This window comes from Stegodyphus dumicola, chromosome X2 (assembly GCF_044657685.1).
Source record: "Stegodyphus dumicola isolate Sdum_Otavi_A_Nest chromosome X2, ASM4465768v1".
In the NCBI taxonomy this organism is placed as follows: domain Eukaryota; kingdom Metazoa; phylum Arthropoda; class Arachnida; order Araneae; family Eresidae; genus Stegodyphus; species Stegodyphus dumicola.
The window spans coordinates 163,916,710-163,988,798 of NC_140781.1; positions in this window are offsets into that span (position 1 = coordinate 163,916,710).

The window sequence follows — 72,089 nt, forward strand, 5'->3', positions numbered from 1 at the left end:
TTTTGATTCAAGTGGCAGATATTCATGTTTCGAACTTTTTGCATAGATATACATAGCATCAGGACACCTATTTTCTAAGCAGATCACCCAGACTTTGAACTGAAAGCGAATTGGTCATCCGCGTATGAACAGCTTAGAAAAATTATGTCCACAATACGGAATCATGAATTCATCGATACCTAGATTTTCAAGGGAAAATCGAAATTGACAAAAATGTTTTCCAATCTCTTCATGAAAGGGAGGGATTTGAAGCATACGTGGTCATTTATAACAAAATAAAGCAGCTATCGGAGCTCAAAACAGGGATATACACAGCTGAAACCAATTACCATCCCCTTTGGAGAGAGAAGACATCCCTCCAGGCCTCTCCCCCTTCTTTCTTCAGAAATACACATTGCTAATGCCCCTCAAAAAGGGCATGTTTACGAGATATGAGAGCTGAATGATACGAAATTCTGTCTGATATATGCCAACTAATGAAGCAGGAAACGTTCTAAATGAATTGCTTTAAAAATTCATTTATCTTATCTTTTTGAAAATCTTCTATTTCTTTAAACTTATTAAAAAAAATTGAGAAATAAAGAAACTAGCTAGGTTGGCATACTCAATCGTTAAAAAACAGAGATTCCTCTGCGGTTCAAAATATGCCCGATGCAATCTAGTAAGCTGTAAAACATGGTAATATATTTCTCAAATATTACATCTCTCACTTCATATTAGGGAAAATAGAAAAATGTACTTCTTATGAGTTTATTTTATCCAACTCTGCAAGTTGCATGAAACGGGGAAAAAAGCAACCAAAAATTGTCAGATTTTTACAACTGAACTGTGAAATCAAGCATTCACATTTGAACTTCGATTACTTAATAATTGTCACCGAAGTCGCACAATTTAATCACCGAAGTCCTTAAATTGTCCTCGAACCATTTTCCCTTCTCATGAACGGCGTACAGCAAGAAGACGCTCTTCTTCGTTACTTATGTTAGATGTTGTGTCGAATTTTTCTGCTTCAAGTTTGTTATTGGTTATGATAGAAATGAGTTTACGAATGGTTACAAGACTTGACAAGTATCTTCGGGTGGCTTCATTCCTCTAGTAATAGAACCTTACCATGAGATGCATTATGTCAGAGACAACCTCCCTTGTCTTTTTTTTTTTTTTTTTTTTTTTTTTTTTTTTTTTTTGACGTCGCCTTACCTTATTTCTGACCAGTTCTGAAGATATAAAGAATTATCTTCCTGTGTGAGAAATAACCGATGTCCTTTAAGCAGAATGTTATTCTCTACTAATTTTTCCTAATTCAAATTTTTTAAATGCAGTTTTTAGGAGAATGAAGATAGATAATTACAAATTAATCCAGTCGCCCTTTCAAAGGGCGACTGGGGTTTCTAGGGGACCCAATCGGCAAATCCTGGGTGAGTAGAATCATCATCCAACACCCTTTTAGTTCGGGCGCCATTGTGGAGGCATTAGATATTTTGGAGACAGGCAAGATGAAAAATGAGCAATCGCCTTTGCTGGGAATCGAACCACGAACCTTTGGAATACCGGCCCAGCGTGCAGAACCACTACACCACGAAGGCACGCTAGGAAGGCGGGAGAAATACCTTATATATTTATAAGGGGCAATAAATATTTGCGTCGGCTGAGCATAAGAAGAATTACTAAACTAATTATTTGTGCAACTTGCGTAGTCGGATAATGTAACGTTTTTCATTTTTCTACTCTATGTTCTTGCATTTTACGTTAAAAATTAAGAAACAATATTTTATTCTACGAATACATTGATAGAAAAATTGCGTAGTGTAAAAAATTTATATTGATAATTTATACAGTAAAAGAGAAATTATTACCAAGTAATGCTAAATAATAATTAAGAAACTAATTGTTGAAGATATTTAAGCTCGTAACAAATATAAATTTAATGAAGTAAATTATAATATATTTTATTGAAAACTGCAGAATGCTAGTTTTGTTTTCCACTGAATAAGTTGCGGTAAAAATGGCCACACATCTTAATATGACTTAAAATAAAAATGCAGTAATTTTTATTAGCGTAAATATCGTGTTTACGCTTATTTGCTATTAAAACAAGTTCTTGAATTAATCGTCTTGCTTTTATAGTTTCTTCTTATTTAATACTGAATAACATTAGACATCAGTTCAAGGAAATCTTTTAAAGTAAATCTGTTTGCTTAAATAAGCATGTACTTTTTCTTTCGTAATTTGTAGAAAAGATTTAAAAAATGACTTAAAGGCTGGAAAACGATCAACTAAAACGAAAACAGTTTAATGTTATGTCATATTAAGCACTTTTTCATTTTTTATCTTGTTCTCCCTTCAAGTATGTTTATGCTTTCAGATTGTGCAGCATTACTTCATCGGTACCTATTTGCTATAAAAGTATTATAAAAATAAGACTATCATTATCGTTTTAATGACTTTAGAGAATACAAATCAAAAACGCTACATTGAAGTCAATAATAAGCCCCGTTATAATGTTTCGGAGTAAGACGCTCATACCACTTGCAAATATTGGGCATTTGACTTTCAATAAATATATGGTCATGAAATATCTCCGGCATTAAGAACGCAATATCGATATTACCTTTGGTATAAATTCAATTGTTCCTTCCTTCGATGACTTCATTGAAAATCTCCTCCATGTTACACTTTCAACGATAACAAAGGAGCTTATTAAAGATATTTTCTCCTCCAATAGAACTCAGTTTCTGTTTCAGACAAAAGCCGCGAAATGAGTTCAGGATGAATAGTGCATATTATTAGGGAATTTTCTTCTACTTAACAATGCTCGGTGTTATTAAATTCACATCAAGGTCGCAGGGGATTAATTCCTTATGTATTTGTATAATCAACACAATTTTTTGCTGCACTTAAATTATTTCACACAAGACGTGAATAAAATAAGTTACGTTTATTTAATCATGAGTTTATGTGGTTAAGGCAAATGAGCTTCGTTTGTAGTTTTGGTATCTGTGGTATCTTTTTCAAGGCGTTTGATTTGTATTTTATTCATCAAAATAATAGAGGAATTATGCATTCTTTCACGTAAGAATATGACGTAGGGAATGGAGAATTTATCAGCTTTTCAAATTCATTATTCCTATACGTATTTCTAATAGTTGCAGTTTAAAAGAGAGCATATCTTACAAAGAATGATATCCTTTCATTCGTGGAAAACATAAAAAATCAAATGTACTCTTGCCAGAAAGCGAAACATGGCTGTTACGATTGGTAGCCGGACCATTCAACAACTATATCACAAAGAAACGTACTGAGGTACGCCTAAATATCTTGTATGCTTTCTCCATAGAAGTTGACCTCACAGAGACAGGACGGAATTCAGTCGGCCAAAATCTACGTAATGGTGAATCATCTTACACAACATCTTAGTTCGGGCGCCATTGAAACATTATTAGCTCTCTCGGAAAAGGAAACTTTAGAGAATCAGCTTTTTACTCATTCAGAGATTCCAATACTGGATCTTCTTATTGCCGTTTGGAAATATAAGTCACTCCCTACGCACACACAGAGACACAATAAAAAATATTTCGTTTACGTACAACATTATTTAAAGTTAATTTGTTTTCACATAAAACATTAGAAAAAAATATATACAAAGCATTCCAGTACCAGTCTTTTCTTTCTGTATATTACTTCAGTCATACACGGAAGTATAGCATACCGAATACCAATGCACTGCAGCCTTTGCTAACCCTAGAGCAAAACATTTATTCAATATTTGTATCTTGTCAATAAATTAGAAAAGAGGTGCTGAAAGAAAATTTAACTTCTCTTGGGCTATTAATACTTTTAATGAACTGGATTTTAATACAATAATTTTACATCAGTATAAATTAATAATGTGTAAGTGTAATAATTTTACACTGGCAGAAATAATGTATGTTGTTAAGAAATTAAAATACTATTTTTTTAATTGGCCAAACTAACTTAATTAACTAAAAGTAAGCTTTTTGAATGCGGAAATCTTCAACGAAATTCAATTAACAATCTGAAGAAGCCTTACATATAATAGTCGAAGAACCAAATTAAAAAATATAGTTAAGTTTTTAACCGGGTTAACTATCGATCGTTTGCTTATTTCTCCTTTCTGAATGACAATTAGTGTTTCTTGACACGAAATTTGAATGCTCGTTTAGTTTAGCATTTTCTATAACCTTGTCAAACCATCCGTAAAGATGTTCTATAAATTTTTGAAAAATTAATAAAAGAGACGGGATCGTCAAGAATTGGAATATGAATTTTAATAATAGAAAAAATCATGAACGATTGAACTTTGGGAGGGTTTTGCAACTTATCGAAGGATGAAATAGTATGACGATAAGATTACTAGGGTTATTTTTAACAGCAATATATCTTTTTTTGGCAAGACGAAACTTGTTAAAGTCTTTGTCAATGACGGTGGAAAATATCCTCTGTCAGTGACAACCATTTTCAAATAACTGAGTTCCTGAGAATGAAAGAATCTGGAAAATACTTAAGAGAACGATATAACATAACAGTAAAAAGGAGCTATTATTTCCTAGCATGGTGACATGATTTAACATGAAGAGAGACAGAAAAAAAACAGAAAAAATATTAGAGTGAACAGAGGTATCGAAATCAAATTCATTTCTCATAACTGGAATACCGAGGAAAGGAAGAGAATTTTCAGAATTAGATTTAAAAGTGAACTGGATGGCTGGATCTGTCGAATCCATAACAGATAAAATATTGATTAAATCTTATTTATTGGCTTCAAAAGACCCAAATGCGTTATTCCCATAGAGAATAAAGAAACGAAAGGACATTTGTTTGGTTTGAAAAGGAGTTTGAGGTCAAATTTTTCAAACAAAATTGACATGAAACAAATGCTTATAAATGTCACCAAACCTCAACTGGTTGTTCTGAGGGGATTACCCAAAACTGGTATTTCATTTGAGCGATAGTATTTACTTTAAAACGAATTTAGTTTGACTGAATGAAACTTTATAGAGAGAAATTAAATCCTCAATCTCTTTACGTGCGAAACTGAATCGTCGAAGAAGGGTTTGAAGACATTTTAATTTCTTCTCAACCGGAAATACAGTAAACAATGACTTAATGTCAAAAGTAATCATACTGAGAGGAAGCAAAGGAATTTCCTTAAGTTTATCGATGCATTCAAAAGAATTTATTTTGTGTAAATATTATATAAAAGTGATGCAGAAAATTTTGAAATTAAATATGTGGCTAAAAGGGATGATGTTTGTCCTAACTTACAAGTTATAGGGCAAATAGGAATTCCAATTTGCTTCTATTTTAACTTTTCCATTGCTTTCGATATAAAATGGTTGTCATTACTTCCGTCTCAGTAATCTTTCTTTCTGTTGTAGAAGAGGGACTTAAGTCTAATCGCTCTCGAAATTGAAAGAATTATTTTTAAAATGTACCTCAAACTATGATTGATATTTTTCCTTAATTTTGTATGTTACATTGACATGTTTCCCCTTCGATTTGATATCATACTTCACGAGCTGGATATAAAAGTGTCACCAAACTATAGAGCTATTTATATACTTTAGTTTTTAAATGAATAAAGTTTTGATTTTTGATTGAACCGACAAAGTACATTTTCATTATATCATTCTGGGAAAAGCAAAAAAAAAAAAAAAAAAAAACAGAGAAGCTATCATTAACTTCTTACTCACCTTTCATGTAAATTAATTTTAAGCATTAAATCAGAGTAAAATTCGCATGATTGAATTTATTTAAAATAATGCTTAGGTTACCTTTTACTATTCAATCACTCCCTCTTTAATTAAACAACCTCAACATAATAAAATTAGTTTGAGCAGGGAAAAAGGCTTTATATTACGTGCATGTAAGTACTGGCTTATTTTTCTTTTACTTAATAATATCATAAATTACGTAAAACATTGAATTTTACGTAACAACAAATATAATTGCTTGAACAACAAATATAATTCTGCTGTATAATACCTTAGTTTTATTTTCCTGTATCTCTCCTGGTATTTATTATTATGTGCTGATGTCATGAAATATTAGACTGTTAAATTTTGTCTTATTTCTACGTATGCATTGCAAAGCTTGGAATTAAATATGAGATTTATTACTCTTTATTGCCTCAGAATGCTTTAACTGGAGCTATTCTAAAAATGAACGTGATATTTTGGAACGTAGCAATTAATCATCTCAAAATGAATACTGTCATAGCAAAGATACATTATCACCGCTTCTTCGTTATTATTCTACAGCGACTAGTAAGCAGAAAACTAGCCAGATATGCATGACTGGTAAAGCAAATCTGAGCTCACTAGTCAGACCTGCGTATTAATGCATTTCAATACACTAATAGTATTCTATCCAATTTACCAGATGGAATCTCACGTAATTACTAAAATTGTTACGCACATCCAACAGATTTTCCTCGGAAAAGTTTAAATAAATTTTATAATTTTTAATTTAACAAATAGCCAGAAATCATAGATACTTTTTTTGCAAATTAAAACCATACCCAAAAAGAAGTCATATATGAAACTGCCTGAAAGATTCTGAAAATTGGTAGTGTTATGAGCATTAATATCTGAAAAATATTTTCTAAGCACACAAAACATTTATTTATTTGATCTGAAATTTGTATTTCATTAAAGTTAAAGCAATTTCTGATATAGCAGAAAATCGGTAAGTTACGCAGTTTGAAACTGTCCTCAGTTATTGATGTGAGATTTTCTGGTATGTGATTTTGAATGATGCCGTACTATGAATTAATATTTGATTGAAAGCACTGACTATTATAAGAGTAAAACAGAGTAGTATATATTTTATAAAAGTAAAATGTAATTAATTACCTTTAGGAAATATCCATTTTTAAGCCAACAATAAAGTTTCGGAAATATTTTTTAAGAGCACGAAATTACACACACTTTTCTTTAAGTATATTAAAGATAGAGAAATGTATATTTGTTTTCAATGAATTACATTATATTTTATTTTAGATATAGTTTTTAAATGACTTGTTTCAATAGAATTAGAACTAATAGTAGTATGAAAAGGTTTATACTAAATTAGTAAAATTATATAATAATAATTTCTACGAAAGGTAAAATATTTTAGGAAATATTAAGTTTTCAGAGTCATTAGGTTTTTAGATTTTGGACAGTTGAAAACAATGCAGTGTCCTTGCCGGGATTCGAACTCGCAGCTCTCGAATGAGCGCCGGATGTGCTACCGTTATACCCCGTAGACATGCTGGAAGGAGTTAGAAAATACCTTATATACTCCCCCTTTAAAAAAAATGGGAATAAGGGGATCTAATTGCAAAATCCTGGTGGTGACGAATTATTGTTCACCACCTTTTGTTTCAGGGGTCTGTAGAGTCATTAGGTTTTTTTTATGCTCGAGATATGAACAATGTTCAGTGCTCTCGCCGGAATTCGAAATGTGGACCTCTGGAAAAGGCGTCGAATGTTCTTCCAGTTACAACACGAAGGCATTCAGAAAGGAAAGAGAAAATACCCTATAAGCTATTATATGCTTATCGGATATTTTACGCCAAAAAGCTTAGAAAGAAAGAAGAGACCTGTTCTAAATCAATATTGTATTTAGAAAGAAGATTTTTCACATCATAGCTAAATCGCAGCTAACAATAAAGGGGATTGGAAGGCTCTAAACTTTTGATTCTTTTAAAAGAACTCTTTTTTCTGGGTCAAATGTGTAAACGCATTGAGTTTATTCTTTTATTGTGCAGAATTCAATCCGAGGATTGCCGATTGAAACATCTTTAATGACAAACGTGTCGTAAAGAGCAGTTAGAGGTCAATATAAATGTCATTAAAGGTTTTTAAGGTTGGTTTCTGTTAAGAACAATTCCCATTTAACTTCTTCTCATACTTTATCTAAAGAGATTTGATCTTTATGCGGGTCGAAAATTTTAACACAATTTCCTTTATGGATTCCAAATATCAGGAATTTAGCCACATAAAATAAAAAATCAGGAATGTGACATTTTTGTTTCATTTCCCAAGCAAAGTATGTTTAAAATGACTGCAGAATAATATAGACAAATATAGTTATCTTTAAATTCATACATAGAGAATGATGATAAGTTGAAATATAAATAAAGAAAGTTACTCCATCAAATTGAAATTTTCTTGATTTATTAGAAAGAAAGATTATTTATAAATTACACTGAATAGACAGAGTAAGGTCGAGTAGCCTTTAAGTCAACATACTTGCCCTTATACTCATATTAAGATTTATATTTACTGATTTAGAATACTGTGGATCCTCATAAGTGTTTTTATATCTCCAAGGATGCATAATATTGACGAAAAATCAGACAACTTGTAAAGCAATATAACTATATTATAAAGAATTAAATATATAATTTTTTCTAGTTTATGTATAGTCTTTTAAACTCGATGTGTGATTTAAATTTTCGTTTGAGGTTTGTCTAAAATGTTTATGGCTATTGTGATTTAAATCATCAGCTACAGTACTGCCGATTCTTTAATTAAGTTCGGCAGTTAAACTGCCAAGAAAAAGACGCTCTTGTTAATTTGCTCGTATTTGCGCTACCACTTGCAATTCAGTAGTACGTAAGGAAAACAACAGAAATACCCATGCAGTAAGCCAATTTGTCAGGATTCAAACACTGTGTCGAAATGTTAGTGTTAACGATTTTAACTACTCAACCAGTAGTGGACATCCTATGTTTCAAATTTGTTAATTTGCCTAATACAGAGGGTACACAATGCGAAGTGTTCTAAAGCATTTTAAGAAGAAGGCCATTTTTATATAAATTAAATTTTATATGAAAATAAAGAGCATGGAGAAAAGAAGTCCGTTTAAAAACAGCTATTCTGGTTAGGAGAATATGTAGTTATTTACAAATTTCAAGAAATCGATTCAAGTTACATTTTAACAACAAATATAGCCGTTAAAATTATTTATTTTATATTAAAAGGTACAGAACAATGGTACCGAATTAATGTATTATTTTTGCATTATTGTGCAGAATGTTAGTGTTATAACGATTTTAACTACGTTGTACTAATAATGTTCATTATTAAAGTTTCAAAAGATGCTGCAAACTGGTAAATTAATATCGTTTGTAGCATACAATATCAATATTAAACGCCTGTGACTGCCACAGCATTCGCTGTCTTCTGTCCCAATCGCTAGCCATATGTCAAACTCTTTATTGTGTGCCCACCAAAGTGTATTTAGTCAATTCTGCACTTCAAAGTTCTCAAACTAGGCAGCATATCTTCGAAAGCTTTGCAGTAATAATCGACAGTTTTCATAAAGCACTCGCTTATTCATCTGAGAAACTGGTAGACATAATTTGTGAACTTACAACTTAGTTTTCTTTCATGTACCTAAATTATGGTCATCTAGTTTTAACATGAGAGAAATTATCACAATCTTTAAAGCAAATAACTGCTTTGTATATTATTGATTAACCGCTTAGCAGATAGAATAAAAATGCATCAAATGGGAAAATCCACTCGTAAGTCTAATCAGGGTCCTAACAGCTTGGGAGTAAGTATCTGTTTTGCATATTTTGCCTTGCATTTCAATCAGATTGAACTGAAGCTCGCTCTTCCAATACTCCACATAATATAGCCAACTTCTGCGTAAATGCAGAGTAAGTTTGTAAAAGGATTAGTGTATCGTGTCTCCATAAAGATGCTAAATATCTTACAGAAAATTCAATATGCAACATATACTCCTCTAGAAAACACGAGACATCTTCATTATTCGTAGCAAGAACGAAAATATATTAGTTAGTTTACATAATCTTGTAAAAAATATAATCACTTAGAAAAGATTTTACATAGCAGAAATGCTTGAAATAATCAAAAAAACATGAGTGTAATGTAAAAAGCATTTCCATAGCGGTCTGTTACCTTCCAAATAAACGCAGGAAAAACGAAAAAAAATCATATGACTAAAATTAGGTAAAGCAACAGCATTGTATTTGATGTAGATTTTAGTTAAGACACTATTTATTTCCCGGACAAACAAATACATATCCCTTCCTCAACCATAGGAGTACAGAAATATGCCAAGATCGAAAGAGTCTTGACTAAAATCTACGCAAGCGAATACTTGCTGTTTTGCTTAATTTTAAGTTTTACTTTGGCGTGCTTCTCTTCTATCTTGAATTCATACTACTTGTTTATCATCATTAGGAACAAAGCAGTTTTATCCATACAATTTACTTTAACGTTGAGTAAAATCAAATGTTGATTGCAAAACCTGTCTTTAGTCCTACTATTTTTTTAACTTACGATTAATGTTTTTCTTGAGTTTTGTTATGGTTTAATTTTATACAATTAAGAATATACATTGCTTTAATATTATTGATTTAACTGTGAGACTATACTAATTATTACAAATATTTAAAAACATGCAATGGTAAAAATTACACTATAAGAAGCAGGAATGCTTTTACTGCTTACGCTTAAAAATTGCAAAGTAGAGGAATCAGTACAATGCTCCTGTTGAGAAATTATTTTGGTGAACTAAATTTTTGTTCTGTTTCATCTCTAATAGAGTATGGAGTAGCAGTAAACTAAAAATTATCAGAGAATAGTTGATCAGAATTTTGATGTCCAGAAGAATATCTAAGCAGTAGTAGCCGTAGTTAGATATTCCTTTATCTTTTAGATATTTCGTTAGGGAATATATAAAACTTTATGCGAAACTATATCATAAACTATATGCTGACGACTCCAACAGAGTGTGCATAATTTCTGCAAATACAGTCATCTGTTTCGATATATTAAAGATATTTTAAAGATCTAGTTGTTTGTGGTTTTCTTGTTATCATCTTGAATCCTTCAAGCGTGATTGATCATTCATTGCATCTGTTATCCTTGAGGTGAAGGGTAGCTCATTAACCATTAAGAGAAAGAACATAATGACTATGAGAATATTGCCTTCTTGGAGATTTTCTAAGAAAAACTGACTCGGATATATGTATGATATATGGAAAAACTTGAATATTCCATGCAGCTGGACTTTCCTCCAGCAATTTGAATTGAAGAAACGACTGAAAGGTTTCAGACGCAGTTTTTTACTTAAAGCTGCTTCAAAAGAGATTTTTAATTATTGACATGTAGATTATTACATTATCAGTTCTTTTGTTTTTTCAGTTAGTTGAAAATCTAGGGAAGTACCAATTTCTTAAACTCTTGTTCACTTTTGAAGGAGGTTTAACACAGATCGGTTTAACATGGCAATATTTTGACGTAATTTATTTTATCTCAGATGCTATATGATTTACCAGAAGCATATATACAACCAAAGAGCTGTTAGATCTGAGATTCATTTTATACTAGCAAAGGTTTTATTAATAATACGAAATCATATAAATTTCCTTAAATTGCTATAAAAGGAAGACTCCTGCTTTCTGCAGTTAAGCTTTCCTCCCTCCAACATGCTTTCGTGGGGTAACGGTATCACACATCACGCGCAATCGAGAGGTCCAGGCTCGAGTTCCGGCGAGGACAATGCACATTTTTAACATATCCTGCTTCAAAAGAACATAATGGCTTTACAGTGGCAACCGAACTAAAACCTGTAGTGGACAATAATTCATCACCGCCAAGATTTGGCGATAATCACCAGTCACCCTTTAAAAAGAGAAGTATATAGGGCATTTTCTAACTCCTTCTAGCATGCGTAAGTGGTGTAACGGTAGCACACTCGGCGCATATTCAAGAGCTCCAAGTTCGAGTCTCGACGAAGCAAATGTAAATTTTTCACACACCCTTCTTCAAAAAACATATTGACTTTACAAAGCCAAGGAGTAATTTTCCAGCTTAGAAATGATATAGTTATGAATCATGTAGCATAGGAAAGCCAAAATAAACCCTGGGGAGCATACGTGAAGATTTTGATAACTAAACAAATCAGTTGGCATAAAGGTATTGTGTTTTGTAACATGGTTTTGGTGGCACTTAATATTTTTAATTCTAGGATGGAAGACTAAGCTTATATTTCATCATATTGACTAAGTTTCGGAAAAAACACTCCGAGCTAGTAAGTAAAAATTTCCTCTTGCTTGCGATTTCGCAGTAAAACTTGCACACTTTGAGCTAAAATTAATCTATTTCATTGACCTTTGAATTACATGAAAAGAAGTATACAAAACTGCGTCATTTTTTATATTTAATATCTAAGTCTGAAATAGTAGTGCGAAGAGAAATACCATTAATTCAAAACTCTGTATACCTAAACCGCTTACCATTACTCCCATAATGAACTCTTAAATTTTATCAAATGAAACTACTTTTAAACTGTAAGAGAGATTTTCACTATGCCACCAAGTAAAGAAACTAAACTTTCACAAAGCTAAATAATGTATGTTTCTTTACGATCCTCCTCAGGTGTCGCTAGGAAAGCACCCACTTTCATCGTCACAAGGGGCAGCGCAGACAAACTACCAATGCAGCTCACTAATTTAGAGTGCTTTCTTTACGATCTTTCCGAGGTGTCTTATCACATTTTTACCTAATTCACCAAGTGAAGTGATGGCTATCGATAAAGCCACCCATGCGTGTTTCATTGTTAAATAGGAACGTTGTATAAAAGATAAGCTACTAAAGCGGCATACTAAACTCAGATAGCAGTCTTACCTAACTAATTTGGTCACGGCACATTTTCTTCTCTCAGAAAACTAGTAGAATTTATATGTCCATTCCTCCTATGGGGAAAATATAATATATTGTTCAATTTTTTCCTACCTTAGAGTGAATAAAAATGTAGTTGGTTAGAATATTAATTTAGCTAAGTAGCAGCTGAACTTTCATGAATTAAAAATTTTTATACTTATGTCAAGAAATAATCTACATAAAGTTTATGTTTTAAATTTCGTGTTACTATGCTCCAATGTAAATATGCGTACGCTTTATTAATTCATATCTGAATTTTGTGATCGACAAAACAGAAGTGCAGTGCCTGACTTAAAACGCTTTTATTGCACTATAGAAAATCCATGTGCATAATAGTTCAGAAAGAAGACAGAAAATATACAGAAAGACAAACAATGAACAGAAATGCAGTACCTGACTTAAAAATTAAAACACTTTTATTGCACTTAGAAAATCCATAGACATAATAGGTTCCTTTTCCCCCCTCAATAATGACAGCTAAAATTTTATGCTTTGATTAAAAGTGAACCATATTCATCTTACTGTACCTGCGAAATTATTACTTTGTTTATTGATGTACAGAGCTATGTCCCTTTCTTCTTAAATTTTTATCTCGTTGCTTGGATACCGTACTATCTTATCATACGCCTGTTTAAATTAGATAAAAAAACTATGGTTCACTCACAACGTCCGCGAAACGCCAGCTAATTTCCAGGATTTTGTTTTGTGAAAAATATATGGCTTTGATGTCTGTACTTCTTCAATAATCTAATTTTGAATTTCTAATGAAAAGATGTATTTTTAAGCCTTTTTCTATCATTGCAGTACGTGCAAGAACCATTTTCATTTATGCCTGTTGTATAACATAATGTTTTTTTTTTTTTTTTTTTTTTTTTGAAGAAAACGAGACAGAAAAGAGATCAGTGATTAAAGGAAATCTAATTACTTTAATTAAAATGGTTTCTTAATGGTGTGAAAAATATTCATCTTCTTTTTCCCCTAGCTACAAGAACTAAATAATAGTTTGAATTTATTATTGTAGCAATTTCCAATAATCATTCTATATCTACTCGTGTTACAAATAATACTTATTCTTATTCCTACGCTAAATTATCGCGAATTGTGTCTCCAGATCTTCAGATGAAAATGATTGTCACCATATCATAATTTCTGGCCAATTTTATTTAGATTCACTGATTTGTAGTAAATTTCGATATGCGGAAATTTAGAAAGAACATCGGGTTTGTCTAAACGACAAGCAAAATTTGCAAGCAGAACACACATGTTTTATTACATTACGCATCTATTCGCATTAATGTATTTATTTACTTCAAAAGAACTGTAATAAATTGTATCTGTGGTACAGTCCTTTCAAAGATTTTGAAAGAGGCTTTCTCTCAAATATGCGGCTCTTCGTTTCTGCTGGTATCTGTTCATAGCATGCTCTTTCTTTTTAATGGGGCATATATTTGACATTTACTGCCTATTATTCCCAAGAAAAATCCGTGCATAACAGCACATTAATTATCCTTATTGTAAAGAAAAATGTATGCGATTTTTTACAGCTTCCGGGAAAGTTGTTACATGGCAGTTACTTGTCTGACATCAAATTTGATTCAAACTCGTGTGTATCTGACTGTTTCAGCACCTTATTTTTAAAACCATTATAATGTTACCTCTGAGACTAGTACCGTTTCCTCTGACGTAAAAATGTCTTCCTCTGTAATAGCACCCCAAGGAAATAAACTTGTGTAATTCGGAAAAGAGAACTAAGTACAAAATGTATTTAGCAAAATATCTCAACTATTTGAACCAAAACGTCAAACAATAAGATATGTTAATGATGATAATGTTATGACCGTTCGACTTGTAGTTGATGATAAGAATAATTTTAAGGCAATTACAGACTTGCAAAATTAAAAGGCAAAACTGAGCACTGAAAAAAAGATAAATAACTTTATAGTTGTTCTTTTTGATTAAATTTTATTCCGAAATCTCCATTCCGAAACGTTTCTAAAAATCTCCGTTGATGAATATAGAGCTTTTTACTTTTTACTATAATTTTTACTTTGTGATACATTTTGCTTAGGAAGTTTGGAAATTTATGTTTTCGATTTCCTTCCCACAAAGAATTATAATTGTCTGAAAATACTGTTCTCCAACGCATCTAAATTCTCTTGGAGGTTTTAGGGCTGAACTGAGCTTATGCAGCTTGCCATCTTACTTAAATGAACTGCTAAATATAGAATTATAGAAATCTTATTTCGGGCATTTCCTATTTGAAAGAACGTTTAGTTTCATAAGTTATACGTGGCTTATTGATGAATATTTTCACTTTAATGTTTTTCTAATGGACGATTTTTTAGTGACAAAATCATAACTCATACGATAACGTGAAGAAAAGTAGTCTGGCATAGGTAGATGTTTTTATACTATGAAATTTTATAGAACCGACAGTGACGTTATATAAAACCGATAGTTATCAAGACAAAATGTCCCCATGGAAGTTTTTATAACTGAGATGCAAACATTCCACTGGGAAATATTTCGCATTGGGACAAATGGAAGCTTGATTTTTCATTATCCATTTCATTCCTTATTGGCTAAGTCTTCCTTTTCAGTTCTATTCAGGGAACCAAAAGCAGATAGTAATTAGGATTAGTAAAATTTTGAAATGTGGAGCATATTATCTCAAATCTCTTAATAATGTTCCATATCCTTATTGAATAAATTATTATTGAAGTTTCCAAATATTTGCATTTAGGCGTTTATAATGTAATAAATTATAATGTAATACTATTGTTTTAAAAATAAGTGTGTAAAATAAATCATTCATTTTACACACTTACTTTTACTAATGAGGTTGAGATTACTAATTATCTAATTAGTAAAAATGAACCTGTGAAAGTAGTGATAAAATCATAACAGTGACGTTTAGTGTTTCAAAAACTTTAGACAAATTTTATTATGATATAGACAATTTATTATGTGTTACTACTTTTAAAACTCTCAGTATTCCTCTTATATTGTACATTCATGTTTACTCGCACTTCCCTTATGATTGAATAAATTTAAATTAACATCCCTATTTAAGAAATTCTGCAGCTTTATTCGAGGGCTAAAGTAGCGTCATCCTTTGATTTGCTAATACATAGCTACAGATGTCACCAATAGGAGAATATTTGCAAAAATGAACAATATTTCAATTCACAGTGATATGTGTAATAACAATTGACTTGAAGTTATGATACATTTTTCTTACCGGTTATGAATTTTAGACAAAATACAATAATTCTTCATAGAAGAATATTTAGAAATTTTAAAGTAATTTATTTTAAATTTGTTGCTGATGGAAATAATATCTCTGAACGTGGTTACCATTTACATGAATTAAAAATTCTACTCGGTGGACGATCATCGCATATATCATAAGAAATAGTGATCTTATATTGAATTAGATTTCCCCTTTAACGGTAAACATTGATTTGCAAATCTTCCCCACTAACAAATTATGCATGAAGTCATATTAGGAGATACAGAATGCACAGTTCGAACAACTTTTGTACAAAAAAGCTATTACTCTTACGGATCTTCTATTACCCCGTTGATTCAGCAATACAAAAAGCACTTCACAAAGGAAAGATTCATTACCCACTGTTTTCAACTTTCCTGTTTCTCTCTTTCTTAACTTCTTGTAATTTTTTTATATCGGATTACTTGAAAGACATCTACCTTAGCATTGTTCTACCACGACAGCCCTAATACATTATTTGGCTTATCGCACTCGTCTGATCTAATCAGGACAAGTCCACGAATTTCAACGTGGCAAAGAGAGCAAGACTGCGTCTGTCATTGACAAGAGCTTTGGGAACCGATACGGATGGCGATAAGACTTTGCCCTGTTCCGCTCCAATTTAATAAAAAGCACGCTGGAGAAGGAATCCGAGGGTTTCTCTTCAAACCATTGGAGAGGACTTTTCCGTTTGCCTTGTATTTTGAGTGCTCTCACGCCGCGCAGACACTATACATTTGTAAACAACCATGCTTTCTCCAACCCGAATCTAACGAACGATAGAGCAACCAGGAGAACCAACTTTTATACAGATTCCGATGGCAGTCTTAACATGTTCTTCAAGACATGTTACGTTTTTCGTTGAATGTATGCCCACGGAATGAAATTCCGATACATATAAATCGTCATAAACCGAAAATTTTTCATTTAATCATATAACTAATTAGATATTTCTAGTTAGGGAAACGTTTTATTATATAACAACTAAAAATTTTCCTGTTGGATTGTACAATAAATATAATTTACCCTTAATTCACACCACAATGAATAAATAAAGAAAGGAATAGCAATTCCTTTCTTTAGAAAGATTCCTTCTTTCCTTTCTTTCTATAGAAAAGAATTTATTCTTTTTTATTTTTATTTACATATTTATTTACTTAGTTATTTTTTGAGAAATGTTTTTTGCACAAACTCATATATTCCTTTACTTGTAACTTTAAAACTTCATTTTCAGCATGGCGAAAGATAATTTCGTTACAGTCCTTTAAGAATAGAATAGAATGAAATGATCTAAAAATATGAGCTTCTTTTATGCCCAGTCTATATTAATAATAATATTATAATATGAGCTTATTTTATGACCAGTCTTAATAAAATAAATAAATAAATAAATGTTTACTTTAATCTGCGCATGAAAATGTAACAGCTTTTAAATTGCTAATGCTTAATTGTTAACCATACTAAACAATCGGAATTCACTCATTAATTTTTTATTTAATTTAATTTATGATTTTGAAACTGACATGCTTCGCGTGCTTTCAGAAATCAGACGTTACACTTCGGTTAATTTTTTCTTCTGTATTTCCCGAAAGCTGAGCATTTTCAGCATCTTTTACACAAATCTTTTTCACTGAAAAAATGTAGAAAAAATGCATGACGGATCTTAAGAATATATTTTTTGAGGACAAAAATAATTACTAATTATACGAATATTCGCAATTACAAGAAGTTTTAGGATTAAGCATGAACTTAAAAATTGTAATCGTAAATTAAACAGCGTCATTGAAACACACAATTATTCACTATTTTTTGTTAATATAATTCCGTTTAACGTAAAAGACTCAAAAAAACACGCAAGATTACAATTAATCATTTCTCTGAAAAAAAAAAACTTAATTATATTCCTAGGCTTATAAATCCTTTCAGATACAAGAATGCTTTTAAATGATAGCACAAGAGGACATCAATCATTGTATATATTTCACTTTCATATGAATATGATGGTAGAAAAGTTAAAAATTGAAAGTAAAGATGCAGATGTTTTTCAAGAAGTTACTTCCCAGGTTAATTGATTTAGGAAGTACAATAGTTTATTTAAGGATAATTAATTTTTATGAAATAAATGAATTGATCGATTTGGTCCAGTTTTGTTGAAATTTATAGAATATTAAGAAAAATTCAGACTTAAGTCGACAAGTAATTTAACTTGATTTTGAGTTGACGAATGAAGATGTTTATAATATATGCTGTACTTTAAATTACTAACTTAATTTAAGAATTGGAATTCTTAGTTTCTGAAAAACATTCCCATTATCTAGCTTTAATTTGTTATTTTTAGTAAGAAAGTATTATAAAGATTTCTAAACAATTTATTGAATTTGCATTTCTATAAATTTCTTGAATTATACTCCATTATCATTTACCAGAAAATGAAAGCTGAATTTAAAATTATTTAGAGACTAAATTTGTACACTTATATAAATTCGTATTTCTCATATAAGTTTTTGTTTATTATACAGTGAAATGTTTTCTAATCTTAAAAGTATTAAAAGGACAAATTCTGCTAAAAATAGATGTCGTAATCAGTAATAATATGCAAGTACATCCAACTCTAAAGCTGATATTTTTTTAATCAATGTAAACTTTCTTGCAAAAAAATTAACCATGACAAGCACTATGCTTTGGTCAAATGGCGCAATGTATTTTCAAGCAGCAGCTTTTAAAATATCAAATAAAAAAAGCTAGGGGGGGAATGTCATAAATTTTGAATTATAATTTCAAACCAATTCGGTAACATATTTGGCCGTAATGTGATAGTCTGTTTCTGCCTTTCGTTACTTTGAACTCTTTGATAAACTTAGATTTCATTACATTTGTCATATCTATCCTGAAAAGCCTAAAGAAAATGGGAAAGGCGTTTATGGGCATGAAAAAGATAAGATATTATAGTTCGCTTTTACACTGCCATTTTATAAGTTAGGCCTTTTTAAATAAAAATATAATGTATGATAAAAACTCCCAAGTTTTAGTCTTTAAATAAAATTTTTATATATTAAATTAAATCACACTGGAAAATTACTACATTTTTACCTACTTTATGAATTTAAACTTTAAAGCATCTCCTAAAACGGAATGTATTTTAAAATTATTCTGATAATATTTAGCTTGGTACAATGTAATGCAAAAAATTGTACCGTAATTTGTTCATAAATCCACGTAAATTTTTTGTAATCTATTTAATAATATTTTAATTATTCTTATTCATCTGCATTTAAATTTATTTCAAATCGTCATGCATTAAAAAATCTTCTTTTTCTATTTTAAAAGTTCTGTCAAATATTAAAATGCACATAAACTTTAAGTAGTGAAACGACTGTCTCTGACGTTTATCGCATTCAGTTTTATACTGTTAGCAGAACTTTAGAAATGAAAGATGTTAAATTTCCTAATTTATTTTACTTGTCGTAATATTATATGATTTAACAACAGTTTCTATATGTAAACCTGTTAAAAAGCGTTGTATGTACAGTCTCAGAGTAATTTTTACTTGTAAGCAAAATTTCTTTTATTACCTCATTTGCCAAGTTCTGAATTCTGGTCGAAAAGCATGGTCTAAGAGTTTCATTATAACATAGGCAGAAAGGGTAGGTTTCTCATTTTGTATACTAAGACACTAACCCATAACACAAACAGTTTTACTTGTAAAGAATAAGACATAATACAGTTGATTATGAATTAACATCAAATTTGTATAAAATATTTAAAAACTATAAAAATCATTTAAAATGTTTTATATGTAATATGGTTTTATATTTCCCATGCGAAGTTATGAACTTGCATAAAAGTTTCCATTTGTCTTACATTGCCGGTTATTTTTTAGTTACGTTATAATGTTACACTCAATTCAATTTAAAATTAAACACTAGTATCTCCTTCTAGAGTGACAGACAAATTCTCTCCCCTATTGTCAATACCATAATAGTAGATAAATATAAATCAAAAAAATAGTTACAGTAAATAACAACAGCAATAGTGTAATACAACTAAGGATTTATTTTTAACTTTAAATTGAACAACTTAGACAATTTAACAAAATGTACTCCCATTACTTACTTCCTGAGAGGAAAACTAAATTTAAGAATTGACAAGTATTATCGTTGAGTAGAAAAAGCAACAGAATTACGAGACAGATCTTAATATAAGAAATAATGTATTATCAAAAATGTACCTTCTAATTAAAATGTACTCACATCTGTTGACTCGAATTCTTAAATGTTAACATATTAAATTATTAATAATATATACTGAAAATTAAAACCTCTTCCCCTACAGAACAAATCTAACCCACACAAAAAAAAAAAAAAAAAAAAAAAAAAAAAAAAAAAAAAAACATATTACTAATATAATTTATATATCTGAAAATAAGTGAAAATTTTAAAATAAAGATTAAATAATATTAAAAAATAAGAAAACTCCTAAGAGGTTTTTAGTCTATACTTTGATCATAAATTTAAAAAAAATTAAATAGCTATTATATATAAAGGAAAAAAAAATAATTAAACAATGAACGCAGAGCTAAAATATAATCTCTCGCTTCTCGCTAATCCTCATGGTAAAACAAAAGCCTATTAGAATCTGTAATATTTGAAAGGGGTCCAGTCAGGATCGGACATAAGGAATGTCCAGTCAGGATTGCTTTTCGCGAGTTTTTATCATCGCCATGTAGTATTGGTAAAAAACGGATTTGAAAACTTATTTGGTGATGTAATGAAAAATTAAAACTAAATAGCAAATGTTATAATGGAGGAAAACATTTCACGCTAATAAATTCTTATTTAAAAAATAATACATGATTTCAAGTGTTCAAAAATGGCTAATATGAATAAAAGCAACGCATATTTACGAAGCACCATGACCAATGTTTCATTATGGAAAGCAATAGCGAATTAGATTTGAATGGAAATTGATGAATAAATTATCAAAATACCCATACTACTTAAAATGTAGCTTCTTGAAGATAACTTCATATTTAGCTGAAACATAAATTATTTGCTGTCTGCTGAAATTGCATTTCAGTGCCTGGTAAGATATTGGCAAACAAATGCAGTAGAAGAAACTGAGAAGACTCGACAGTTAAAATGATTTCTTGAAGAAAAGTATACCAAATAGTAGTTTTGAAAACGCAGAGCTTTTAAATATGCATGTATTTACAAAACCTGATGGCTCCTACTTGTTTTCGAAATTTTGTCTTTGTGTTTGTAATATTTTATTTAGTTTCACGTAATAAGTATAAAATATAACCCTTTTTAATCTAACAGAATTTAGCTGTGAAAATGTTCGAAAGTATCATATGAAAACGATTTCATGTTTTTACGCGCTTTTTCTTAATTTCTGTATTTCTGTATTCTGTTTCTTAATTTCTGTACTTTTTCTCTTGTTTTTCAACAGTTTGATGCTTTGGCTCCTTTCTTGCTGCAATTTTAACGTCTAAAATATTAGATTTAGTAATTAAAGCCTCTTTAAAATAAACTTAATTTTTTTTTAAATTTTAACACTTTTAAATTTGTCAGTTTGCCACCAGACTATTTAAAAGATTTTAACCGCCTTAATTTTAAATTATATTCCTCGTTTTGATCACAAATAAAAAAAATCGTAAAAATTCCTCATGTCTACAGAAGCAATTTTGGCAAATCATCTGCAATTTGAATAAAATTTGTTAAATGTTGTATCGCACCATAACTTGTATTTTTACAGAAATAAATTGCTTCATTGAACTAATTTTAGTTTCTGGTCTCTTTGGTTGATAAACTTCACGCCTTGATATTTAAGCATTTGAAACTGTAAAGCACTTTTTTTTTTTTTTTTTTTTTTTTTTTACATTTTGGAACTTATTTGTCAATTTCCGCTCGATTTTGTTTAGCAACTTAGGGCTTAAGAAGAATTTACTGGCTTTCCTAAAATCCTAAATTAAGCTTGAATTAAAAAAAAAAAAAATTCTATTTAAAATATTTTTGTTTGAAAAGTGGTTTTATCTAACCTTTTGATTTGTATCTCAGGTTTTATTATTTTGTTATTTCTAAACTTTCTGTTAAGCTAAGGTTTCTCACATCTTACACTGCAAAGAAAGAAACTAAATTATTTGACTTAGGAGTTCTTCCCTAGCATGCAGCACATACCTGGGAAATTCAGCCCTCTAACTTACTTTTAGACATACTTCCATACTAATAGACAATTCATAACACAATATATAATCCTTTGTATTTTTACACTGTATTAAAAAATCGTTTCTTGTTAGAGTCGGATGTATGTACAATCACATAATAAAAAATCCTTCGTGCCATGGCACTGTGATTAGAAAATGTTTCTTCTTGACGTAGAACAAATCCCACCCGCATTATAAAGAAACCTTTTTACACTCTTAGCACACACAAAAACAATACGAAAATTGGGCAGTTCTTATATCTCCCGTTCTACTAAGCCGTTTCATGAAATTTAATTTACATTTTTCATGTTTCGTAAGTACGACTTAGGATATATATTAGGTTTAATAATAGTAAAAAATTATTCTAACATAGCTGTGTTTTGAGACAAATCTAACTTTTTCTCAAGCGATATATTTTTTTTTTCATATTTCGATTCTACGACTCAAATCATGCTCAAATATTAAATTTTGTAAATTTTTGGGAGAAACTTACCGAGCAATTTATAAATTTATCTCGGTGCACTTTTTTCAGTTTGCACCAAGAATAATTCACTTGGCGAAATAGTAACCTATTTTCCTTTTCTTTTTTTCATTTGGCATTAGCAGAAAAAAAGGAGCATCATTCATTCTTTCCAATAATTTTAACAAAGTGCGTAGTGTGCATTTAGCGTTATTATCGCTTATAACAAATATGTCGAATTTCAAATTGTGTCAGTATATAAATTCAGGTATATCTTAGATAATGTTCAACAAAGAAACTTTAAATGTTCTGCAGGAATGCTTAGAAATATGTCTACTTTAATGTGATGGCAAAAATTTTATAGTTTATGATTCAAAAATGTTTTCGAAGAATTTATAAAAATTACTAAAAGATTCGAATTTCAAAAACAAACCAGAAAATAGCTGCGAATTTTATTTGAATTGAACCCAAATGTGGAATTGTGAAAGAAGGAATCAAGGAATTTCAATAAAAAATGATGTATTACTAAATATACATCAAATTCAATTAACATTGATAAGCTAACATTTTGAGAGCTAATTCTTCGAAAACTACTCTTGCGATGTTTACAAAACGGGGCGCTTTGGGTCATAGCATCAAAATATGGAAAAAATGGCTCATATCATTTTAAAAAAGTTCGATTTTGTGGCAGGAAGCGTGTGATAAAACAATGCTATATATAAATCTAATATATATCCTTTGTCCTGCTTCCGATACATAAAAAACGTAATCTGTCAAAATCGTAAAAAACAACCTTATATTTAGCGTAGGTATAATGAAACACTCAATCGATTTCGAGGGCAGCTAAAGGTCCCTCCTCATCAGGAGAAAGAAATACATAGAAAGAAGAAAATAGGAATCACAGAAACACGTGGTGCTTATCAGCACTGCACGTGGTTATAACTAGATTTTTAATCAGAGTTGCACTTGGCCGCCTACTTTTACTGAGCCAGGCTGTCTGATCAAGCATAAAGAAATATTAGCGAAGTTTAGCGCTAACATAAAGAAATATTAGCGAAGTTTAGCGCTAATATTTCTTTATGCTTGATCAGACAGCCTGGCTCAGTAAAAGTAGGCGGCCAAGTGCAACTCTGATTAAAAATCTAGTTATAACCACGTGCAGTGCTGATAAGCACCACGTGTTTCTGTGATTCCTATTTTCTTCTTTCTATGTATTTCTTTCTCCTGATGAGGAGGGACCTTTAGCTGCCCTCGAAATCGATTGTTTCATTATACCTACGCTAAATATAAGGTTGTTTTTTACGATTTTGATTGTCCCATTAGCGTGTTTCTCTTCTAGTCTAACGTAATCTGTATTTCGTCAATAGAACCAGTCGAACGGAAGATGTGGATCTCTCCTATTTTTCCTGCAAGGTGCACATGTACCTGTGTTTTATGTTAATTGAAACGTGCTGGTTAATATATTGGTAAGACCATGAAGCATATCTTTTTAACTCTTCTTGTACTTTTTTCTCCTGCTACATGTAAGCAGCACAGTATCTAATTTTGAATTGTTATAGAGCGACTGCATAATCGCAGTATAGAGATAATATAGTGTATAGGAATATAATAATATAACAAAGTCACGCTTTCGAGACATGAAAAACGTAAGTTAAACTTCTTTAACGGGCTCCATAGAGAGGGAGATATAGAATTGTCTCCTATTTTTTAAAGTTGTACTAGGTGTTGTACTAGTATCTTCGTGCAATGTGTTTAGAAGAAATCTCTTGGCGTCCGACGTGCGCACAATCACCTAATAAATAATTATTTGTGCACTGCGCATAATCACCTAATAAAGAATCCTTAAATAAGAAATCCTTAAATAAGAAATCCTTAAATAAGAAATAAGAACCCTTAAAATAAGAAAAAAAGAAATGGGAAAGCTCTTTATCTCCCGTTCTACTGGGCTGATTGACGAAATTCAGCTTGCATTTTTCATCTCTCGAAAGCGCGACTTAGGATATGTATTAGGTTTACATATATCATTGTCCTAATATAGGTATTTTGGAGCAAAATCGGAATTTTTCTGAAATAACATACCGATGTTTTTTCCATATTTCTATTTGATGACTCAAATGACGCCAAACTTCCAAGTTTTGTAAAAATCGCACGAGTAGTTCTTAAAACATTATCTTTCAAAAATTGTAGCTCATCAATGATAATTGTGTTTGGTATATATTTATTAATCTCTCTTTTTCAGTTAACAATCGCGATTAATGATCTGGTTAACAATCACGTAGAGATGAATATCAAGATGGTCTAATAACGATGTTTGGACCAGAAGAGGAGTCGGACGCACAGGAGCATTATGCTTTTGACCATTCCAAATTAAATATTATTAAATAGTAAAACTTCATGACAATAATATTAGCTCCACTTCAAGAACGAATTTCAAATTTTCATGAATAATCTTTTTGAAAAAAAAATTACTTCGGTTTTGCATAATTTAATTTTTTATTTTACAAATTATATCACAGAAGTAAATTTTATATAAATTTGGATGAATAATTTTAAGCAAAAAGATGTTTGCAGGTTTTCTTCTAGTTATTCTCTTTCTTCTAATCACTTAAATGACTAAAAGTATTAAATTATTTAAGATATTATTTATTAATTATAATCTGTACATAAAAAATTCCTGGGCTTAAGTTTTTAAAATATTTTTCTAGGATGAAGTACCATGAAAGAAGGGATCAAGTTCCTTTTGATATTTGAATATACAATCCAATTTTTTTAAAAAGTGAGACTTGCACTTCGTTGCAGCGTTATTTATTTACACTCATGTCCATAAATCAAGGATAATTCGGAGTCACGCGGAAATCGAACTCTAAAATAAATATATCACCTGTAAAATCACTACACACATCTTCAAGAATCATATGCAAATTTCAGGAAGTAACCAGATAACATCGATGGTACGTCACAATGACCAGAGTGTAAGAGAGTGATATATAAGGAATACAGGCAAAGAAGTAAAATTGTTCGCAGGCGCTTTATAAGCGTTTCAGTGCAATAACCGAATAGTTTTCACACAAAGGACGCATTTGGATGATTTTTTACGTGGTAGAATTATCGGCCGTCTGGAATGTGGGCGTACCTAACTGGAAGTATCAGACGAATTTGGAATTACCCAGAGTGTCACCTCCAGGCTTTGGAAACGATTCCAAGATGATGGTAATGTGAGTAGACGTTACAGCACAGGTCGCCCCAGAGTTAAAACGCCGAATGAGGACCAGTATTTGGCAGTTACTGGCAAAAGAAACAGGCGGAGCACAGCCTCAGACCTGTCTCGTCAGCTCTCTTCAGTCACTGGTACGACAACTTCAAGGCAGACCGTGTACAGACGCTTAGGGCAGATTGGTCTATATGCTCGTAGACCTGTCAGATGCGTTCCACTTACTACAACTCACTGTCGCCCGCGGTTAGCCTGGAGTAGAAAGCATGCATTGTGGACACCGCAACAGTGGAGTTGTGTGATGTTTTCCGACGAGTCCAGGTTTAGCTTGCAGTCTGATTCTCGCCGGACTTTCATATGGAGAGCTCCAGGTACCCGTTCCTACCAAGAAAACATCATTGAACGACACCGTTCCCGTGGTGCAGAAGTGCTCGTTTGGTGTGGAATGATTCTGGGTTCCAGAACTGACCTGCATGTTCAAATTGGAACCATGACAAGCCAAATCTATCGGGACGTCATTCTGGAACAACATGTACGTTTGCTTCGGGGCGCCATGGGCGCACAATTTGTGTTTATGGATAACAACGCCCGTCCTTACCGTGCAAACATCGTAAGCGAATGCCGTCAATCGGAGGATATCACCCGTATGGACTGGCCAGCATTCTCACCGGACTTGAATCCAGTAGAGCACGTGTGGGACATGCTTGGCCGACGAGTTGCAGCCCGTCAACCTCCTCCTACATGTCTACCGGAACTTCGGAGGGCATTGCCTTTTGAGTGGTGTAATATCCCCTAAGATCAGATCGATAATTTGATACTCAGCATGCCTAGGCGTTGTACGGACTGTATTGCATCGTCTGGGAGACATACAATGTATTAACAATCACACCAACCATGTAATATTGGTTTTTTGTAAATAGGTTTTTTTTTGTAATTTGCTCCAGGGAGAAAAAATCGCTATTTGTTTTAATAATATCAAACATATAGCATCTTTTTTTGCTCTTTACCTTTTGTTTAATAAATAAGCTTTACAAATAAGTCAAATTTGTTTTGCTTCTAACTCTTCCTTTGCCTGATTTTGCATTATCCTTAATTTATGGACATGAGCGTATTACAGATAACATGATTAGCCAGAAAGTGATTCGCGAATATTTCTGTTACAAATTCCTTTAAAATATCTGTTTGCAGCAGAGTAAAGAATTAAAAGCTGTAAAAAAAAGAGAAAATGGTCTCTCTAGTTTGTACTACAATAAATTGTTGGCAATGTAAATAAAATTATAATGCCATGTGCCTACAAGAAGTCTACGGGTAATGAACTGAATAATTCATTATTATATTAAAGACTATACCGATAATTATTATATTTATTACAAATTACTTTTATTAATTTTTGCTGCTGGCTTTGTTAGAAAATCAAAGCTAATAAATGTTGATCAAATGGGCTTTTTAACGTTAGTAACATTATAATCCTGCAACATATAATTTTCACTGTTGCATGACTTAAATATTCCATTAACTATATCATCTTATATATTATGATTGAAGATCTGAATAAGCAAAAAAAAATAATAAGATAAGACAAACCGTTTTTCAAAATATACGTTCTGAAATGTACGTAATTTGTATGTCAGTGGAGACATGGTATTTAAATTGGCATAATCATCTGCAACGAAAAGAAATCATATTTATTCTTAAGAAATGTTATTATTTTAATAGATGAACAGGTTTTGTAATAACTTGTAAATTTAATTTATATCCAAAGCATTTTAAGAAACAAAATATTTCAAATTTGAAACTTTAATATAGCTTAGAAGCTACTTAATTAAAGGACATCCTTATCTCTCTCGAGATTAAAGAACATCTTAATTGGCATTTGAGCTTTAGTCATTCCAAGAGATTTTTAATTAATTAATCATGAAAGGATTTTAAATTAAAGCAGCAGAGGCGCAAATGCGTAACAATTCATGTTATCAGTCTTAATCTTTATTTTAATAACAAACAGTGTGCGCATTACTAGCAAATTAGTAATTGTTTTTATTTTTGATATCTAAGTTTTCATGTCTGAGAGAAAGATACACTCAATAAAATGTCTGCCAAATCGCTGAGAAAGGGGGAAATTAAATGTTAAACATATATTGACAAAGTAAAAGCATTCAGAAAAGTTAACGCGGAAGCAGTTGGGAAGAATTTAGTTACAGTTTTCCTTCGGGCGTATATTAAATTATAAAAATAAGCGATAAAAATCGAAATGCATATCTGATTAGTTTTGACATTAAATCTAGAATTTCAGCCTCTTGGCAATGCGTGTTCTAGAAAATTCATAAAATGATATAAAGTCCTTTATTTTAAATTTACTTTAAAAACTGGAAGAAGATAAAATGAACTCTAAGCATTTGAGACTGGTAGAGTTCAGAAATATTAATGAAATTTAATAAGAACATATGGAAGCGAGCAGATGTTCATCTGTTAAAATGCCTTTGGACTTTTTTTTTCTGATGCAGTAGGCAAATATATAGAACAATTAAAAATTTCAAAATGACAATATTTGTGCTAAAATTGACATTTTGCATCAGACAGATTAATGAAAGTTAAGATATACATATAGAAGGAACTGTTTCACAGTTTAGTAACATAATGCAATTTCTTGTTAATTGAATTCCTACTTTAAAGTATGTATTATCTAATTTTGATCTTTCTCATACTCAAAGGAAACCAGTTTTCAAACAGAAAGGGGTATAACGTACAGCAAAATATGCACATACAGATTTTATTCCAAAATAACTTTTCCTAATACTAAGCGTATTTGACGTAACACTTAAATGGTTACAATAGGCCCTAACAGAAAATTAGGCAAGTTATCTAACCTAACTCTGGAGTAGACAGAGGCAGATGAACATAGTCATTTACAAAGTTATGAGGATCATAAATTTGTTGCGATCACTCGACATCGAAGAATGAATCAATAAGCATTAGTTACACATCAGAGAATATAAATCTGTTTCAATAAGTATTGTTTCGATGACTGCATTTTTAGAGATTAATTTATATCATATTCAATACTATTTTATTATATGTGATGATTATCATGCTTTCTTAAATTTCTCGCATGTTATTTTGGTATTAACCCAGGAGCCTATCTCATTACCCTTTTGCTCATACAACCAGTACTAGAGAAAAAAGCTTGTTCTTGACTTTTTAAACATATACAAATCGGCAACCACATGCACAGTATAAGAAAATTTGCCTCAGCCTATGAAACTTCGCTTTTAGTAGCTTTGTGTTAGGATACATTTTGGTGCATACCCCCCGACCAACATTTAGGTGTTGGTGGATGGTATTGGTTTCAATAATTTACAATGACATTTTCTTCGAAAGAGAAGACAATGGACACCATGCACTATTAAGAATACCAGACCTTACTTCTAGAAAGAATTCATCACATTACATAAAAAACGCTTGTCCAGGTAAAAGACACTAAAGCAATTACCATTAAAATATTTTAAAGATTAGATTGTATTCTAAACATTTTGTTGTATCATTAAATGTGGTCTTCTTTCAAATCTTCAACCATGATTTAATTTAAGGTCCAAATATCGGAAAACCAATAACATTCTGCCTTATTTTGGATGACGTTATAAAATCATTCAAGCATATTTATAGGAGATACATGTACATGCATCTCCCAGTTCACAGATTAGGCTTACTTCCAGGGAAGTTTCAGACTTCATTTGAGCTAGAGAAACTTTATTGGAGAGTAGAAGAGCGCCTTAATCATGTTTGACAAAAGCATCGTTATTTAAGTATTTTGTTGTTCGATTGCACATTTAAAATGGTCCTTTCTAAGATATATTCCAAAATAAGCGTTACATTTGGAAATAGTATAGCAACGAATTACATGCACACATTTGTCTCGATATATATTTCCGCAGACGGTATGGCATGGTTAGAAAATTTCTTTTCATTAGTGACGCTAATCTGACATTATCAAAAAAAAAATCTCATTCTTATAAATCTGAAGTTTTCCCGAAGATTCATCGTAACTGTTGAAGAGACCTGTTTGCATTTGTACCACATGAAGAAAGGGGCGAAGTTAAAAAAAGAGATTTTTCACACTCATGGAGAGAAAATAAATTCAGTAGAGTCTCGCAAACTCGACTCCCGATATCTCGACATTCCGTATAACTCAACAACTTTTTAAGAACTTGTTTGAGTTTAGACCAAACAGAGCAAATATTACATACAATGCATATAACTATCATTTATGCGTATGTCTTTCCTGGTCTCTTGAAAGATTTGAGTGTCGTTTTTTGTAATTTTAGCCGTTTTCGCACTGTGTCATTAATTCTTGGAACTGCCAAATAAATTTCAAGATATGTTGTAACACTTGACAACGCTATTTGCTTCTTTAGAGCAGGGTTTCTTAAACTTTCTTCAATCGCGACCCCTTTATATCACTGAGATTTTGTCGCGACCCCCGGACCCCATTTACAAACATTTTGTGGGACACCATAAGTATTGCTCAGACCCAACATACGCGTAACTGAAACTGTCAATTTTTTCACTTATACTGTGATATGCTGTTGCAGTTTTAGGTCATTAACTTTAATTTCTAATTTTAAGACATAGGACAATGTGAAAAATTTAAATAAGTAACAAAAGAAATGACAGCGTCACGTGCAAAGCAAGGAAAATGAACGTTTATATTGTAGAAAGAATGCGTCGAAACATTTTCGTTTTTTGCTCTATCTGTATTGTATTATCTTTATCTATTTTCAGATACACTGTGTGAAAATATTTCGTAATTGTAAAATAATTATAATAAGTTAAAGAAATAACAAAACTGCTAACATTTTTGGCGACCACCTGCTACAGGTCCCGCGACACTCTTGGGGGTCGCGACCCGCACTTTAAGAAACCCTGCTTTAGAGGATACGAAGAAAGTTAGGTAGCGGTTGGTCGCTTGCTCACATTCCTTTCTATTGTTACGAAACATTAGGAGACTTTTCTAATAAGATCTTTCTCTCCTATTCCACATAAACTAATCTAGATCCTACAAATGAACCTCGCGAATTCTCGCACAGACGTGAAGTAATGCCAGCACAGAAGAAGGGTGAAAATAACACTTTATTATTGACAACTATGAACAGAAAACGTACGTACTTCATGCTTTACAATAACACCGACAACGGTGGAACATAAATGTTATTATTTAAATCTATTCAATTCTAAATATAATAGTGCTGTATTAGCACGTTAAGTTACAGCTAGCTTAGGTTGACTCAACAAACCTAACAGGCGTGACAATTATTCGAAAATGGCCAAGGGGCGTATTAGCTTAACAGCAAGATCAGAAACGAAAATTGCGCTGGCTAGCGAAAACACGCTCTGAATAAACTCCAATATTCATCCATTTAAATAGTCACTTCACTTAACTTTAAATTTACATACTGGCGAAGAAATCCGAGAGGAACTTGAGGAGTTCAGAAACAATAGCAAAAATGTCAATAATAGGTTAAATAACTAAGGAAAACCCTACATTTTTCCTCGACCGAATTTAACTATCGCATAACAAGGCTTTGAAAGCCTGGATAAGATATTTAAATTTTAAATCTAAATGTGAGTTAACCTTTACAGTCTGCATCTTGAATAACGTTAAATTTTAGAGACGATAAAAGGGACACAACTATACAATTCTTCTTTAAATTTTCTCGTCTTGTCTCCTTCCAGGCATCTAGAAGGAAAATTGTTTGAAACTTGTTTCACATAATTTACACTTCCACCACTTTTAACATTTTAACCCGTTCAAACTCTTTTTCATGGGGTTACATTTACTCATTTTATTCTTTCTACCCCATTAAGACTCGCCCATTGCTCTCCAGCATGGTGAACTGCATGTGCGAGCGTGCTTTATGTTGAATGCATACTATACTACCAACAACCCAAATCTACTTATTAGAACTAGACCACCTAGACCTGAGGGAAAAACCCTATAATCAATTCTCAGCATGAGGTACTAACGCTAGTGAAAATTAACTTAGTGTTGGCTAAAGAGCCTAACATTTAGTTTATGTTCATTATAAATTAATTACACTTTATATTAGTGCAATTCACAACTAACTTAGGCTACTGTTTCATTCAAAGAACAATTTTCATGCATGCAAAATACTTTAAGTATTTAAGAATTCAAACATTTTTTACATAAATAATTTCTTATTTTACTTAGCTGAAAACAAACTCAATTTAATTATATGCAACAATTTTCTAAGTTTTGTCAGTATCCAAGTTGTTTCTTGAAACCATACAGACATTTCCTAAAACATTCTCTAACTAACTTTAACATTTAGTTCTAAATCAGCCAAAATTATTTGCTAAAGGTTCTTACTTCATACAACATTTAAAGCTACTTAGTTAATACAAAAGAATGGTAGAGCTTCTCGCTTAATTAAATAAACATTGTCCTCTACCAAGGCAAAACTGAAATAAATAGTTTCAACCAACTTCGTACTAGCTTTAAAATAAACGTAAATAGAATAATTTTGACTTAACTTTAAGCGAATTCCGACATCTTTTCTTTAGAAATTCTTCCCAAGACGAGAATTAGCTCATTTGTTGGACTCTGATTTTCTGGCGTGACCGGATGCTTACGTTTCACACTTGTTCTCCTTTCTCAAGCCACCTTCGTTTGTCGCTGAACTACATCTGGAGGTGCTGGACGCTTGCGAGCTGTGGCCGAAGATATTCCTGCGTCTAGTCGGAGAACTCTTGGCTGGTCAGTCGTCGGAGCTCCTTGCTTTCGCAGTTTCTTACCCCTCCAAATGTCCTTCTTTTGCTCGGTGTTTCCGTTGTGGAACTCGCGTTGGTAGCTTGTCCATGCCCTCCATTCTTAGTGATTATATTCGAGACTTCTGATATCTTTATTGCCTTTTTCTCCTCGTTCGCCGGTTGGTAGATCTTGTACAGGGTCTTGTTCGCCTTCCTTTCTCAGTGACTTGTTCCTTTCTTGGGCTGGTTCCAGCTTTCATTTGTTAATATGTCTTGGGTCATCATGTCGACGTTTCTTTCCTTTTGGCTCCACTCTGTATACTTTCCTTTTTGTTCTTGACAAAACCTTTTTCGAAGTTGAGGGCCCTTCACCTATTATTACGATCATAGTATTTCTTGACTTGCTTCATATTGGCAGTGATAGTACCTGCTCTATCTCCTTTTAAGCATTAAACCGAACCACAAATACGCTGAATTACATAGGAGCCTTTAAATCTGGGGTAAAATTTGGACACTTTTTCTAGCGGAGCGCAAGACAACGAATGATTCATTTTAAGGACTTTATATCCTGGTTTGAACTTAAAGTTTCTTCTTTTTTGTGGCTTTTTATTAACAGAAGTAGGGTAACTGTTAATTTTGTGTTCAAATAAAAGGGCTATTTACAACCTTCTTCTGACTCCGTTTGTCTGCACTCTTGTCCAGTTTAAGACGAGAATTATTCCTCTGCAATCTTTCTAGATTTCACCATTTTATACTACTAAAGAAGGAGAGACTCCACAAGTTTATCATATTTGAATAAATCCTCAGACATACAATAGAGTGGGGAGAAAAGTACTTGTTTTTAAATTCATATTGCCTTAGTCATGATATGGTTCCAAATGGTCTAGAACAATGATTCTCAACCTTTTGGCTAACGCGCATCATCTAAACAAATATTGCAAACCTTTAGTACCACCACTAGAAAGTACTACTACCATCACCACTCTTGAACAAAGCTCAGATCGCATAAAGTTACGAACGTTAGAGAAACATCTCAATCAGGATGTTGGGGTGTTTATTTTTGAATGTATTAGTTAAAAATACTTTGCTTCTTTGCGTATCACCTATTTTTCTCTTGCGTACCACCGGTGGTACGCGTACCAGCGGTTGAGAACCTCTGGTCTAGAACAAATTGTGCTCAAATTTCAGCCCAAAATATTGACGCCTTGAGGTTCCACACCTCAAGTGAACATCTGTACTGACGTTTTTAACGATTTTATACTTTTTTCATGAATTGCTCTGTCAAAACCGCCATTATTAACTCGATAAATTGCTTTCCACACCAAAATATAAAATTTAATGCCAAAATATGCTACTAGATGCAGAAAGGGTTCTAATCTGACTATTGGTTCAAGTTTGAGGTAAGCAGTAATGTGGCTTCCATCAGCTTTTTATTGTTAATTAGTTGGTTGTTTGGTGTGTTTTGTTAGTCCTGTTTTATCAGTCATTGTTTATGTTGGACTAAGAAGGCACCACCTTCTTTATGAGATCCTTGTTGGTCATAAACTGCATTGTTTTGTAAGCTTGCTGCGTACCAGTGAATTGCCTCTCCTTCACATTTTTCAGAAAATTGATGGAAATACATCTGGATCATAGCAGCTCTCTAGAACAATAGGAAAATCTGTGAAAACATGTGAAACACTTTCCGTGACAGGTTGTGTACCTATTCCAGTCGATCTATTCGAAATTGACAAAAAAGACCTCCGTACGGACCAAATGTACCTCCTTGATATTTATAAGGCAAAATCCTCGGGTTAGTGCTCTACAAACCTAACAAACAGGAGTCCTGGGATGATGGTCCACTGAAAATGTCTCACTACAGGCAACAGAATTCTTTACCTTTATGTATTAGCCGCCGAATCAGCAGACGACTTGAAGCTCCTAGCTGAATATGTTATAAATGTTTACGTGTCACCCTGGTTTGAAATAAGGGAAGTCCCAATAGCAACGCATATTACGACATATTTACGGAATGAGCAAGAAAAGTTCAGTCCTTCCCAGAAAATTTTAAGGCAGTCGTTCACAAAGTTATTCACACTAACTCTTATTTCGCTCGCTTTAAAAACCTCCTGTTAGAGATACTAGAAGATGAACTAGCACATACACGTGAGCGTGACCTGAGTAAGATACTTAAAGCACGAAAACGTGACTGGAAGGGGAAAATACGAGGCAGAGAGCCAGGGATCATACGCAATTGAATCAAGTACGGAAACGAATTTACTAAGTTCGACACCAAGATGAATACCTTAGTTCTGTGTGGGAACCTGAATATGACATGTGATTAAGCTGAAACCTTTTTACTGCTAATCTTTTTTACCAATTACAATCATAATTTGGGCCAGGAAACAAAACTGTTGTAAAAATCATTGAAAAGTATTGTTAAAAATAGTTTGAAGTTTTCATTAACTGATGGTTTTTAACTGAACAATGACTTTTTATTTACCTCATGTGGAACCTGAAGATGGCGAGCAATTGAGCTAGAATCTTTTCACTGTGTTGTTTTCATAAAACGGTACCAGGTTTCGGTCAGGAAATAATAATAATTCGAAAAACAATTTTGTTTCTGTTTTTATCATTCCCGTTTGCCTGAAGGAAACCATTCTAAGTTTTAAGTTTTCTCTCCATTGGTAAAAGACAATCGCTCCACAGCGAAAAGCAGTCTGATTGTCTTAAACCTTTTCCCGTAGGACTAGTGCTCTTTTTTCCACAGTGGATTTAATTCATATAAGCGAAAGTAAATGCATGAAAAATGTAAAGAAGAGTAAGGCTCTTGGAATTCCTCTGATTTCTCCACATTAAGCAAATGATGGTTAAGTGATAAGCACAACAGAAGAAAATGCAGTAATTTTGATAGTTTCGCAACCGTATCCGGTGAAACACAGGTATGCATTTTCATTTCTTTCTCAAGCTATGCTCTGAGAAAATTCAATTTGAGTTCATATCTCTTAACTCGAATACTTATAACCGCGATGTTCCCATTCTTGTGCTAAAAAGAGCTTTGTTCGGATAAAATTCTTTAAAATATGATAAGCAAAATTTTCTGCAAATATTTGAATGTCCTAAGTGTGAAATGAGAAAATATTTTCAGCGGGTGGAAGAAAGCTTGCACTATTCCAGTTAAATGTTAGTTCAAAAAAAGGACACTAGGACTAGGACATAACCGGCCGATAGCAATTTCTGGTTACATTTGTAAAAGGTTGGAAAAAGAGAAAACAATTACCTCGTCTTATATATAGAAGAAACAATATTATCTCAGCTTATAAAAGAGGTTTTCGAAAAGATAGACCAACGATAACGCGAAGTGTTCGTTTCCCAAGAGGGCTTGATAAACTGACTGATTTCAGTAAACCATTTCATTTCAGTATTTTTATATGAGAAGATATGACAGAGCCTGGAATTGCGGAATTTCAGGAGATCTTTATAATAGTGGATTTCGCGGTAATATGGCGATAACCATGCAGAAAGTTTTTAAAGCAAGGATTTTCCCAGTGAGGATTCATTTCTCATTCACACATTATTTTATCAAAATACACAGCCTCAAGGATTCTTGATTGGAATCCTTGAGATTGGAACCCTCTTGATTGGAAATCATATGCTGCTTCCTAAATAGCATATCGGAATCAATTGATTTAAAACTAACCCTTTCATACATTTGTTCGTTATGCCGGAATGTTTTTTTTTATTTATCATGACTAGTTTAGTACACTAAAATCTATAGATATCTTTTCCGAAAAGCAGAATCCAATAGTTTTAAAGTTCTAAAGCTAAACGAAAAACGAAAACCTAAGCTCTCGTGGGTATCAGATATTTTACTGTTGTAATCTCGAGAATGCATAAACGGCAATGAATTGGCAGACATCATAGAAAAATCTGCTTTTGAACTCCCCAATAGACGCGTTTCGCTTAATGAGATCAACAAGGTCATCAATCAAAAATCTTTTACAAATGGTATTTACTTTGAGACGTTCATCTTCATATCACGTTGACGACACGTATAGTAGAGTGTTTTGAGGTAATGAGCCCCGCAACATGCAGTCACAATGTTTAACCTGTTTAATCTCTTTTAAACTCCTTAAATCTTAGAAACGGTCATTCTTGAGTTAGGGATAACTTTCGTTCAAAGAGTGAGAGGGAAAATTTTTGCTTATGTTTTAATAAACAAACTGTTATATCTGTGCCTTATATTTTAGACAGCAGCTCACATTTTGACAAATTTCGTCTGAAGAGGTTTGGTAATTGTCACTTGAAGCTTAACTATCTAATTGAAAAAAAGACCAGTTTTAATGTATTGTAATTTTAAAAAAAATCTACTCTATCATCAGATTTGATTTACTTTCAATGCAGTTTATCAGGTATCAGGTATTGCGGTTTATCAATGTATTTTATTTTAGTTCATGCTTGAGGCTTTCCCTGATTTTATTCTTGCATTCATCTTATATGCTTCATTCATTTATCACAGCATTACAAAGTTTCATCAAAATATTTCTGAAACTGATTGATTGCAATTAATATGTTTATTCAAAATGTAATGTATTTTTAATATATGTAATGAATTCATTATATGGTTGGAGCATCATAAATTTCAGGTTATGCTCCACAAATTTCAACAAATCAATCAATTAAAATTTGGGACTATTGGGTTGTACAAATAAGTTATATCATCACGTTTTAAAAATACGTACAGTTCTTTACTAAACGCAAATATCTGGGAAAGGTATATTTAGTGGCAGGTTTTGAGAATGACAGAAATGAGTTCAAGTCATGAAAGACTAGATTTGGAACTAGGTACTGGACGTTTGAGATTTAGAAGGGTAAAGGCAAATGAATATAATACCAGCCAAGGTTAAATTCGCATGCCTAAGAATATTTAGGGTTTTGAATGGCAGCTTTAGAGAATGTTTTTTATAGTAAAAAATGATGCCTTCACAGATTTGTGTTTAAATCTTTTAAGCAGTTAGCATAAGACTCCCAGTAAATGTTAATACAGATGGTAGACAACAAAATAACCACTAGAAAATATTTTGTTGTCTACAATTAGATGGCATTTCAGTTCACATCGGTAAAATATCGAGTTATCGCGATTTTTGCTGTTAAATGTCTAAATAAATATGACTCGTTGCCGTATCACTTTACACCTGTTCCTTGTTCTCCCTTCGTACTGTGATGCAAAGAATACAAGGATGGTGCAGATGTGCAGTACTTTGAAATGCTGATTACTGATAAAAGAAATTCAGTTTCCGTACTAATTTTGCCTATTAGCTAATATGGGGAGCTATTGGTATGCTTTATCACTTCGCAGACATTAATAAAGTCGTTGTGTATAACAAACAAGATGTTCCTCTCAGGGAAAATATAACGCGGAGAGATGTAAAAAATTCCTTACACTATACGACATTGTAACTGGTGAATCCTAATGTACTGAGAAATTCATGTGCTTTTGCTCGAAGCATCAATTGCCCTGACGAAGGTATGGACGATAAAGTGAACTATCATCTCACTGCGACTGTAGCTATAATGTTGGAAATTAAGCACATTAGTTGAACGAATTGATTTGCGCTTTCCCCTGCTTTGAATCCAATCAAAAATTTTTGAAGCCCTGAGCATTAGCTCTGCGATATATTCACAACCACAGGCAACATTTAAATAGCTTAAAATAGCAATAGCAGAGAAGTGAGTGACGCTATCTCATAAATAACCTCATTCAAAATCGAGATATGCAGTGTGAATTACCCACTATCTTTCATTAACCGCATGAAGAGTTTCAGTTTAACACTCACATGGGTCAATTCATTAGCAGGTTAATAAATCCGCTAACAATAATATAACAGATGGTTTGAATCATAAAGTGCGTGTGCGATTAGCTCAGCTTGTTAAGGAAATCAAGGTTTGCCTCTGCTCTCTGAATTTTGTAACAATGCAGAGATAGAGATCATTCCTAAAACTTCTAGACTCCGACCACAGGTCTATAATCTCATATACTTTGGAGAAAACGAAATGAATTTTTACAAATAAGAAACCGTTGCGCTATACAGAGGAATGAAATGTCGGTGTTATAAGAAAGGTGTCACATCCGCAAATGTTCTAATGAGGTTGTTACAAATTTTATGGGCCCATTAAAAGTCATTTTTAGATACGAATACAGTATACTGCATTGTGTCGATTCAAAAACCGAAAACAGATGAATGATGAGAATAATCTTAACCAGTTGCTAGAAAACATACTAATAACCGTACTTGCACTTTGCATTGTATAATGTCAGTTAAAGAAATAACTAGTTTCATATGTGATATTTTATTTGCTAGTAGATACTTATTCATTATGGGCATTTAAATGCTGCCAAACGGAAAAAAAATTCATGAACATCTTAACAGTCCTTGAAAGTTATGTAATATAATACAGACGCAATGCACTGAACCTTTTGAAGCCATATCGCTATCTTGACCGCATTAATACTATCATTAACAAATCTTGAATAAGGAACTAGCAACAAACAGGCCATTTCGATGAAATTTCGCCAATTATCTTTCACAGGAAGAAACATCTTCAGCTTAGGAAAGGACTGGATATCAGGCATCGGAGCATACCGAAAGAAATGCCCAGTACATGCTGGTTTCAAAACACATCAATTCAATTACAAGCATGAAGAAAACCTTGATATATATGATCAAACAATAGTTGGCAGGAGGAGTGGGAACGAAGCTTCCTCTTTCCTGTGCTACTCGCCGTTCAAGAGACGGAAAATTGGTTAGACGAGAATTTATGTATTCGCTGAACGACATCGATAGCGATTAAATTATCGAAGTTCAAATTTGAATACTTGCGTCCGCAGTGAGAAACTGTTTGCTACTTTGCGTTTAAAATTCAAAGCAGCTAATAATAAAAAAGCTATTAAAATACCATTACTATTCATTATTTTTCCATAGCCCGTCGGATATCATCCTAAATAGCACAAAAAATAGATTCCAGTACATATGTACATTTTCACCTGCAATGACTAAAAAATATAGTAATTCAAGGTGGATTTGATACTAACTGAATTCTTTAAATAAAATTAATCCACCTATGCAATATGTATATATCATATTAAAAGAAAATGATTAGAACAAAGCAAAAGAAACATAAAGCATTAAAGTTTGCTACACAAATATTATAAGAAGCTTTTGTTTCACTCTTAGCACAGGAAACATAGTGGCAGAGCTTTATATTAAAGCAAGAAATTTTATAAACTGAAAATAAAAATTCTAAATCCCCGAAATAATGAAGTATTACTTCATTCTCATTACACACATCTTAATAAACATCTTAAGAAAATTAATGAGCTTCTATAATTGCTTCTTTCTTCTTTCTTCGCTTCTATAATAGTTTCTCAATTTTCTTGAAAGATACTATTTATTTACATATGCTTCAAGTGTTTTTTAAATTTACAATAGCTTTCTGTACCCTTTAACTTTCACTGATTTTTTTTTTAAATTAAGCTGAAGGAAAATGAAAAAAAAACTTTTTCTGGGGCACTGTGCCGAAATATGAGCTATATAACTGTGTTATTGACATTATTTTCAGTAGAAACGAATGATATAGTATCTTATGCTTCGCTGTTGCATGTGTGCTTCCGGCTGCATATTTAGCTTCCGGTAGTCGAAGTGTTAAGACGTGTCTTCATTAACTCCTTTCAGGGGTGATTTCCGGTGATAAGAATGTCCATATTTACCTGCAGGGAATGCTAGGGTGATTCATTTCCTTTTCTTCTGATATGAACACGGCCGTTTTTTTTCTTTTTATGGTAATATAATTACATACTATTATGGTAATTACATACTATTATACTTTTATGGTAATATAATTACATAAGAACATTACAAATTAGCTTTCAATTTCCATTCTTTGATAAGTATTTATATTTTCACAACTTATGTTGATAATATACTACTTATTCAGTTATGTATTCAATCAAGTTTTAATGCCTAATGTTGCCAAACTTTACAATTTCAATGTATTTTTATTTTAAAATTAGTCTTCATTATTGGAACTAGCAGTTTCAGGAACGCTCTTCATGTAATTCTATTATATGGCTTACCTTAAAAAAATGAGGGTTTAAAAAATTACCACATTTCCCTGTGCATGTAAGTGTTTAGAATGTCTAGCTAGCAAATGAGAGAAGAGTGGTTCGAATCCCGGCGAAAGCATTACCGTTTTTCTCTATTTCCAGGTCCGAAACTGCTAATGGCCTTTATAATGTAAAATGTGCATGAAGTTAAAATTTTTATTGAGCTTTATATTTCATCAGTTAAGTTTCTAAATTTTGTTTCGACCCTCAGAAATTACACTATTGTATTAAATAACGTATTTTAAATAGTCCCCCATAAACGTCTCAACTCAGGCACATGTTCCTTGTGTGCTTTTTAATGGCAGCATACATTGCACTATCGCAAAATGATTCCGAGTTAGCCAGCGTAAAATAAATTTAATTTTTTTTTTTTTAGCTTACACAGAATCGTAAGAAATGAATGCAATCATAAGTTAATTTATTATTAGTTTTGTCTCTTTACATCAAATGAAGTCGCATACTTATTCCACCACATAACAATAATTTCCACCTGGACACTACCAGCCAAAAAACGGTGTTTACATTACATTTTTATAACAACATATAAGCAATTTGTAATGTTATTAAAACAGAATTCTTGATATGCATATTTTCTGATTAGATTTTTTGATTCTTTCAGTCTTTAATCAATCCGTCGTACTGAATTAAGGGTCTATTCAGAAGAGAAATATTTTTCACACAGCTCATTGGGAAGATAAAACTCTGACAAGTCTTAAAAATACTCCAAAGCAATCCATTATTTATAAGCAAATTTTAAGATAATTAAAAGAAAAATATAAGTCTCAAGTGACAACCGCACAGAATGTAGAAACATTTTGGAAAATACTCCTTTGAATAACAAGCTACATTAATGACTTTTACATTGTAATTTTTTAACACTCGTTTCCTTACCTTTCGATAAACTCTACATCTTTTCCGCAGCAAGTTTTCTGTAAAATACAGTTATAATGTTTGTAGAAAATTTGGTTGATTATTTCAGAAATTTTTTTTTAAATTATGCTTCAGTTATCAGCGTACTACAGATAAAATGTCGTTTTGGCTATATAGTTTCTATAATCAAGGAAGCCACATTTTTGAACATACGTGCTAAAAGAATTTTGTATTTTTGCATGATTCCTGTAGCAAACTCTTGACTTAAAACGTCAGACTGGCTTTATTTTTGAAAAGAGTGATTTAGTTTATATAAAGGTCATTTTTTTAGTTTATTATAACGTATCTTATTAGTTATTTGAAATGTTTCTGATGTTTCCAATTTATTTTGTTCTACTCAATCTGAGTAATATTTCTTTCTTCTTAAATAAAGAATTCAGGCTCATTGTAAGTTGTGAGTCTTTTGTTTCTATGGTAGAGGATAGCTTCAGCGCCTTAGTAATATGTTTAAAGTTTAAATCAAGCACGACAATATTCTTGCGCAAGTTTTGCTTCATAGCTCCTTCAGCAAAGACAAGCTTCAGATCGTAGCGCTTCAGTTTCAGACCATCTCTATACAGTACTTAGTATTTCCTTTGACAGACTTACCGCTTTACTGATAGTTAGCCCGAAGGAATTATACCTTAATATTGGCTACTGAGCTAAATCCGATTATTCCTTATTACAGAACCATTCACCCTGATTAAAATTCATGATATGAGTCCAATAATTAACTGAAATTTCCCATTTACTTTAGATAATTATTACCTTATAAATTATTCATCAAACTGAGAAGGATCTTGTGAAGAAGCTATTATTTCTTGTACTGCTGTTAGCTGTCAGATATATAAAAACAGTTTTCAATAGAAATTTAGTTACGCGTCAGATGATTAGTTTCATTAATTAATTTCTCTATGTTATTAGTCTCTGGTTATGAGCTTTCTCACTAAACCATGGCAGATAAAGAAATAAAAAAACCGTGCATTTTTAAATATTGTACATAACATGAAGCACAGTTCTTGTTCTAAAACCTGCTTTTACTCTAGTCCATAAAAAGAAATTATAATTAATATTAATATTATATTATTAATTATTTAATTACTTGCAGAGACATTTTCATACAATGTTTTTACAAACAGTTTAAATTTAACTTTCATTGATACCTCACCTATTTTTAAGGATAAAGCTGAGACAATATCTTTGAATTGCCAAGTAACAATATGTTTACCTTAACATTTCCTTATAACAGTTATGACGCATGCATAAACTAAATATGCTATAAAATACTGAAATTAAAATGCATTGAAACAATCATTAAGCAATATTGCAACAACAATTTGGAGTGATAGTGAAGAAATACTTGAATGCATTAGTTTCTTAAATTTCGTGGGAAACGATATGAAATTGTTCCAATATATCCAACTTTCAGTGTATTCCGTGTTAAAATTATATAGAAATTATTCATTGCTTATATAAACCTCTAGAAAGTATGCTAAATATTAAAAGAATTGTTTATATTCAATAAGCAATTTTAATAATAAATTTCAACCGATTTTCTCCTCATATAAGAAAATATAGAACTTTAGGAGTACTCCCAGACCAGTTAAGATTTATTTAATTACGGATCTGCTGCCATAAGTTCAAGAAGGAAAAAAAATCGCATTTTTCTTTATGGCATACAGTAAACTTTAATTTGATATTTTTTCTTTCTGCATTTTGTATTGCAGGAAAATTTGTAAATCTTCCTGTATTTTTTAATTCATAAAACATAAAATTTGTGATGAAAGTAAAGAGTAATGTGTAATAATATTGATTAATTATTTTCAAGTGAAAAAAAAAACAATGAAGCATTTTAATTGTTCATTTTATTTAAGTTTTAACGCGTATTATTTGTCTAACTGATTTATAAGTTATTAATTTAAATTTATGTTTACAAAAATCAAGCTTATGATTGAACTCGGTCAAGGAAATCTATGAGCAGTTCTCATTCTGAAATAAATACCATATAAAATAATGAAAATATACCCAACAATTTTGCCTTATTCGTCCCCAACAGCTTCAGCAAATTAAATAACAGTTTAACTTTTTTCAGATTAGTATCTGTTGGATATATATGCTCTTTATTGTCAGAAAACTGCTCCACTAAACACACCACGTAACAAATAACATTAATAAGCTTTTTGACCGTGTCTCGAAAAGAATGCTTTTATCCAGTGTATATAATAATCAGCAACCATCTTTTATGTGTTTGCCTCTTTCGCTTACAAATGAAAGCATTATAAGCCTAGAAACTTAATCATTTACATAGTTAACGCAGTTACATGCATTCAAAAATATTTTATTGTAAGTATAAACGCCAAGACCCGTTAAAAAGAAGCATAGTATATTTATCACTTATTAGGCAGAGTATGAATTGATACGAGCTTTTCGGGATAGTTCCCATCGAATTGCGTATACCTCACAACAAGACATAGAAAAGGCTCTGGAATCTGTCATTTAACATCTTCTTTAGAGTGGCCTCCTCTGTCTTCAAGTTAGCCGTTGATTAATCGAAACCTGGCCCCTCAGATAAGATTTCAAATGAGGGAAAGGGGGATGGATGTTACACGGAATTAAATCTGGGTCAAATAATAGGAGTCACCAAGATTGAATTGAGAAAATTAACTTGTTTCCGTTCTCTACAACTAAACTCATGAATTCTCAGAATAATTAATGCTTTAATATTCAGTATAAAGGATTATGCACAGTTGAATCAATATACAGGATTATGCATAGTAAAAATGTTTGTGAGCAGATCATGAAAGACATATTTTCTCTCCTTTTTACTAAAAGGGAACAATCTCATACCTGGGGACAGTCTTACACATACAGAATGTAATAAAAAGGCCACTTCAAATAACAGTGATCCAGAAACACCCTAAATATTTTTATTCAGTAATTTCGGAAATTACACTGGAGATTTCCAGTGACAAATAGCTAATTGCAGAATACAGTAGTCTGTTCTAAATCGTTTCACGATAAATCATTATGGGATTTTAATGGTGAATATTCTCATTTCGCTTCTGTTCAGTCTTTCTAGTCCGCATATGTTATTTACTTTTTAATTTGCTTTGAATCAAGAAATGAACCTTTTATGCATTCTGAATGGTCTCTGCCCCTTTGATAGCAAAGCTCTTCAAAATTTATAAAATGAGATTAGAGACTACGAATGCTGTTCAAAAAAAAATTGATTATTCCATTACATTTTCCCCTGTATTCTTGTAAATCACAATTTTCTAAAAACTGAAGCATCCGTATCCTATAATTTACTCAATTTAAACGGAAATCGTACGCAGATTGCTCGATAATTGTAACCAAAAATGTGATTCCCTCTTGAGTAATTGTATACCATTAGAATCACAACTATTTCTCAAATAAACGGCATTTACTTCTCTCAGTTTCAGACCTGACTCGAATATCTAATCAAATAATCATTATAAACACTTAAGCGGTTGCTTAAAGATTTTCTTGGTAATTACAATGCCGCTTGGGTAAACATAGGCTACAATGGTACAAAGATTTTTGCTCATTAATTTATGGAAACTGCTTTATGCTCCCAGCAGACCAAAGAAAGGCTAGGAAATTGTTAATCACCCACACATGTAATAAAAGTTAAAAGTTGCTTTCGCAATACCGTGAGAGAAGAAACCCATTTTAAGACTCAGAAAACGTAAATTATTCTAAATTATTTGCACTTCTGTTGAAGCAATTTAGAATTGTTACCCTTAAAAATTATAATTGGCATTGTTAACGATTCTTTATTTTGTCATTAAAATTTTATTAATTTCCTTTTCAGTTTTTATTTAATTACCTCTTAGAAAACTGCTTGTTTTCAAACGAAAAATTGGTATATAAATACCTGTTTTCATATTTTCACAGATATTAGTCGTTTTCTTCCCATTAATTACCAACTAAGGATGAAGCAACATCGCCAGTATAACGCATTTCTGAAAATAAACGTTTCTCGGAAAATGCAACAACTTAGTTATCAAAGAAGAACTACCTCTTTGAATCGTTGATTATGTGTTTATCGAATGTGACTTTTATTCTCATACCATAGTTTCATTTTCCTTTTTGTTCAACAAACGTTTCATGAAGACTAAATTCTAATTACCTCCAAAAAAGTGTAGAGCAAATTACATTTAGCTTCATGAAAACAAAAATACGAAATGTATTCACATAAAATTTGATGCATTTCTGAAAAACAGTGAAAGTCAATCAAGTCTACCAAGATACCCAACGACGAACGAAGATCGTTAGTTGGCAATTTCAGCGTGGCAACACAGGCTTGCCTAAACGTCACAGCTTTCACGTGAGCAGTATGCTGCCTGTTGAATTTCCCGGGCTACGATTGCCAGACTTCATGAGTTCAGGTTGAATGCAAGAAAAAAAAAAACAAAAAACAAAAAACGCTCTTTGCGTTCTGCTCACTGCAGTACACAAGAGAACGCGTTCTAGCGTAGTACAGATCATATATGCCTTGGCGCCCAGACTCCTGTTGAGCACTGTGTTTTTAAAGATGTGCTGAGATTCAGCCTGGACACTGATTCGCAGACGTAATAGTACCGGGAGAGAGCCTTGAATACGATACCATCCCTCCCTCATCAGGTAAAAGGATTATAACGTGGTGGAGGACAGATGGCTTGAGCAGACATTAGAGTACAGAACATCCCTGCTGCGTTTAGCAAAGACTCTTTGACTAATATGTGGTGTATAGAGGTGAACTTAGAAACCTATGGTAGACTTTTCAGGGGCGCTATTGGTCCTGAGTTCCTGTTAATGAATGACAGAGCTCTTCCACATTAGAGATCAACTAGTCGATGATTACTTGGAAGGCGGGGATATTCACCGCATGTATTCGCCAGTCAGATCTCTTGACCCGAATCCTAGAACATGTTTGGGACGCTCTTTGGAGGAATTTTTCATCCCCAACCAGAAACATCTCGGAGTTAGAAACTGCTTTGCTGCAGATCAACTGCCACAAGGACTCCTCAATTGCCTCCAAACCAGTATGCCGTCCGGCTGCGCGGCCTATCTGGTCGTGAGAAGGGACCATACCCCATACTGGACTCATTTTTCAGTTCGACGTCACAACGTGGACTTAGCTCATCGCTGCAGTATATGCTTTAATGGTAATCATGCTTGTGCAAAGTGACTTTTGAATAACACATCTGGTTCTCTGTAATAAATGTAGTATATTCATACTAAATTTCATTGCATATCTGTCCATACTTTTTTCAGAAATTTGGCCTAAAGTACAAATTATGTTAATTGTGTCACGAGTGTATGTGTGTGTATATATATATATATGTATATACAGAGAGAGAGAAAGGGTGAGGAAGAATTTTTGTCTTTGAAATGCATTTCAAGTGAGTGTATATACTATATATCAATGGCGTTTTAGGTTTTCTAATTGATATGTCGTAATACAAAGCACCGCCGGATGTTGCCCAGATATGTTCGATAGGGGTTAAATCTGGAGATCTGGCTGGCCAATCTATTCGGTTAACATTCACATTTTACAGAAAATCATCCATTTGATTAGCTATATGATGACGAGCGCAGTAATTCATGAAAAACAACTGAGGGCTAACTTCATCCCATAAAAATATGAACATAGGTTTCTAAGATTTCTTATGTTTGCAAGGCAACCTGCATTTTGCGCACCACTTATTTCTGTGCACACACTCCGTTTCATATGGTACACATAACATCGAATTTGGACCAAGCATCAGTGGGGAACTAGTATCTCCGTAAATGAGACCCAGTTCAACCAAACCCCTGAATATCTACGTATCTTTATCGAGAGAGAGCCAGGAATTTTCTATCTGTCCTTAAATAACCGATAAAGGGGCCAGCATGGCAGAGCAGGCTTAACATTCTGCACAAACATTATGTTGGATTGGTTGGATCCTTTACAATATAAATTTGAAGACTGAAAAGCTATGAGACTCGTGTAAGGTCTAGCGAAGAGATCGTAGAACCATGTACTCACTTTTCTATGTTGCAGTTCAGCAATTCATTTTTATGCACTACAGCGTTTGTCCTCATAAGGCTAATCTGGTAGATGAAGTTTCTACAAATCGACCTTCCTTCTCTCATAACCGTCTAGGAACTGAAAACAAAATTGCTACAAGAGTGGTACCAACTGTCTCAGGGTCTTCTACATTTCTAGTAAGAAGCTACATTAATATTTGTTCCTAAGTTCTGGAGATAATTGACCAAATGTAAACATTTCTTATTTTTAAAAGCCTGTGTAGTATATTAAAAAGTCTCTTCCTTCACAAAATTTATCTACTTGTTCTCAGATTATACAAAATGTTTCGGGACTGCACTGCTCCAAAAGGATTCAGTAAACGCTTTTCCAAGACGAACCTGAAACATTTCAATTCGTATCTTAGAAGAAGTAAATTTTTTGTTCTTTCAAAGAACCATTTTACTATGGCACAATTGAAAAGAACATACGTCATTTTTATGCACTGAGCTTAGTCGTGTTTGGGTACAATAAGCCCGACTGCTACATTTTCTGTTACATTTGTGTGCAGGTAAGTCTCCATTTTGTATTTACGCATCGTTTCTTCAGTCGTCATTGAATGAAGACAACTCTTGAAACGACTTCACCAACCGGTGTTCTTCTTTTTCTGCGTTTGGAGCATGAAGGTAGGAAGTAAGATGGAGTGGCCCTAACCGGTTTCCCCTGTACACTGCTTTGAAGCACTGTCGATCCCTTCGTTAGGACCAAAACATTGAGTCATTTATATTTAAGTTCAATGGGTTTTGACATGATCGGATGTAAATATTTTGCAATTGCGTCTTAAATATACATATAAACGCATATATTTTCTTATTCTACAATATTTCAGAGTATATGAAAACGAATATGAAAAAAATACATTAAGAGTATATGAAAAGAATACATTTTTAAACAACATTTCATTCTGAACGGGATTTAATGTTATACTTTTCACAGAACAGTTTGCTCAGAACAGTTTAATTTGAATGAAGTATTTTCACAAGTTTTCGTTAATTACATTAGGAAAAAATTTTAAAGTAATTCGATTTTATTCGGTTATGGATTACAAAAATTAAGATCAAAGTTTATTGTATTATTAATATTAAAATTATGCATTATTTCTTTTCTATTTATAGAGCTTCTTCCTAAAATATTTTCTCAAATATGACATGATCTTTTAGCTTATGAGGCGTCTTTTAAATCGAAAAATCTAAGTCAATTTATTATTAATGCTCTATTCGGTCCATTTCAAATTAGAGCACCCTTTATTTTAATAGCAAAATACGTTAAATAGTATTTAACTTTCTCTGAATATTTCTGAAAGGGAATAAAAAAGGATTTTTTTTTAAATATTATTTAAAACGTGGAATTGAGTTATTATAAAATGTAAGGGAAATAATTCTTTTAATTATACTTATCAGATTTTTTACTCTTAATTTCAACAATACATATTCTAAAACTCTTCTTTATTCTAAAACTCTTTCTTTCTTAGTACGCATCTCATAGAATTTGCTTTACAATACCTTTTAACAGATTGCTTTCCAGTACGAACAATTCTTGCTTAAATAGTTTTATAACGCATTTGTCAACATGATTTCAATTTATGTTTACGATTCAATGTTAATGTTATTATGTATTTATATAATATTTATAATCATTATAATTTAGATACATTTAATAATTACATTTCTTCACAGTAACTTTCACAGGTGTTTATGAATGAATAAATCCTTCATTTCAAACACATTTATAAATAATTTAATAAAGGTTTTCGTATTTTGTTAAAGGCAGATATATGCTTTTTGAAAGCATATGCATAAATACTCATACATATTTCATATTTGTCATTTCCGGCATGTGCAAATCTTTAATTTCTGTGCATTCACTATATTTTTCGAGTAAAGTAATTTACAACAATTTAACATATACCCGAAATTTTTTTAGATAAGAAATATGTGGTTGATGGATAATTAAGTATCCTTTACTTTTATAACAAATAAGCGATTTATCACAGATAGTAGACTGCTGCCCATATAATGCACTTACACGAGAAGCACATTTAGTTTTTTTTAGAAATTCTGTGAACCACATAAACAGATATATAGTAGACTATTTATTCTGCACATGAACTTAAAGCATTTGGAGGAAACATGTAATCGTGTTCTTCAGGATTAATATCTATAGGTGACGAATTATCATTTAAAACGTACATATGGCAATAATATGTGGATGACAAAAGAAATTATTTTATTTAAAACACTTTGGCGTTTGGAACATAAAATAAAAGTAGCGACTACTCCATCAAGGATATCGAAAGACATGTACAATTTTAAAGGTAACGTAAGGTATTTTTCATTCTTTAAGCATAACAGTTTTACTTAAATTTATATTTTATTAGTTCAACAGCTTAGAATTTTATAAAACAAATTCATAATCAAAATTGCTGTTGTTAGTTATCGAAAAATAACCAAGATGTGATTTTTGCGTAAATGTCACTGAACTATACAAATTACTATTATTCATCGCACAATGAATGTTTCTTTTATGCGAAAATGTCCCGTTTTTCGATGTGTATGGAACTGTCGTGTGTCGAAAAAACTATCGAAGCGCTGTCAAGGGAGCTTCTGAATGTAAACAAAAAAATACCCTATCTGGAGACCGAAGCTTCGGAGCAGTGCTTCACTCTTAGTGCTGAACTGGCCACTTCTTCCTTTCTTACCTCCTTCACTGCCACCATACTGATATGTGCTTTTTTCTTCTACTGCTGTTTAGGGAACGCCATTCGGAATTTTATGAGCTACTAAATCAACTTGCTCGTGATTATTAAGGTTTTGAAACGTTATGTTGGCACAAAAGAGCTTTTTTTAATTCTACGTGGGTGTGAGATGCATGTATGGAAGTTAGCTTCACTGGTATGTTCTTGTTCATCGACCTCGTGGATATTCGTATAAGTGTAGTGTGCACGTGTTTTTGTTGTTGTTCAAAAAATTGCTAATTGATTATGCTTGGTGACTACCAAAAAACGTTTTCACGCTTGCGTTTACTCAGAACTTTTATTTATAACAGATGGACAATGATTTACGTGTGCCGATGTGTTCAGCAGTATTAGCATAATATCCGTTATGTCAAGCGTAATATCCTGTTCCCATACAGCTGATTTGAAATACAAGTAAGAATTAGCGTACTCCATTCTGTTTGTCTGGTCATAACTATCATTTAAATTTCATTAATATTTATTCTAGAAATAGTGATGCTTAAAACTAAGAATAAAATGATCCGCATGCCATAATTTTGTGGTCTTCATTATGCGTCTGGTTCTTGATTCTAGGTAAGTTCTTAATTATATTGTTGCGTGCGTACGGGTTCGTTATGAAATGAATGCACAAGTCCGATGAAAAATGAACAAAAATTTATTATTATCACAACAAAAATGCTTAAATTTTCTCAAATTATCATGCAGTATTACAATATCTCACAGTAGTTTTCTTTTAACTACTCAAATGTCAATAGAACGTAATTCAAAACAGCTAAAGAACGCTAATCCGCGAATTCGCTACAATCAACAACAGTAGTTTTCTAAACAACAACAAACTAAGCAACTACTACAAACTGAGATGTTTTCCTCCTTTTATAAGCTTTTAAAATCACGCGCTAGAATTTTCCAGTACTTTCTCGAAATCAAAAAGAGATATTTATTTATTTAACGCACGCGCTCTTGTATTTTTAATTTTTCCGGCTTAGCTTTCTTTTAATATTCGTCACGCGCTGCACTGCGCGAGAAATAAAACCATTTAATTTATAATTGAACTAACATTAGCTTTTTAAATACCAAATTCATAACACTGCCCCCTTCCCAAGGACTGCACGTCCCGGGCAGTACAATCCCTCGACAGGAAGCTAAACTTACAACTGTGGCATAAATGCATTAATAAGCATTACATTACTATAATAAACAACATGAACAATAAATGCAATACATAAAACAAATCAAATGCTATCAAATACTAAATACAAAACAAATACTAAATACAAATCAAATACTAAATACACATTTATAAACAAAAAGGACCATGGTCTGATACTATTTACAATTATTTACATTACGTACTATGGCCATAGTAATGAGCTAACCTGTCGTAAGAGTTCGAAGACTCACGGATCCGAACCATGACGTCATTTAGCCTGTTTAGGATTCTGTGCGAACCATCCCAAGGTGACTGTAAATCAGGCCTGACTCCTTTTCGTCGAATCGGGTTCCACAACCACACCTTGTCTCCTTCGTTGGATCTATGTTCAGCAGCTCTCGTGTTGTATCTGGTCTTCACTTTCTCCGTCGCCAAGTTCACTCGCTTTCGTGCGGAACGGTGCATCACTTCAAAACGGGCCTTGACATCTTGGATGTGTTCCTCAGGCGATGAAGGCGCATCCGTACGGCGATGAAACAGGCGGTCACAAGGCAGACGAAGGTCTCGACCGAAGAGCATCTGAGATGGAGAATAGCTGGTAGTCTGGTGTTTCTTTTCGACCCTAGCATGATTTCGACTGTTTCTCGAGCTGGTTCTTTCGGACAAAGCGTCGGCATTTCCAGGTGAGGATCCCTTCTTAGGATGGATAGTCATGTCTTCAGATCCTGAAAGCAGTTTGTTGTTTTTCAAGTCTAAGGAAAAATTGTATTTCCTTAAAAAGTCCAATCCGAGTATGCATGGATCTGTAATATCCGCCACATATGCCGTGTGATGGTAGGCGGCACTTCCAAACGTGATGTTTACGTTTAACTTCCCAGTTATGTCGATCTTGTCACCAGACGCAGTCTGAAGGGTAACACAGGATGGCGTCCAAATAAGTTTATCTTTAAACTGTTCAGCTAAATCTTTCCTAATGATGGTAACATTAGCTCCTGTGTCAATGATCATACTGCAAGGAACTCCATCGATATTCCCATTGATGGACAGTCCGTTATTGTTGCCACTCACTGTATAAATTTTAAGAGCTTTAAAACAAGGTTTTTCACTATCTGGCAACCTCCGTTCCTCGATATGGTCACTAATTTGTTTACTGCGTTGTTGCTGGGAAATGGTCTTATTTTCCGTACCTCGGGGTCTGCACTTTCTTCGTATGTGGCCTTCAACTCCGCAGTTCCAGCACTTTAGAATTAGTTTCTTTTCACTTCTGTTCCGTCTCAAGCCACTGACTTGTCTGGTAAAATCATCTGCTTTATATTCCGTACCCTGGGGTGTTCTGCAATTCCGTCTTAGGTCACCTTCACTACCACATCTCCAACACCTTAGAGCCACTTTCTTCTCGCTCCTACTCCGTATCAAATCTTCGACTTGTCTGTCTAAATCATCTAAACGAGCCATCAGTTGATCCACTGGCTCATGGACTCGCACAGCTCTAACTGGGTAGCGGTCTCGACGAGTGGCTTGCTGGGCTGCCTCAAATTTCATGGCGTACACTAGAGCACTTTCTAAATCTTTTACATCCGCCATTCGTAGAGCTTTCTGTATTTCAGTATCTCGGATGCCGTCGATAAAGTATTGCAAGGACAGGATTTCCCTTGTTTCTGTCGGGCATTCCGAAAAGGCGAGATGGGACAGCCTTTCAACATCCGCGGCGAGCTCCTGAAGTGTTTCGGTAGGTTTTTGTTGACGAGATTTTAATTGGAGCCTGCTGTAGTCTTTTAAACACTTCTCCCCAAAGCGCAACTCCAAGGCGCCGGACAGAGCTTCGAAATCTAACCTTTTGTTTTCGGGAAGATTCTGAAGGATATCCGCTGCGTCGGCTCTTAGAGAAGCGGCGAGATGACAGGCCTTAGCTTGGGAATCCCATCCATTCGCATCCGCCACGATAGAAAATTGTGTCTTATACACCTGCCAGGAGGTCTTCCCATCATATGTGGATAGCTTCAGAGGTGGACGAGCAGGCATTGGTAAGAATTTAAAATCATCACTCCTGCTCCCTGCCGACGCTACGAATTTCTTTAAAGTATCCATTTCTTTGGCAACTGCAGAAACTCTCTCATCAATTTGTTCTTTTACAGAAGAAACTCTTTCTTCTATTTCTTCTTTCACCGAAGAAACTCTTTCTTCTATTTCTTCTTTCACCGAAGAAACTCTTTCTTCAATATATCCAACTTTATTTTCAACTGCGTCAATTCTGCCTTCCATAGCTTCAAATTTATTTTCTATTATGCAAGTAATTTCTCTTTTCATTTCTTCTTGACCAGCTTGAACGGCTTTCATTTCGTCCTTAACGGATTCCTGGCCCAATTTCATTTCTTCCTTAACGGATTCCTGGCCCAATTTCATTTCTTCCTTAACGGATTCCTGGCCCAATTTCATTTCTTCCTTAAATGATGCTTGGCCAGCCTCCATCTTTTCTTGGAATGCAGCAAAAGCACTAATGAGCTGTCTCAATTGTTCTTCCATCGCTCTTGTTATTGGCATTCAAATCCCACTTCTGACACCAAAAATTGTTGCGTGCGTACGGGTTCGTTATGAAATGAATGCACAAGTCCGATGAAAAATGAACAAAAATTTATTATTATCACAACAAAAATGCTTAAATTTTCTCAAATTATCATGCAGTATTACAATATCTCACAGTAGTTTTCTTTTAACTACTCAAATGTCAATAGAACGTAATTCAAAACAGCTAAAGAACGCTAATCCGCGAATTCGCTACAATCAACAACAGTAGTTTTCTAAACAACAACAAACTAAGCAACTACTACAAACTGAGATGTTTTCCTCCTTTTATAAGCTTTTAAAATCACGCGCTAGAATTTTCCAGTACTTTCTCGAAATCAAAAAGAGATATTTATTTATTTAACGCACGCGCTCTTGTATTTTTAATTTTTCCGGCTTAGCTTTCTTTTAATATTCGTCACGCGCTGCACTGCGCGAGAAATAAAACCATTTAATTTATAATTGAACTAACATTAGCTTTTTAAATACCAAATTCGTAACAATATGTTTATTTCCTTAGTTCACGCATTTCATCTCTTATTCATATTTATCAATGGTAACACAACATAATCTTAGTTTACCTTTCAAGAGTTACAGTACTGTATTACATTTTACTGCTTTAAACCACTATACGACGACAGGCATAGACCTCATTTTAACAATTTGAAATCTCTTTTTACGATGCTTTGAGTATGATTTGTGAAATTAAATAAAGTAAAACCTCTAGCCGATGGTACTTAGATATTATTCAATATTTACTTATATATTATTAAACGGTAAATATTTACTTAGATGTGATTAAAGTTATATATTATTAAATTATATAGTTGTATGTTAAGCGATAAGTGTTGCAATAACTTGAAATGCTTCTCAAATATTTGCTATATTGCAACAGAATGTGAAACAATAAATGTATTACTTAATCATGTAGGATTTGAACTGTGCTGAAGAAGAAATCATTGCCTTTCAGATCCCACATGAGTCACAAGTGAAATCCTGAAAAGGTTAAAATAAACGTTTTATTACCTTATAAGGTATTTCTCCCGCTTTCCTAGCGTGCTTTCGTGGTGTAGTGGTTCTGCACGCTGGGCTGGTATTCCAGAGATCCTTGGTTCGATTCCCGGCGAAGGCGATTGCTCATTTTTCATCTTGCCTCCTTTCAAAAAATACCTAATATCTCTCTCTACAAACTCTTTATTTAAGAAATGGCACCTCTTGTGCTAACACTTGTGGATATTTAACAAAATGTGAGATGAAATTTAAATTAAAGTTCTCGTCGTTCTCAGGACTACACAAACTGCTCTACTTAAGCTGCTCAAGTTATTAACGACGTGCTTTCAACATCAGCTAGCAAGACGGCTAAATCTGAAATAATTTTTGGCAGAGCTGGTGATAGAACGCAGACTGCAAGCGAGGCTGTCGAAACCTCTAAAACATTCAAATAATCTGCTTAAATAATCAACACAAAAATTTTTCATTCCGGTTGTGAGGGTTATGGTAAAGTTTCAAGTCATAATAATTGATTAATTATTATAAAATCTTATAACAATTGTTTTAATACCTAAAATGTGTATACCTCTGTTATCGCGGGGCTAGAAACACTGATGCTTACTGAATTAAGCACACTTGAGAGCAGCCCTTTTTTTTATCCAGAATACAGTACTGTATCTCTAACACGCTTTTTTACGAATATTGATGTATTATACAACTAAAGAGCCGTTTCTATTATTTTTCACTTCAACTCCTTTGAAATTATTTAAAACTCTACTAGATATAGCTAATAATTAACATTTCGTATGAAATAATGTAGTCACTTCGGTGCAAGGCTAGATAATCCTCCAGTCGTACTTTTTCAAGAAATTTAATGCATTCCTTTGTCACGAAAACATAATTTTGGGACATGTGCTTCTTCCCATAAAGCTTTTAAATTAATTACATTAATTATGTTTAAATAAGGCACATAAGTATGTATTCAATATTATAAAAAGTAATAATAAAATCTTGCAAAAGCAACTAGTGTTATTATTTTTATATTAATAAAACTTATGACACCAGGGCAAGGTTTTCTCTAAAAAATAATTTTCACTTAAATTTCTTTACGATATCTTTTCTGGACTCAACTTTATATATATCTGTGGCAGCCGCAAACGAAAACGATTTCATTTGTTACTAATTTCCCTATCAAGGCTAGCTTTCTACCACAAATGCAAATATATTTCCTATAATTATCTAAATAATATTCAGTTCATTACTTTTAGGAATTTTAAAGTGAATTAATGCACTTATAGTTCGGGGTATTATCTATTAGTGTACATGTTAATCATTGCATATGCATTAGAAAATACCCCGAATTTTCTGTTATACATTGAAATAACATACTGCAGCATATTTCGTTTATTATTATTATTATTATTACACTTGACTGGAATGCATTTAAGCTCATTAAAATTTTTCATTTTAGGTCAGAAGTTTAATGCCATTTTTTTCAAATACGAGAAATTTATAATTCATCTACTATTAATTTCGGGATATATAATTTAAACTAATTTATTGCAACGCTCTTTGCATTTAAAGCGTTTTTATTTCATCGTTGTTGACGTGATGAAACAGTAAATCAGAGCTCTTTCACTGTGAAAATTTTTAAATATTTATTACATACAATGTATCTTTCAGTTAACCGTTATCCAGAATATGTACAGTCAAATCTCAAAACTATTGCACAATCTTGCATAAATTCCGGATTTAAACAAATGTACCGAAACAAAAACGTATTTTTCTGATTGGAATTTAAACTGTTTTCTGCTTTACCTTCTTTAGTCTGTTATTTAATCTTCTCTAGGCTGCGCAAAAGTGAGTATTAGATAAATATCTATTTATCAACATCGTAAAAATAAACAGTCTTTATTCCCGAACAATCTGCTTCCGGAAAAGCTTACATTTACTACGTTGATGAATTGCAAGGAAGATTAGAACATGCGTGAGATAGTTCTCTTCAATCAGCAACTGTTTCTTTTTTCCATCTGCGTGTTTAGTGGTTCCGATGGAGAAGGAAACGTAACAAATGAAATTGTGTATTATGAAATATTCCCATCAGTTTACTTTGTTATCTGCTCATCGTTTTCATTTTATTTCTATTAGTGCACCCAGCATAAATAATGACAGGTAGCTTTGAAAATAAAACTGGATTAATAACAGCTGAACGTTCAAAAAGGAACAAGTTAGTCACAAGAAAAGCATGAGTGCATTTGCTATCAGTATTTTTGAAAAAAAAAATCGATGGCAGTGAAGAGAAAGCTGTGTGAAAACATCGACTTGAAAATCATCGATTTTTTTCTTCAAAATGTGTGAGTACAGACAGAAAATTTTTAATTAAATTTATCACCAAAAAGGTTTCCTAACAGTAATAACAGAAACTTTTACATTTAAAACGTGAAAAAGTTATGTTTACTTATGACAAATTTAAACCAAACAAAGAACAAAAATAAAAAATAAAAGATTCAAAGTAAGCATAAAGTAAATAAATTCAAAGTAAGTATTTTTACTTAAACTAAGGAATTAATGTAAAACTTAAATTCACACTGAAAGTAGCCGAATTATGCCCTAGTGGATGAAACCCCTGAACCTGCAGTTTTCACCAAGCTCCATTATTAGCAAGTGGGATGGATCCATGGAATGTTTACAATTTCCCATATGAACAGGAGTCATTTCTTCTAAAATGTCGTCCGTTAAACTAGATAATACTGCATGCTTTGCTAATGACTAATTTCTGTCTGAAAGGAGGTGTTTGTTACAAATCTGCATAAAATCTGAATTCGCATACCTTAAATAATATTCGGTCACTTTTTGAACTTATCTGTTATAGATGCACATGTAACTACCATATTAATTAAGGAATAATTATATTTTTAGTTACATCAAACTCATCAGTAGAGGATGAAATTCGCACAAAGATTATAATAGCTAAATCCTTCAGATATTGGAGATTTTGCAGAAAACGTTTCAGGTAAAGATAATTGTATACATTAAATAACTGTTGTTAATATACCTAGACGGAAGGAATCAGAAGGTAAATTATTTTCAAATAAAATCTATAAGTTTAGGACTAGAAATGTCATGCAAAATTGAAGGAAGTATTTTCTGGTTATTAGGACTAATGTTTTTAGGCATTCTTGACTGTTATCTCATGACTTAAAATTTCGAAGAATATTTTCCAGTTAAGGCTGCAAAATACAGTTTCTTTTATTAGGAACCATGAAATGAACTTAGAGTAGGCATGCAATCATTGTAAAATCAGAGAACAAGAGATAATTCATTGAAAACATATTCAAAACCTTTAAATAAATCGCGGCCGAAAATGAGCGGAAAATGCTGATAGTTCTTGGATTTGTGCACTTATCCTTCCCCTAGTTGTAATACTCGTAGTCCTCTCCGGTGTTTCGTCGCAAGTTGCAATATTTGTAGGCTAAAATGCTAATCTTTAAATGTTGAAGTCTGAATTATTCAAAATCTAAATTCTTTCCTAGAAAAGAAGCTTTCGCAAAAAATGCCATTAACCTTTTACATACCTTTAATGATCTTACATTATGGAATCTTATTGGCAAACTTAATCAACGATTTCAATGGAACCCAATAGTCAAAGATCTTATAGTTGACTTTTGCAATTATAAATGGAAAAAAGTAATTTTTTCTCAAGAAAATTTTCTGTACAGCACAATTCAAGCACCCCTTTTATGATCAACTAAAAATTCCAAGCATGTTCAAAAAATGTTAAAATCTGCTCCCTGACCAACAGCTCCAAGTTACACCTTGTTTCAAATTTAAAAAAACTTTAGGTAACATGGTAATTAACCAACACGATGTAGTAGCTAATAACGTTTGAAATTGCCAGCTTCCTGATTACAATAAATTTGTAGATCCTTTTCACCAACATATAATCACAGGAGATCTTAGCATCTTTCAAGATGAGCAATTACGACAACTCATGCAACTAGGTGCCAAATTTCGTCCTACTTTCGGTCTTAATAAACACTATTGCTTAAAACAGTTCAGCAATAATCTTAATAAAGTCATTATTTTGGCTAGTAATAGTATTAACTTATCGACAACGACATTTCTTGAATGGAAAGCAACTTTAATTAAAGATTTCGAACTTATGCGTTTTAAGCTACCTAGTTGTTTCAGTCAAATCCACAATAAAAGGCATCTAGAATCTCAAATTAATCTGCTGCAAGAAAGTTTTATCATCACCAAAATTGACAAATCGAGGAATAATTTCAGTGTCATATGAAAAAGATTTTATTATAACATTCTGCATAAGGAATAACATAGCACCACCACCTATCAACAAGTATCTACCAGCACTAAAATTCTTCTCAATAAATTTAAAGCACTTCATAAAAGACTTAAAATCCGTCCCAACAAACTTAATAATAGGTTTGCAAATCTCTATGCACTTCCAGTTTCATAAAACTCCAGCCAAATTCAGATACATTGCTAACAGTAACAGAAGTTATTTAAAAATCTTAATCGTTTTTTCCCAAAGAGGGTTTCTTCCAAAGTTTCTGCCCAAAAGATTATCTCTTTGGGCAGAAACTTAAACTCACTCGAGATGTTATCAAGAATTTTGATTTTAAAGATCAACATTGCAATTGGATGATTTCAAGCAACAAACAAATTCTTAAGACCTTAAATTCACTTAAAATAGAGCATATCCAATGCTATGATTTTAAAAAAACTTTATACTACTTTACCACTAGAAGAAATTCATAGTAGCTTGCTTACTCTACCTAATTTATTTTCAAAGATCACTGCAATATTATCAACTGAAGATTGGCAACTTTTTCGTACAAGTATACTTTTTAACAATTATATTCAATTTAATAACAACATCTTTAAACAAGTACAAGGAATACCTATGGCCGGGAAATTTTCAACTGCCATCTGTGAACTATTCCTATTTACCCAAGAACTTATTTGTACGTTCACTTAAAATTGAAGATCAAAAGTATTTCCAATGCATCTTTCGTTATTGCCTTTAACAGCTTCAACAAAATAGATAAAGCAAGTATTTACCCTACTTCCCTTAAGCTTAATACCACTAATACAGATCAAAATGATGTAGTTTACCTTGATTTACATATTATGGATTACAATCTTTTAAAAATCTTCGACAAACGCAGAGATTTCAACTTTCCTACACTTAAATTAACTAACTGGAATTCTAATATTTCTAGAAGAGTCGTTATCAATACAATTAATGTACAACTTATTAGAATTAAAAGAATCTGTAATAATACAAAACACCTCTAAGAAGAAGTGCTGTACTTTGTTAAAATCTTACAAAGCAATCTTAGTCAAAAAAACAGTCATTAAAAAAAGTTGATATTTACCTGTTTTGTAGATATTTTGAATTAGATAATGGAATTTTTTACTTAAATCACATACAGAAGCTGATTAATGGATGGTTAATTCAGATGATCTAATGTAAAAATGTAAAGTTAATTTCTTTCATCACCTGAATTTTACTCTCCACGTTTGGCTCATTACTTCAAATTCTATTCTTAAATCACTTAAGCTTTTTCTGACCATTCCTTTCCTTTTATTAATTTGAAGGCCATTTTCGTTTTAAGTAGCTTGAAGAATTACGACTTTAATTAACAAATTACTGTATTTTTTTCCAATTTCTACTGCTTTATGGCCAGTTCTACCAATTTGTGGAGTTAGCCATTTTGAATTCACCTTCTTACAACTTTAAAGAATTTACTTCGACCAAGACGCCATTTTCATTAAATTCCCATCATCTTCGACCATCAACGCCCCCACCCCCCACTTTCTGAGTCAAGTTGTACCCACTGTTTGTTACGTTTCATTGGCCATAGCATCATGACGTTTCTTACCCTTTTGCTTCGTTCCACCTTATTGATGAGCTGAAATCTTATCTTTTCTGGAGGCTAACGGCAATTTTTAGCTCATAGATTTTCGTAGAAGAATTCACAGATACAGGTTTGTTTAAAATTTTTCTTTCCCGTGTTTTAATTTTGGTCATAGCAAGACCCAATTTGCTGCGCTATTTTGTTTAAATTTAAAAAGTTTTTTCCTTCTTTTACAAAGTTTTAACTCTTGAAGCTAAGTAGGTCCTCCCTTAAAATTGGTATAAATTGACTAATAGCAATTCGCTATTTATTTTATTTTGTACGTTTGCCTACATAGGCTAGTTTGTATAGTTTTTTCTTGCACCATTAATGTGTTTCTTATTTACTTTTACCAGCGGACGCGTCGGGAAATGAAACGGAGAAAATGAGACTTAAGTTATAATAGATAATTTTGTCGGTTTAATAGTCAAAATGTTATTTCGTCTAGAGTCTCAATTCGTCTGTTTTGACGAAACGCGATATGGAATTAGCTGGATTCGAAGCTCATTGTGCATTTCTTCTGAAGAGTCCGTAATGAGATTCGAATTAAGCTAATTTACCCTTTACCTCTTCTTTGTAATTATGCTTATGTCTTAAATAACATTTGGGTTTATATTAAAATGTTTTAGGATTGTTTAAACTTTAATCAAAATTTCATAATATTCAAATTTGATTTGAGATTTACATTCACTTTTATTTGTCAGTTTTCAAGTTATAATTTCATTCTTATTGTATTTAAACTTTTTATAATTGCAATTTATTTCAACTTAATATTAAAAATTATTCACGAGAAAAAAGTATCACACTTGCTTTAAAGCAATAGAATGAAGAATTTCTTTTTTACATTGTTTTCTAATTTTGCAGCTCAATGCGCAAAATTCTTGGCACAGGTCTTTTTTACTTTGTTCTCCTTTCTTAAATTATATATATATTCGTATGTATAAAATGAGATAAACTATGTAGAATATTTATCACGGCTCTCTTAGTAATATTTTGGCTACTCCTTTAAAAAGAGTAAAGCGTTATCAACTTTTTTTCAATTTATTCTTTCATTTTTGTAATTTTATATTAATTCTGTTTTATGTTTGATTTTTAAATTTTTCTTCATATTGTTTTTAATGCGTGCTTTCCTGTCAAATAGATTTTAAAGTCTGATATATATATATTCTATATAATTTGGTATAATTCTTTTACTAATTAATTAATTTTGAAGCTTTTTGAACGACAATTATTTTATTTATTTAATCAGATATTTCAGAATTATACATATATAAAAAAGCAGTAATAGATTTCTGTATATATACACACAAAAAAGGTTTATAGATAAAAATATAAAATCATTTCAAGAATTTTCTCGCATTATGGCCCTGAAAATTATCAGTAAACACATAAATTTAGAATCAATTTTTCCCAAAGTCCAAAAGCTGAAATTCAAATAAAAAATATCAAAAGAGCTTATAAATGTAGAATTAGAATTCTGAAAATGTTAAAAGAAAAACTGAAATGGTTTTACTTTGCAATTTTGCCATTTTTCGTTGCTTCACGGAGGACCAGAAATTTCGGGTGAACTGTTATAATTGAAAAATATATTGGATTGGTTCATCAGCTAATTCTGGATAGAGAAAAGTAGGGATTTTCTTATGGAAGGATAATTGTAATTAATTTCGAGGTATCCTCCTCCTGAAGATGTTATGTCGGAGATGAATGTATTCCTCTTCTTTCATGCTCCTTTTTACTTTATTTATTTCTGATATTTCTTGTATTGGTTTATTTTAATTTTTCTTTGAACATTTAGAATTCCAATTCTACATTTATACGTTTTTTTTTTGAAACATACATTTTTGAATTTCAATTTTTAATCTTCGTAAAAAATTGGCTCTAAATTTCTTTCTTTATGTATATATATATATATATATATATATATATATATTCTGATTTTTTTAATTCCTTTTATACACAGATAAAATACTTGATTTATTAAATTTTTTAATTAAATTTATATTAAAAATTCCTTTTTTTTCAGTCATTAACTTTCCAGGATTTACTTTACCCATTTAAAGCATTTATTTTTAAAAATTTTTTAAACCATTTCATTTCTGTAACTGAACTTCGGAATTTAATCACTGTGTTTGCAATCTTCACTCATTTCATTTTTCAGCTTTTCACACTGCATCTAGATACCTCAACTCAGTTCATGCTCTTTATTTTTAATTTTCATTTCATCAAACTGACCTCCAGCTACTCAATTCGATGCGATATTTCACAAGAACTTTCTTGGCATTCTCGTGGAGTATGAGATTTTAGAATATCGTTATTCAGGTTTTATTATTTTTTCCCGTTCGAAGTATTTTTTAATTGATTTAATTGATTCAGCTTAACCTTTTATTAATTCTTCCTCCGTGTCCAGCGGTAAATTTGCTAAATACTGCTATTTCGTTCCGGAGTTCGAATCCCAGTGCACGGGCTGGACTGCATAGTCGCTTTCATGGATTTCCTAATATTAGCATGATTACGAGCTTTTTACCTTAGAAGACCCTCCACGAAGATATCTCTTCCCTTAGGCAAATAACCCTGGAGTGTTTTTCCATAATTAAATCAAACCTTTCCTGAATTTTAAGCTTATTGTCTTGTAAAATATTTTACATTGTAAGCTTATCAGGTTCAATTGTTCCGTCTTACTTTCTTTGGGAACATGCAAGGACCTGACTCGGAACAGAGAGCTTACTAAAGCTATGTTCAATAACTGTGGTAAGTAGACAGGATACACAAGCAGGGTATACAAAACCCTTTATTTTTCTCTATTTACAATAATTTCCGTACTTCGGAATACAAAGACCCACTACTTGTGGTCTAAACGTAAGAATATAAAAATAGAACTAAACTCTAACTTAACTTTGAAATAATAAACGTGGAAGATTGGCCTTATATTAACAGGAAGCCGTATGTAGTACAGAGAACTGTTAACACTACAATACGTTTAAAAATTATCAAGAGGATTAAACCTCTGGCCTGGAAGGCAACCAGCAACTGAGTAAAACTTCTAAGGTAAGCGGCCTGCTTCGACTAACTCCTTCCTCTCTCTCGCTTGGCAAAAAGCCACAACTTAAGTACTTGGCGTTCGCCAGACAAATTTTGCATAAATAAGTTAACGCTTTTAATTCTCGCCGGAAGTAGAAAATAAGAAGTGATAGTAAAGATTTAAAATAAAATAAACGTTAGTAAAACTTAAGATCCTTACAAGCTATAAGCCTTCTATTCTTTTGTTTGGCTTTTCTTAATTTTCCTCAAATTGGAAACTTCTTAGTTGGGCAAATATTATCTTAATCGTTCCTTATTTAATTTACTTTTAAGGAAATTGCCTTCTAACGTAAATCAGCTGGTTTCATCAAATTTTAACTTCAAAATTTGTTTACTTTTGTTTTGCAACAGTTACTTTTGATTTGCAACGGTTTTAGCAGGTTTGCATTTTCTTTGGTTCAACATTTATTTTAAATATTTATTTAGGGTATTGCTTTTAAGTTACCTAATAGATTTTCTGGGTTCGAGAATTCGTATTTTATACTGTTTAGTTTTACTGTATTATTTGTTTAGAGTCTCGTTGAAGCACATGACATGCTGATGATTTATTATTTTTTCAGTTTTTATTTTTATACTTTATTTTGTGTCCTTTATTAGTATTAAAATATTTATAATGAACTTAGTTATAATAATGAATAATGAACTTATTTATAATAAACGTTAGTTTAATTTATGTTTTTAATTGGCACTTACTTTTGAACTGTTTCATGAATTTACAAGCATTCAGATATAATTCAGAAATGTGGCTCTATTGAAAATTCTTCCGTTGCTCCATAAAAAAGACGAAATAATTTTCAGCTATTTGTTTTAATGCATTGAGTTGTTTTACTTTTGTTTCAATTTTGAAGTAGTTCATCCTGTTAGACTTTTAACCCTTACTCTGATTTAATTATATATATATATATATATATATATATATGTAATATATTCAGGAGCACGAATTTTGATGGCGTAGAAGTGTTGATCCATAATGACTAGGAAATTGGAGGCGAAGGCAGATTAAGTCTTCAGTTTTATTTTCAGCCACATGTTGCGGCTATACACAAGTCGGCACATTAAATGTGCCTGTTCCAAAAGGCTTACATTTTTGATAACTTTGTAGCAAGAAAGCAGCAGCAGACAAACAGCAGTCTAGTTAGGCCAAAACGTGGAAAGCAAGTGTGTAATGTTCAGGATGAAATCTTAAGTCAAACTGAGTTAGTTTCGATTCTCAAAGCATTTTGGTTGGATAGTTAATATTGCTGTAAAATTATTATTGGCTGCTTGAGTTTTAGTTCAGTTTACATCACCAGAATTACGTAAGAGTCATATCACATAGATTTTTCTCGAAATGACACAATGCAAATAGATGTTGCTATTTTTAGAATAGAGATGGGAAATTAATTTACGCTGCTAATTTAATCGTTTACATATTCTTTATTTGTCTTACATATATATAAATAATATTAATGTATAGTGCTTTTGCGTATTTCGAGCCAATATAGTCTGTGAGTGAACAATCATTGTGAAATCTAGAAATCGAGGAATAAATTAATATTCTAAGTAATAACGGGAAAAAATTAATGCAGATTTTATTTTTAAAAACAGCTGCTGAATTTAATGAGAAAGAGCATAATTCCCTTTCTTACCAATGTTTGTGCATTAGTTTAAAAGCCAAGGAGTAAAGAAATTTAATTTTGCATTTTGGCCATATTAACTAGTTCGCTGACAGGGAAGGTGATTTATGATAGTAAATTTTCGATTACCATTTTCAGTTACTATAAATATTCAGTTTTTTTGGTTGATACTGCTAGTCATTTTGCTTATGAACAATGAGTTATTTAAAACTCTTTCATTTTCTTGGCCATTGAAGCTCCATTATAAATTCACTTTCAGTACAATAAAATGCATAAAATCATTTCCTGTCTACAGGCCTTTCTGACCTCAGGGCAAGTTTGAATGAAATAATTTCTTCTCCTATACAATCAAAAACAATCGTAAATGCATTTTTTTCCAATGATAAATCAAAATTCAAAGCTATCAAATAATCTAGTTTTCTAGTTATAAGCAATGCCACAGGCTATCTGCAAAATATGACTCTCTTTTTTTAGAAATAAGTACATTCAAGCCCAAAATGGAGAACCGCAAAGTTTCAAAATATGCGCTTTGTGGACCTTTCAATTGAGACCGCCTGTCCGGAAAATTCTACTAACCTTCTTGGATTAAAGAAATTAAGGAAAGTAGATGCCAATTTATCAGAGCTTAAGACACTAAATTTTTGCCGTGGTGTTATCTCAGAGATCGACCTTCTGTCCGTATCAGAAGAAGAAATTTTCTGCGAGTTGTGTGAACAGAATATCTGTGCTGCTAGATGGAACAAGATGTGCAAAGAAGCTTAGTTGATCAATGCAGAAGATGTAATGATAACCATCTCTTCGCCTGGATCTGCACAAATATATTAATAGGTACTTGCATTGCCCTTCAAGACTTTATATCCCGAATCCGCTGCGATGCTTCCAGTGTCAGCGTTTCGGTCACTCTAAGATATCCTAGCTAACTCACATATGTAAGTTGCTCTGTGGAAGGCTGACAGTGAAAATTGAATTTCTGAGCCATTATGGGCAAACTGCCAAAGATGGCATACAGCATTTTTGCGACTAAGTGGAAATCCAAAAAACGAGTTACAGACTGGAAAAGTAACAAAACATGTTTCATATGCGGAAGCAAGACGCTTAGTAGCAAAGGAACAATCCCCTAAAAATTTGTGTTATGTAGAGGCAGCAAATTCAGTATCCTTAGGCACCATAATCTAAAATCCACATGCACCCAACTACTTTAAGCATAATATAAAGATCAGGCAAACCAAAATTTACAGGTAACAGCAATGCAAAAACTGGCAGAAAACGGCCCAAATAAAGAAGAAATAAAAAACATGGGAGCACAAAAACGAAATCCAAAACAGAAAATTACGAAATCTTCAAGCACAAAGTAATACTCATCAGTGTATTATTTCTTTTTTAATTTTACTTTGTTTCATGTTTTTGTCATAACATTAATAACGTATCATCTTCATATTATTTTAATTATCTCAAAAATTTTATACTACTCCTAGACAAAAGCTGATATTTTCACCATGAGTTTGGTGCATATAACTGTTCAGGTTTTATGGCAAGAGAGTCTACCACCACCACCGCAAACGAACGCATATCTCTGTTGAAGAACTTGGCGAAATGCACGAGAAAAAGTCGGAGTCGAAGCGGCACCTAAACGCTCTGTTCCTCCACAGTCGTGCCCGGGAAAGGCTAGGATGCCCTGGAGATCCGCCGTCGAAGAGTAAACGTAACTGTCCATGCAACTTTCTGTCACAAAATGTCTCCCATAAAAAAAGTAATAAATAGCAGTGTCTTAGTTCAAATCATGATTGCTGCATTCAAATTTTATTATAACAATTATTTCATTTTTTTAAACACAAATGGTATCCTTACTAATTAGAAGAAATTATTAGGAGAAAATCAAATGCCATTTTTAGCAGTATCCATTAGAGAATAACAGCATTACATTAAGAAATACCTGCATATTATTCTTCCTTTAAGATGCATAACTTTATTTAAAAATTTATATTTTAGAAAGCGTATATTTAAATTATAAGACTGTGTCAGGTTTAGCAAAACTTACGCTTCTAGTTGATTCTTGTAATTTGTTCGACATAATATACTCTCAGGTGCGTCATAACCTATTTTTATAATTTCATCACAGAAAACTATACTCCAATCACGCAACAGCTATTACTTTCTTTATGAAACTATTCCCATCATTTTCCCTTTAATTCCATAATTTTCCCTACTTTTACTTTAAACCAAAGTAAGATCCCAGCTTAAAACATTCCATCCTCAGTCTAAGTTAAAAGGTTTGTAAATTGAATTTAATTGCTCTGTATGTTGTTCCAAGTAAAGCACGAAGAATCTTATGTTTACATGTGAGTTCTTAAATAACTTGTAGGGTTTATATTTATTTTAACTAACATTTATTTTAAGTTTAAACTATCTTTCCTGTCAATCCTTACTTTCCCCTGGAACTGCCAATGCCAGAATATGTAAATTTGAGTAGAACGCGCAAGGATTCAAATTATCAGCGGAAGTAGTATGATTTAAATAGAAGGAAACAAGTTCGGTGAGAGAGAGTTATTCTTACTTAGCGAGCGCGGAGGTAGAAATCGAGAATTAAAGAACCCCGCGTTGCGGCCTATGTGCTTGGCGGGAAGTAGTTGCAATTGTTCCAGTGAGCTTCAAGTCTGCTGAATTAGCAGCCGTATTGTAAAACGCGGTGAGTTAGTTATTTGAGAGAGCCTCGTAGTTAGAATATTGTCTTTAATTTCTTTTCAGGTTTTTATTTTTATTTTGACTGCCGAGTTGGCACCGTTTGTAAGCGTCAAGAGAACGCAATTGTAAATTAGTACGTTGAATAAAAAGGGACTTAAACCCTTTATAAGACTCTGTGGTTTATACAAGCTTTCACAGTCACCTCTTGGTTGCGTGCTAGTTAGAGGCGCGCAACGTTATATTGGCGCCCGAACACTTATCGAACTGAAATGGCCGAAAACTGGATGGAAGCCGCTGGACAACACCAAGAAATGACAACGCAGTTAGAAGGATTTGGATACCTGGTCCAGACTTTGAGAGCATCAATCAAGCCAAACGTCTATTTCGACGGAAAAAATTCGGTGTCCGTATTTTTAGAAGGTATAGAAAACCACTTTCAGCTCTATCCTGTGCCCGAAAGACAAAAAGTTGCTATCGCCACATCAGCACTAAGAGGACAGGCCGCGCTATGGTGGAAAAATATAGGCAAATTTCTTCTAGGTGAATTTGGAAGCCCGACGTATACTTTTGAAAATTTCAAAAAATCGTTAGTAAAGGCCTTCCCCATAGTGAAAGATCGCGCACGGCTGGAAGCCGAGCTATATAGTTTCTATCAACGGGATACAGCACAATTGACGGACTTTATTTTACGAAAAATCAAGCTAACGGATATGTTGTATGGGAAAAAACCCGATGCGGAGATTATTGAAATAATATTACCAAGATTGTTACCCGCTGTCCAAGACTACTTTGAAATTAGAAACCCAACCACATTGCAGGAACTTTTCGAATTGGCGGTGAAGTTTCAAAATCGCAGAATCGCGGAAAGAGCGAGAGGGGAAACATATTCTCAAAGTACCAGAAGGAAGGAGGAAACAAGAAATGGAAATCGCTCATATGGGGGAAAGAACTATCAAGCTAACGCATCGAAACTTGAAGGGCAAGGCCCAAAAAGAAAATTTGAAAATAAGCATCCGCGTACCCAGAAGACACAGATTGAAAGGAAAGCTTTAAACGACTAGAGGGGCCTGTGAAAGGGAGGGTCCAGACCCCGGAAGTTTTAGAAAAACCCTCAAATAGACATCTAAATACAGTCATCGTAAAAAACTCACAGCTACCAATTATACAAGTCCTGGTTGGCGATGTACCAGTAGAAGCCCTCATCGATACAGGGGCAGAAGGCAATTTCATGAGTGAAAAGTTCTTCAAAAAGAATTTTTATAGGATACGACTCTTTAAAACCAGAAATACGGAAATTATAGCGGCGCAAGGAAAAACATGTCACTGCATCGGGAAAGTAGCATTAAACGTACAGGTAAAAGAGGAAAATCTCAAAGTATTAATTTTTGTGGTGAAACACCTCCAACACTCTCTTATTTTAGGTATGGACTTTTTAAGGGCCGCGAGGGCCAAATTAAATTTTCAAGATAGTTCCGTGGTGCTGGAGATGGACCAGAGGGTGGTGGAACCGGTGGAGACACCTGAATTGGACCTTAGCCATTTGAATGACCAGGAAAGTAAAGCAATACAGCAAGTGGTGAGTAATTTTTCTCATTTGTTTTCAGAAAAGCCGGGAAACTGTCAGATTGTAACTCACAAGATTCAATTAAATGCCGAAAAACCTTGTAGGACTAAACCTTACCGCTATGACAAACAAAAAGACGTAATCATCGAAGAACATATTCAGGAGATGTTAAAGAATAAAATAATAACGCCCATAAATAGTGAATACGCGAGTCCAGTCGTACTATGTAGGAAAAAGAACGAGTTTCCTCCTTCGGATAAAAGGGCTTGGAGGTTTGCTATCGATTATAGAAAACTAAATAGCATAACTAAATTCCCAGTTTACCCTTTACCGGTTATAGACGAGATCATTAGACAGATCAAATCGACGAGATATATGTCTACTTTGGACTTAACGTCTGGCTACTATCAAATAGCTATGAGACCCGAAGATATACATAAAACCGCGTTTATAACAAAATCGGGCACTTACGCATTTTTACGCATGCCTTTTGGGTTGTGTGGGGCCCCGTCAACATTCCAGAGAGCTATGGACATTGTTCTAAAGCCTGTCCTAGGAAAATCAACTTTAATTTATCTAGATGATATAATTATAACGAGTAGTACGTTGGAACAACACATTAGTGATCTCGAACAAGTTTTTAAATTATTAAAAGAGGCCGGTCTTACAATTAACGCCTCAAAATGCAAGTTCGCAACTAAAGAACTTAAATATCTCGGTTATAAAATTTCGCAAAAGGGTATAGAAACGCAAGATTCAAAAATAAAAGCTATTAAGAATTTCCCACCGCCCAACACCGCCAAGAAACTTTCGTCTTTCCTTGGACTATGTTCTTACTATCGATCTTTCATAAAAGATTTCGCTAATATTGTTGAACCACTCTTAGTAATCAAAAGAAAAAAGAGTAAATTTACGTGGACAGCAGAAGCTAACACGGCTTTTGAAAGATTAAAAGAAGCGCTTATTAATGCCCCTGTTTTAAAATTCCCTGAGGGGGACGAAAACCTGGAAATTGCGGCAGATGCATCAGACTATGCGGTGGGTTCGGTTCTTATGCAAAATAACCATCCGCTGGCATTTTTTAGTAAAACATTGAATCAAACACAAAGGAATTATACAGCTACAGAAAGAGAAACATTAGCCGTATTAATGGCTGTACACAAATTTCGAGTTTATTTCGGCAAATCGCCAGTAACTGTCTTTTCGGATCATGCGGCTGTTGGTAGACTTTACTCGGGAAAAAACCTAACGCCCAGGTTAATAAGATGGGCTTTAAAACTCCAAGAATATAATATCACAATAAAATATAAACCGGGTAAGGAAAACAATGTAGCTGACGCACTTTCTCGTATAAAACTGGACGAGGAAGGTAATGAACTTAAATGCGCTGTGTTGACTTCAAAAATTTTAGATTCTAGAGATACGATTATTACTGAACTGAAAGCTGATCCTGAATTTGGAAATATCTATGCTTATTTGAAAGACCCCGAAGGCTTTGAGCATACAGATATCGATGCGATAAGAAATAGAGCAAAAAACTATGAAATAATAGATAATTTATTATTCTATACGAAAACAACGAACGAAAATCTTGAGTATAAGCCAGTCATCCCAGCCTCGCTTCGATTAAGCATTTTGAGGGAGTTGCACGAAAAAAAAAACAGCGCGCCACCTCGGGGTCAGAAAGACTTTAAAAAGGGTACGCGAGGCGGTATATTTCCCGCAATTATACAAAATAGTAACGGCGTATGTCAGGTCCTGCAATCAATGTCAGTTAATAAATGATATTAATTACAGCCCGGCCGGGTACTTAAATAGCATTCGCGCTACATTTCCGAATGAAATTTTAGGCATAGATCTCCTTGGTCCCTTCCCCCAGAGCGAGTTAAATAAAAATCGTTTTCTTTTAGTAATAGTAGATCATTTTTCAAAATGGATAGAAATTGTTCCACTTAAACGCGCGTCAGCCAAAACAGTCGCAGATGCATTCTTACACAGATACATTTTAAAATACGGTGCACCGATAAAAAGTCATTAGCGATAACGGAAAACAA